At 46.3% G+C, this 54380-nt stretch overlaps 1 protein-coding gene and 4 gene segments (V, D, J or C); all 5 read left to right on the top strand.

The window, feature by feature from the left end:
* The first annotated feature begins 1798 nt into the window (after positions 1-1798).
* LOC124990394 (T cell receptor beta variable 27-like) lies at positions 1799-2554 on the top strand. The segment is given in 2 exon segments: positions 1799-1897; positions 2023-2554. Coding segments are annotated over 2 exon segments (528 nt in total).
* Positions 2555-3401: 847 nt separating this feature from the next.
* Positions 3402-6093, top strand: LOC124990612 (T cell receptor beta variable 28-like). The segment is given in 3 exon segments: positions 3402-3481; positions 5460-5620; positions 5753-6093. Coding segments are annotated over 2 exon segments (390 nt in total).
* Positions 6094-27920: 21827 nt separating this feature from the next.
* LOC124990388 (anionic trypsin) lies at positions 27921-31289 on the top strand. 2 transcript variants are annotated; one of them, XM_047560396.1, is made up of 6 exons: positions 27921-27960; positions 28887-29046; positions 29430-29471; positions 30084-30337; positions 30724-30860; positions 31140-31289. In XM_047560396.1, the coding sequence occupies exons 1-6, from the start codon at positions 27921-27923 to the stop codon at positions 31287-31289; spliced, it is 783 nt and encodes a 260-aa protein (XP_047416352.1). The 2 variants fall into 2 exon arrangements, with proteins under 2 accessions (XP_047416352.1, XP_047416353.1); XM_047560397.1 differs by lacking the exon at positions 29430-29471.
* An 8491-nt stretch (positions 31290-39780) lies between these two features.
* On the top strand, positions 39781-42816 carry LOC124990386 (T cell receptor beta constant 1-like). The segment is given in 5 exon segments: positions 39781-40485; positions 41279-41665; positions 42037-42054; positions 42192-42298; positions 42590-42816. Coding segments are annotated over 5 exon segments (576 nt in total).
* A 3819-nt stretch (positions 42817-46635) lies between these two features.
* Positions 46636-51167, top strand: LOC124990385 (T cell receptor beta constant 1-like). The segment is given in 5 exon segments: positions 46636-46854; positions 49706-50092; positions 50464-50481; positions 50619-50725; positions 50995-51167. Coding segments are annotated over 5 exon segments (729 nt in total).
* Positions 51168-54380: the final 3213 nt, after the last annotated feature.

Raw genomic sequence — 54380 nt, 5'->3', positions numbered from 1 at the left:
GAGTTCTATGTCTGCACTCAAATCACACCATGTATTTAAATTAACTTTAAATTAAATGTAAATTAAAGGGCAGAACATGTGCTCTGTCACATGGGTTTTAAGCAACAGTCCCTCAGTGGGGTAGATGCAGGGATGATCATATTCCTTAAGATACCATTGCCCAGGGTGGGTCAGTGAAGGATGCTGGGAATTTCCTGAGTGGTGCCAGGAAGAGAGCAGAGACCTGGGCATTCAGGAAGAGGGCGGGGACAGCTAAAAGGAACGTGTTACACGAAAATGAAAAGGCCGATGGAGCTGCTTCTGTGCTCCCCACCAGCTAGAGGACTCTGTTTTCTTCCCAGTCCCCTTGTTAGGGACATAGGAGCCTACCCTGCCTAGGGGAAATAGAGTAAGTTCTCAAAACTCATGCTGGCACTGGCCTTGGGCAGAGGAAATCAAAGGGAAGAGGGTAGGAAGGAAGAGTGGCTCCTGATGTCCGGATGGGACGCGGTTGGCAGGCGCCTTTAGTTCCTTGGTTGATGCAGAGAAGGAGAGAAGCCTCGTAGTCAAAGGGAAGAGGTGGTGAGTCACGTGTCTGATGAGACTGAATTAGCTGGTAGGGGGACTGGAAGGTAAAAGCAGCAATCTCCTAAATCTTGACTTACACTGTATGAAAAGTACATTGAAAAAATGACATACCTCCACAATGCCAGAAGCCCTAAGGAAAGGGAGAAAATCCAAAGCCCAGTAGAGAGAGGGCTTAGTTTTTCGGATGTGGGTAAACTGAAAGAGTTCTGGAGAAATTTGGAGAGGGGGAGTTGACTTCAGTGGGATTTTGAGAATGAAAGCTGTTTTCCTTCCCTCAAGACCCACAGCTAGGATATGGCGGATTTTCCAGGACAACACAAACACCTAGGGGTGAAGCAGAGTCAAGCCTGCATCCCGCACCCTTTTCCAGAAAGGTATGGTGCCGTAGCACACAGAGACAGAGAGCACGTCTCCTTGGGTAAGAGTCAATCCAGGAGAGCGCCCTCCTCCCTTGCTCACCTGGAATGGGAACTGATAGAGCTGCACCTCCCACCCTGAAGGGGGCTGGGGGCAAAGGTCATCTCTGAGGTGGAGGGTGGCTTTGAAGCTGCCACCGGAGATGAAAATGATTTGACAAAGTCCTAAAGATCTCAGGGAAGCTCTAGCTGTGGATGGAAGCATTTAGGAGGGGTCAGGGGCAGGCCCCTGCCCTCCTAGGAATACCATGGTCCCAGGGGAGCAGCTGCTGGCTCCAGCACCCACAGCCCAGTCTCATCTGCCGAAGGACAACAAGGTCACGCGTCTAGGATTCTGAACGGGATACATAGTGGTAAAATAATCCAGGATGTGCCTTTGACTGTTTTTCCACCTGAGCTTCTTTTCAAAGGTATCGACTGAAAAATATACCAGGAACTCAACAGTCAGGAAAATACTGGGAATGCTTTCTGCGGAGTAGAAATGACGTTCTAAAAATAGCAGAAGGCAGTTTTGATAACAGTGTAAGCTTCATGTTCTCACATTTCTAAGTGATAACAAACATGTTATGCCAGTCTGTACCATCGAGATCCACAATACATAAATATTTGGCAATTTTACCAGAGTGTATTAATAACAAAACATGATGCATCTATGAAGACTAGCAGCCTCAAGGAGATTAAGGGAAATGACTGATCACAGGTGTCCCCAGCCTGAATTGGCCCTGTGACCAGAGAAAGGGGAGTGGCTTCTATCCAGGAAATGTCTCTGAGACCCAAGTCACTAAAGAAGTAGAAATACTCCAAAAATCATCCGGTGCCCCCAGCAGACACCTGTCTGATGCAGGTGTTGTGTTATGATGCTGCCATGGGCCCCTGGCTCCTGGGCGGTGTGGTCCTTTGTCTTCTGGGAGCAGGTGAGTGCCAGACCAGGTGGGCGACCCTGGGCCTTAGCTTTCAGGCCTCGGCTCTAGTCCTTTCCTGAGGCTGCAGCATCAGATGGCCCTTCCGCTGTCTCTAGCTCTGTTTCCTTCCTCCACAGGCCCCCTGGAAGCCCAGGTGACCCAGACCCCCAGATTCCTCATCACCAAGACTGGAAAGAAGTTGACAGTCACTTGTTCTCAGAATATGAACCATGACTGTATGTACTGGTATCGACAAGACCCAGGGCTGGGTCTCAAGCTGATCTATTTTTCAATTAACGTTCAGATGGTCGATACGGGAGATGTCTCTGACGGGTACGCTGTCTCTCGGAAAGAAAAGGAGAACTTTCCTCTGACACTGGAGTCAGCCAACATCAACCAGACCTCCCTGTACCTCTGTGCCAGCAGTTTCTCACAGCACAGCACAGACAGCTGCTCTCTGCACAAAAAGGGGCAGCCACAAAAACGAGGAGCCTCCTCCCGGGAAGCCAAGAGGAAAACTGCCCCCGCCACCAGTGACCACGGAAGCCCTCGCCACACCCCAGCTTCCGGGACCCTCTGCCATTGTTAATGCCCACGGGCCATTTCTCCTTTCCCCCCTGCTGTACAAAAGAGCTTATCAAAGTTCAGGAAGGACAAGTCACCCTGAGAGGCCTGAGGTCTGGGGCGACTCTCTGCCGTGGAGTTTCAATCTTCAAATACAATTGAACTATTGCCCAAACTGCCACTGCAATTTGATCCCGTGCTCTAGGTCCTCTTCCTGTGTCCCCACACTTGGAGAGAACACCATGTTCTGAAGAGCTTACTAAATCCAATGTCCCCAGCTTCCCCATCTCAGCAGATGATTCTGGCACCACTGAAATCAAACAAGCCAGAGACGCAGCAGTGACCTTCATTGTCTCTCCCACGTTCTCCCCTGTACCCGATCCACGGCCTCGTCCTGCACCTCGTAGGTGCCCCACATTTTTACTGACTTTTCTAGCCTCACTGATACGCTGTGGTCCTGTGAACGTCATCTCTCATCTGGATTCCTCTAACCACACTCACCTGCCAGCCCACCTGCCAGTGTGCTACCTGCTCCTACCCACAAACACCTCTCTGGAGCCTACCTCCTCCAGGGCCTTTCTGTTCACTTAAGGGTCAGGTTTCTGCGAGTTTGCAAGTCTCTTCACAGTTGTATGCTGTGGCGGTCCACCTGTCCACCTTCCCAACATGGGCTTCCCCTTGCCTTCAGCCAATACTCTATCCAAAAATGTTCCGCTTCTCTCAGACCCATAGATGTGTCTTTTGCTGTCTCCCTTCTGGGCCTTCGTCTATGAGGCCCTACCCACAGCCCCTTCCTCTCCCTGGTTGTGCATCTGGATACCTAACCAATGATTCCTTCATATACCACTTTAGAAGTCATTTGCTCCAAGATGTCCTTAAATCCCTGAAGGATCAGTTCCTCTTATGTGCTCTTATTACAGACTGAACAGAGCTAACCCTAACAGAACCCACCACAAACTACCTGCCATGGGGACCAGGATTCTCAGCTGCGTAGACCTTCGTCTCCTTGGAAGAGGCAAGTCAGATGTCCAGGTAGGATATCCTTTTACTTGGTGTGCCAGATCCTATATTAAGCCTTTTTCTTTGGTTATACTTCAGTATCCTTCCTAAATTCTCTCCTTTTTATCTACAATGTCCATGAATCAGGGACCTATGAGGTTTCAAGGTCGTCAAAGGTACAACCACAATGGGTACCAAGACCTCTCTATGTGTGGGTCAAGACAAGAGCCAGGAGTAAGGCTACAATTAAACTCTTGTTCATTTGGTGCCTTGGAGTACCCCAAAATGGGACAGCACTGAGATATGTCTTGTCTTGAGACTAGACTGAACACCTCCCCAAGCTTCAGACAGGCAGCCCCCTCAGATACTCTGCCAGCAGTTAGCCCACCACTCTGCACAGTCACTTCCTCTCTGCACAGAAAGGGTGTCACAGGGGAGAGGTGGCCTACCTTTCTGAGCCCAGGGAGGAGGCCCAGGGAGAAGCACTCGGCAGCCCTTCCTGTCTTCCCGTACTGGAGACAGTGGGGCTCCCGGGGTCCATCCCCAGCACAGCACCTGTTATGGAGTTGACTTCCTCTTTCCCTTCCTGCTCTTTTCTGTTTCACTATGGCTTTCCAAGCTATCCCCTTTCACAGAATCAGCCTGAATCAACCCAGTTTCTCATGCCCCTTCCTGCAGAGTTGGCCCCCAGGACTGTCTTGGGGATGCATAGGCCCTTCCTTTTATTTACCTCTGTGTGTCAGGGAACAAGTTAATCTTAGTCTATTGCCTTTCATTGAAGCACGTCACACTACCTCGTACATTTATAGATTTTGCTTAAAGTAGGAATATTCAGATTTTACATGTCTTGTGCAAAAATTAAAAATAAATCCCATTCTATAGAGATAAGAATGACTTTTCCTGTTATTATTTCTTTTAAGCATAATTTATTGATTTGAAATATTTTGTATAAGCAAATGGTCCAGTGAAGTTTCATGTTGAGCTATGTCAGCAGGTTGATCCGTGGTAAGGGTACTTCTTTTGGATTAGAGATCAGTGTTTATGGTAAGGTCAAAATTAAGAATCTGGGTTCATGATGACTTTATATTATTTCAAACAGCTTAGAAACTGTTCCATACCTATGACTGATTTGTGTACATAGCCATATTTTCAAAAATTGATATACCATGTGAAAGTCTAAACAGATGGTATAATAACTACAAGAGAAACTTGGTTGAAAAATATAAGCATCACAGTGATATCTGCACCTGATCCTTTTGTTTTGATTGTTCTTCATGTGCAACAAAATCACCTGGTGAGATGTTTTTGTTTGTATTGTGGCAAGAACATTTAGCATGAGATCCTGTTAGCAAATTAATTTAACACAATTTTATGTGTACAATGCAGTACTGTAAACTAAGGTATAATATGGTCCAGCAGATCTCTAGAGCCTTATCACCTGTCATGGCCTTTCTATCAGTTGAATGACAGCTCCCCATTCCCCCTGTCTTCCGCCCCTGGAAAGCAGCATTCAATGCTCTGCTTCAACTGGTTGACATTTTTGCTAAGGAAAATAAACCAACCATGGAAAGAAAACGTCACATGGAAAAAGCCTTTCACCACCAAAATCGTTAGAATTTCTGACACATAATGATAAACACAGAGTCATTTAATTGGCTTTTGTTATTATTCTGAAATTAATGCGCCCTCTTTGCTTGCACCCACTATTGGTACACCTCTGTCCCCAGCACCTGCCAGGTGAACCTGCATGTGTGGGTGTTTGCACCACAGCTATCACCAATGCAGCAGCATAGAAAGAGGTGTCCAGCGAAAGGGCTTTCCATCATACCCATGAGAAAAATCACACTTAAGTACCAGCTTCTACAGAAACAAAGAGCAGCAATTGGAACAGAAGTACTCCTGAATAAATAGTGCAGTACACCAAATCTGTTCTTAAGGACATGCACACACACACACACACACACACACACACACACATACACACATCCACCGTACCCCCTTCACTCTCTAGTTCGTCCAGACTCTCCAGTCTAGTGACGAGGAGGGATGGTGAGCGTGGGTGGGAAGATGACATCACAGTCGGCCTGTAGCTGGGAGAAGACCATTCTGTCCTCAAGACTGTGATGGCATTGTGGCTGTTCCGTGGGGTGGCCCTCTGTTTCCTGGTCCTGGGTGAGTTCTGGGAGTGGCGGCTGAGGTGTGGGTGGAAAGCCCTGTCCTGTAATTTCTACGACTTGGGTACAGGATTTTCCCTCATCGCCCTTCCTGTTGGTCTCTCTTTTCACCTCCTCTAATTCCTTGTAGGCCTTGTGGACACAGAAGTAACCCAGATCCCAAGATTCCTTCTCAAAAGGATGGGGGAGAAAGTGGTGCTGGAATGTTTACAGGATAATGACCATGAAAGAATGTTCTGGTATCGACAAGACCCCGGCCTGGGGCTACAGCTGATCTATTTTTCATATGATGCTGACAACAATGAAAAAGGTGATATCCCTGAGGGGTATAGTGTCTCTCGGAAGAAGAGGGAGAAATTCTCCCTGATCCTGGAGTCTGCCAGCGTCTCTCAGACGTCGCTGTACCTCTGTGCCAGCAGTGCATCCACAGTACTGCACAGCCACATCCTCCCTGCACAAAAAAGAAAGTGACTCTGCCTCCACCTCCTGCTGGCTCCTGGGGCAGGTTGGTGACAATTAGAAAAAGGTGGCCATTAAGAAGAAACCTCAGCAGGCACTATCTCAGCAAGGGGATCAGGAGATCTATTTCACCCCTGCCAAGTCAGGGAACACTCTGAGGTTAACCTGCCAAACACATGCTGTCCCCAACCTGAATGTGTGAGACTCTACCCAACAAGAAGTCCTCTCACATTCACGCTGAGCTCTGTTCTATCATTTTCTGTTAGTTTTCCTTCCCTTTTCTCTCCAAGTCCTTCTCCCTTGACATTTTCTAACTTGTTCAGCGTCTGGGCTCTTGGTGGTGTCATGAGAGGGCTCTAACACATTCTCAACCTTTGGGATAAATTTTACTGCTCATGTGCTGATTCAAGAGGAAGTCTGTAGAATTGGAATCCTGTTCATTCAATTGAAAAAGAGAAATACTCTGATTTAAAAAAAAGAATTCTCCAGTTTCTTTGATAAATCCTGTTTGTTGAGAGAATTCTTGTCAGGGAGGGAATAAACTATGATGCAGAAAGAATTGGTCAGGCTATAACTGTGCTCAAAGCACCTGGAGAAAATGTGTGTTTGTTTTAGAGAATGATCAGACTATGCAGTCAGAAAATATTAAGTGAGGCTTTCCTACTTTTGGAATACAAAAGAAATGTTAAGGATATTAGAAATCCCTAATTATAAGAGCTTTGGAAAGCTATCAATGAGACAAAATTGACGTATGAAAACACATTTGGATTCAGTGTTACATTTTTATGGTAAAAGAAGAAAGAGAAAAAAGTAAATCAAGATGTATTACAACGTCCAGGATTGAGTTTATATGAGAGATCAGACAAGAATTGATTTTGAAGACTTTCAAAGAACTATTGAGAGGAAGAAATACCTGCCATGTTTTGTGAGCAATCCAGTGGAATGAAGGGGAAGAGTCTTTCCCTGACATAAGGCTAGAATCACAGGATTCCTGGCTGAAGTCAACATGCAGAACAGAGGAAATACATCATCATGATGTATCATTAAACAACAGAGACAGGTCTACAAAATGTATATGCAGTGGGTGGATCTTCAGTGTGCCTGAGAATCTGACATTTACCCGCAAATTCCCTATTTCCCACAGCAAGCATTGCCCAGACTCAGATAGTCAATCGCAAGAAAGAGGGCCAGGAACAAGGACTATATGTCCGTTCCCAGGGCCCATAGTCCTCATCACCTCCCTTGAGTCCCTGGTAGAAAGGGCAGTGCCCCAGACCCAGGTCCTCCCCCAGCCTGTGGTCAGTCGCTTCTCCACACACCCTCACCTTGCAGCCTGAGAAGAGAGGAAAGACCGGTGAGTTGAATGGAAAATGTGCAGAGATGGAACGTCATACATCAACATAAATAACAGAAGGCACCTAGTGAGGTTAAAAGGATGGTATGTTGGGTTAGAAGGTCTGAGTTTAGGAATAAATTAGAAAAAAATGTCCTAAGAGTTCATAGAATCAGCTGTTAAAGGCACATAAAACATCACTAATATTTACCAAAGGGCACAGGGCAGTATTCAGAAAATGTAAACCATTATTTCAATATAGATGCTTCGAGACTGAAATTTTCCATAAAAGAAAATATTTCCGATTTAAATCTCTAAGAAAATGGGTTTTTAATTATATAATTTTAAGCAAATCTAGTAAAATAAATTCTTTCATGTTTCTGAGACATGGTGAAGCAGAGGGTACCGCCTCTTCCTACAGAAATGAGAATAGGGATAGAGGAAACATTCTTTTTCCTCTGAAGGTCACTGGAATATGTCAGGTAGTTTCTTTTAAAATACAACAACCTGACATACAAGCAACATTTTCTCCTAATGAAAAATAAAGACACTAAGCCGGGTTTGGTGGCACATGTCTGTAAACCCAGCAACTTAGGAGCTTGAGGCAGTAGGATCACAAGTTCAAGGTCATCCTCAACAACTTAGCAAATCCTGTCTCAAAAAATAAAAAGAACTGGAGGTATGTCTCAGAGGTAAGGTGTCCGTGGGTTCAATTCCCAATACAGAAAGAAAAGGAAAGGAAAGAAAAGAAAAGAAAAAGAAAAGAAAAGAAAAGAGAGAAAAGAAAAGAAAAGAAAAAACCCTAGATTTAAATGCCTTGCTCATAGCCACACATAGCCTGAGGGACAGAGTACCCAAGGCCAGAGTCACCCTTGACTCTCAGTCAAAGCATTCTCCTCTAATAAGAGAGCAGATTTTCAGAAGGTCTTTCCCTTAATGCATTCATGTTACTTCCTAATTATTGTCACTCTTCTTTGCAAATATTCACCAGTCTACACCTTTTAACATTCAGTTGTGAATATATTTTATGAATGAGTGTGGAAGTGGCATGAGAAGAATTTACCAGCTTACAGTTTCCAGATCTAGATTGATTGCATGTCCATATCTGAACACTAAAGCTATATTTGACCTTCTCCAAATTTTGATTATACCCTGTTCCATTTTACTTACCAGAGAGTGTGTGAATGAGATCCAAGGCCTATGGTAGTGTTATAAATGAATCATTTTAAGGAGTGAACAGAAATCCCTTGGCCCCCACTTCACACGCATAAAATGGAACTGTCAAGTATGCCCCTCAATGATGGGATCTGAAAGGCATATTCTAAGAAAGCAAAATGGAATTCATGTATATTCTCGACTCATCAATTACCCAGTTCTTTTCAAGAACTGTTAATAGCTTAAGACCTTACCAGATTCACAAGCTAAGAAGTCAGCCTGCCACCATTCCATTGGTGCTAGGAGAAGACAGAGACTGTGGGGACAAAGTCCTTTGTTGCTCTCAGTCCTCGGAGTGAGCTTCATGTTTCCTAAGCCCCTTGCTGCCCTCTGCTCAAGCCCCACACAGTGATATGCGGGAGCGGCGGGGTGTTGCTCTCATGGTGGGCTTGAGTCCCTACTGAGGACCCAAAAGCTCAGAGAATTCAGTCCTTAGAAGAGGCATTTTCCAAGCCTCCTAGACCTTTGTCCCAGAGGGAGTCATGATCCTTATTATCCTGGACAAGAAACAAACCTTTTCTCTAACCCAAAGGGAGACATAGGCTCACCTTCCAGGCCTGATGGCCGTGCAAACGTTCTTGACAGAAGAGTCCTGATGGAGGATGTGGAGAAATGCCAGACATCAAAGAGGGTCTCCCAATACCTCTCCACTGCCCCAGCAGAGCACAACCAGCAGCCCCACAGAGCACAATGAAATATTCTTATTTGAAGAAACTGCGCATCCCTGGGAAGGAGACTTATCCACACTAACATCTGAGTGTCACTTACAAAATGGCTGGTTCCCAGCCTGGACTCTCCAAGTGACATCTAGTAAGCAAGTGCACCATGGTACCAGACTTCCAGCCAGGATTTACTGCCCACTCTTAAAATGAACTGGCAATCAAAGATGGTCAGTATCTTGTGTGTGTTTGTGGGAATTGAACCCAGGTGCTCTTCCACTGATATACATCCCCAGCCCTTTTTTTTTTTTATTGTAAACAAATGGGATACATGTTGTTTTTTTATTTTGAGACAGTGTTCCACCAAATTGCTGAGTTTGGTTTTGAACTCGCAATCCTCCTGCCTCAGTCCCCTGAGTCACTAGGATTACTGGCATGCACCACAGCAACTAGTGGCATTTCTAACATTTAAAAAAAGAAGCGGGGGGGAGATCCAAGATGGCAGACTAGAAGGTGACTGCATCTCCAGTCGCTCCAGAACCCAGGATTCAAGAAGGGGAGGCATTGAGAGACTCGGACTAAAATAGAGCCACGGGGTGAGTCTCCTCCACTGGGTGAAGCTCGGCCTGGGCGGCAGGCCCGGATAGGGGCAGCTATTCAGAGCAGGGCAGGGCAGCTAGAGTCTTCCCCAGGTAATCTTCTTTCTGCACAGAACCAGCTCCAAGTCCCGCCAGCAGTGAGCAGGCAGTTTCAGGGACCAGGACAGGGCAGCCAGGGACTTCCCCAAGCAGCCCTGCTCCCTCCAGCAGGAGGCGCCTTTCAAGGCTAGCTTCTCGGAGCAGACCACCCAGTGAGAGCCTTTCTACACAGAGCCAGCCACAAGTCCCGGAACCAGTGGAGAGCTCCGACCCACAGGCAGCCTATGGGACCAGGGCAGGGCAGCAAGAGACTTCTCCAGGCGGCCCTGCCCCCTCCGGCCGCAGGCTCTTTCCACAGGGCAATCCAAGATGGTGGACTAGAGGGTGACTGCATCTCCAGTCGCTCCAGAACCCAGGATTCAAGAAGGGGAGGCATTGAGAGACTCGAAATAAAATAGAGCTACAGGGTGAGTCTCCCCCACCAGGTGAAGCTCGGCCTGGGCGGGAGGCCCAGTTAGGGGCAGCTTATCAGAGCAGGGCAGGGCAGCTAGAGTCTTCCCCAGGTAGCCTTGCTCACTCCAGTGGTGGGCTCCTCCCACACGGCCAGCTTCTCGGAGCAGGACACCCAGTGAGAGCCTTTCTGCACAGAAACAGCTCCAAGTCCCGCCAGCAGCGAGCTCCAACCCACAGGCAGTTTCAGGGACCAGGACAGGGCAGCCAGGGACATCCCCAAGCAGCCCTTCTCCCTCCGGCAGCAAGCTCCTTTCACGGCCAGCTTCTCGGAGCACACCGCCCAGTGAGAGCCTTTCTGCACAGAGCCAGTTCCAAGGCCTGGAACCAGTAGGGGCTAGGGGCAGATTTCTTCAGAAGCACTGCATTATCAAGTTCCTCCAAGACTTCAGGCTACTGAAGACTGGAAAGTGATACACTGGAAATCTACAGGGACACTATAAACCAATAGAGGAAATCTGCAATATCTCAGAGTCCCACTGACATCTGACCAATATGAGAAAACAAGGGAAGAAAATGTCCCAAAAAAACCTAGATACTATATCAATAAAACCCAATGACAGCACAGCAGAAGAAATGTCAGAAAGGGAGTTCAGAATGTACGTAATTAAAACAATCAGGGAAGCAATCGAGGAGATGAAAGAGCAAATGCAGGCATTGAAGGAGGAGATGAAAGAGCAAATGCAGGCATTAAATGATCGCACCAATCAACAGTTAAAAGACCAAATACGGGAAGCAAGAGATCATTTCAATAAAGAGTTAGAAATACTGAAAAAAAAAAAAACAGAAATCCTTGAAATGAAGGAAACAATAAACCAAGTTAAAAACTCCATAGAAAGCATAACCAATAGGATAGAACACCTGGAAGACAGAACCTCAGTCATTGAAGACAAAATATTTAATCTTGAAAACAAGTTGAACAAACAGAGAAGATGGTAAGAAATCATGAACAGAATCTACAAGAATTATGCAATATCATGAAAAGGCCAAATTTAAGAATTATTGGGATTGAGGAAGGCTTAGAGAAACAAACCAAAGGAATGAACAATATATTCAATGAAATAATATCAAAAAATTTCCCAAATCTGAAGAATGAAATAGAAAACCAAGTACAAAAGGCTTGTAGGAGTCCAAATATACAAAATTACAACAGACCCACACCAAGGCACATTATTATGAAAATACCTAACATACAAAATAAAGACAGAATTTTAAAGGCCACAAGAGAAAAGAATCAAATTACATTCAGAGGGAAACCAATAAGAATATCAGCAGATTTTTCAATCCAGACCCTAAAAGCGAGAAGGGCCTGGAACAACATTTACCAAGCCCTGAAAGAAAACGGATGCCAACCAAGAATCTTATACCCAGCAAAATGTACTTTCAGATTTGACAACGAAATAAGATCCTTCCATGATAAACAAAAGCTAAAGGAATTTAAAAAAACAAAGCCAGCATTACAGAATATTCTCAGCAAAATATTCCATGAGGAAGAGATGAAAAACTACGATGCAAATCAGCAACGGGAGGAACTAGCCTAAAGGAATAGCCAAATAAAGGAGAAACCAAATTATGTCAAAAACCAAAAATGAGTCAAATGACTGGGAATACAAATCATATCACAATAATAACCCTGAATGTTAATGGCCTAAACTCATCAATCAAAAGACATAGACTGGCAGATTGGATTAAAAAGAAAAATCCAACAATATGCTGCCTGCAAGAGACTCATCTCATAGATAAAGACATCCATAGACTAAAGGTGAAAGGACGGGAAAAAACCTACCATGCACACGGACACAGCAAAAAAGCTGGAGTATCCATCCTCATTTCAGATAATGTGAACTTCAAGCCAAAACTAGTCAGAAGGGATAAAGAAGGACATTACATGCTGCTTAAGGGAAGCATAAATCAGCAAGACATAACAATCATAAATATCTATGCCCTAAACATTGGCTCATCTATGTACATCAAACAAAGCCTTCTCAACTCCAAAAATCAAATAGACCACAACACAATAATACTAGGCAATTTTAAAACACTTCTATCACCACTGGATAGATCTTCCAAAAACAAATTGAATAAAGAAACCATAGATCTCAATAACACAATCAACAAGTTAGACTTAACGGACATATATAGAATATACCATCCAACAAAGAACGAATACACTTTCTTCTCAGCAGCACATAGATCCTTCACTAAAATAGACCATATTTTATGCCAAAAAGCTACTGTTAACAAATACAAGAAGATACAGACACGACCTTGTACTCTATCACATCATAATATATTGGAATTAGAAATAAATGACAGAATAAAAAACAGAAACTTCTCCAATACCTGGAGATTAAATAATACACTATTATATGATGAATGGATAACAGAAGACATCAGGAGGGAAATAAAAAAATTCTTAGAAGTAAATGAGAACAAAGACACATCATATCAAAATCTCTGGGACACTATGAAAGCAGTACTTAAAGGAAGATTTATTTCATGGGATGCATTCAACAAAAGAAGTAGAAATCACAAATAAACAACTTAACACTACAGCTCAAAGCCCTAGAAAAAAAACAGCAGACCAACACCAAAAGGAGTAGAAGACAGGAAATTGTTAAAATCAGAGCCGAAATCAACAAAATTGAAACAAAAGAAACAATCGGAAAAATTAACAAAATAAATAGTTGGTTCTTGAAAAAATAAACAAAATTGATAAACCTTTAGCCACACTAACAAAGAGAAAGAGGGAGAAAACTCAAATTACTAAAATTCGGAATGAACAAGGAAATATCACAACAGACACGAGTGAAATACAAAACATAATTAGAAGCTATTTTGAAAATCTATACTCCAACAAAACAGAAAACCTCGAAGACATCAACAAGTTTCTAGAGACATATGAATTACCTAAACTGAACGAGGAGGATATACACAGCTTAAATAAATCAATTTCAAGCAATGAAATAGAAGAGGTCATCAAAAGCCTACCAACAAAGAAAAGTCCGGGACCAGATGGGTTCTCAGCCGAGTTCTACAAAACCTTTAAAGAAGAGCTCATTCCAATACTGCTCAAAGTATTCCATGAAATAGAAGAGAAGGAAACCCTCCCAAACCCATTCTATGAAGCCAATATCACACTGATACCTAAACCAGACAGAGACACATCGAGGAAAGAAAATTTCAGACCAATATCCTTAATGAACATCGACGCAAAAATTCTCAACAAAATTTTAGCAAATCACATACAAAAATATATTCAAAAGATAGTGCACCACGATCAAGTGGGTTTTATCCCAGGGATGCAAGGTTGGTTCAACATCCGGAAATCAATAAATGTCATTCACCATATCAACAGACTTAAAGTTAAGAATCACATGATTATTTCAATAGATGCAGAAAAACATTCAATAAAATATAGCATCCCTTCATGCTCAAAACACTAGAAAAAATTGGGGTAGTGGGAACATTCCCTAACATTGTAAAGGCCATCTATGCTAAGCCCATGGCCAATATCATTCTAAATGATGAAAAACTGAAAGCATTCCCCCTAAAAACTGGAACAAGACAGGGATGCCCTCTTTCACCACTTCTATTCAACATCATCCTTGAAACTCTAGCCAGAGCAATTAGACAAACCAAAGAAATTAAAGGGATACGAATTGGAAAAGAAGCATTCAAACTATCCCTGTTCGCTGATGACATGATTATATATTTAGAGGAACCTGGTAATTCCACCAGAAAACTTTTAGAACTCATAAGTGAATTCAGTAATGTAGCAGGTTACAAGATCAATGCTCATAAATCCAATGCATTTTTATACATAAGTGATGAATCTTCAGAAAGAGAAATTAGGAAAACTACCCCATTCACAATAGCATCGAAAAAAATAAAATACTTGGGAATCAATCTCACAAAAGAGGTGAAAGACCTCTACAATGAGAACTACAGAACACTAAAGAAAGAAATTAAGGAAAACCTTAGAAGACGGAAATATCTCCCATGTTCTTGGAGAGGCAGAATTAATATTGTCAAAATGGCCATACTACCAAAAGTGCTATACCGATTCAATGCAATTCCAATTAAAATCCCAATGATGTACCTTACAGAAATAGAGCAAGCAATTATGAAATTCATCTGAAAGAATAAAAAACCCAGAATAGCTAAAGCAATCCTCAGTAGAAAGAGCGAAGCAGGGGGTATCACAATACCAGATCTTCAACTCTACTACAAAGCAATAGTAACAAAAACGGCATGGTATTGGTACCAAAATAGACAGGTAGATCAATGGTACAGAATACAGGACATGGACACAAACCCAAATAAATACAAATTTCTCATACTAGACATAGGGGCCAAAAATATGCAAAGGAGAAAAGATAGCCTCTTCAACCAATGGTGCTGGGAAAACTGGAAAACCATATGCAACAGAATGAAATTAAACCCCTATCTCTCACCCTGCACAAAACTAAACTCAAAATGGATCAAGTACTTTGGAATCAGACCAGAGACCCTGCATCTTATAGAAGAAAAAGTAGGTCCAAATATTCAACTTGTTGGCTTAGGATCAGACTTCCTTAACAGGACTCCCATAGCACAAGAAATAAAAGCAAGAATCTACAACTGGGATAGATTCAAACTAAAAAGTTTTCTCTCATCAAAGGAAACTATCAGTAATGTGAAGAGAGAGCCTACAGAGTGGGAGAATATCTTTGCCACTCATACTTCAGATAGAGCGCTAATTTCCAGAATCTATAAAGAACTCAAAAAACTCTACACCAAGAATACAAATAATCCAATCAACAAATGGGCTAAGGAAATGAACAGACACTTCACAGAAGATGTACAAGTAATCAACAGATATATGAAAAACTGTACAACTTCTCTATTAATAAGAGAAATGCAAATCAAAACTACCCTAAGATTCCATCTCACCCCAATTAGAATGGCGATTATCAAGAACACAAACAACAATAGGTGTTGGCGAGGATGTGGGGAAAAAGGTACACTCAGACATTGCTGGTGGGGTTGCAAATTAGTGCAGCCACTCTGGAAAGCAGTATGGAGATTCCTCAGAAAGCTTGGAATGGAACCACCATTTGACCCAGCTATCCCACTCCTTGGCCTATACCCAAAGGACTTAAAATCAGCATACTACAGAGATACAGCCACATCAATTGTTCATTGCTGCTCAATTCACCATAGCCAGATTGTGAAACCAACCTAGATGCCCTTCAGTTGGTGAATGGATAAAGAAACTGTGGCATATATATAATGGAATATTACTCCGCCATGAAGAATGATAAAATTATGGCATTTGCAGGCAAATGGATGAAATTGGAGAATATCATGCTAAGTGAGATAAACCAATCTCAAAAACTAAAGGATGAATGATCTTGCTGATAAGCGGATGAGGACATACAATGGGGGGTTGGAGGGGTTAGCATTAGTGTTAGGGTTAGGTTTAGGGTTAGGGATAAGGAGGATGGTAGGAATGGAAGAAGGAAGGACTGTAAAGAGGGAAAAGAGGGGTGGGTGGGGTGGGGGGGAACAACATTGCCCTATGTAAATTTATGATTACACATATGGTATGTCTTGACTCCATAGAGAAACAACATGTATCCCATTTGTTTACAATAAAAAAAAAAGAAGGCATGAGATAGAGAGAGAGACAAAAGGAAGAGAAAAACAAAAAAGAAATAATGAGAACAAAGGAAACCGAAGCAAGCGGATGTAAGAAAGGAACAAAAGGGAAATTCCAAATAGTAGTCATGTAAATGCTTATTTCCATCCTTGGATAAAAGAAATATTTCATTCTTAAAATGGCACAAGAGAAATATATTTCAGGGAGGTCACATATAAACTTTACAAAAGGCAAAACAAATTGTTTAAAATAAGTGTCAAAAGAAAAGTAGATGCAGCATCCCAGAAAATAGAACAAAAAGATGACAGAAAAGAAGAAAGGGAATGAGGTGGCTTGTGGGATCCACACAGGCAATCCAGTCGCTGCTCAAGAGGAATTTGTGAAAAAGGAAATATGGACAGAGAAGCTTAAAGCTGTCAAAGAAATAATCACACAAAACTTATTTCCCAGAAATGGAAAACATGAGCCTCCAGTTGAAAAGGTCAACAGTTTTTTTTTTTTAATGAATTTACAACTAAAACTAAGGCATATCCTCATAAATTTTAAAACACTGGGTATTAAATGATCCTAATGCTACCTAGGACAAAGAAAACTGTTATAAATTAAAGTTATACATCAAAAAAGCTATAAGAAAATTAGAAAGTTGAATGATATTAGCTTTCTCAGAAACACTGAATTCTACAAATTAATGATGCAAGAAATATCTATAAAATTCTGATGGAAAGTGATTTCAATATGTATTTCTCTAGAAACTCAAGATATCAATAAAATATAAACAAAAACACAATTTCATTTATGTTAGGATCCAAAACTTCTACTTCTATTTATCCTTTCTTAGGAAATTACTGAATAGTGTGCCCAAAACAAACTGAGAGAGAAAAACAAAATGAGAAGAATTCATGGGATTTAGGAAACAGAAAATTTAATTCAGAATAACAGAAGAGCTGGACAGTAGAACTAATAGCAACCAGTCCAGACAGAAACAGTGGACTCCAGAAGTACATTTTCAAATATGACCAAAATATAGACTGTGGATCCACCCGACCATACTGTTTCAGTAATTCATCTACCATCAGTTTGCACGGATTATCAAAAACCCAGATCCATAATGGAGAAGGTGATTCCATTAAATGAAACCTAGATTTTTCAGGAGCTTCACATACACAGAGGAACCAGAAAGCAAGAATCTTCTGAACATTAAGTAGCATTAATAAAATAAATAAATAAATAAATAAATAAATAAATAAAAGAAGAATGAGGCCATTGCGGATTGTCACTAATGGCCCTGGGACTCCTGTAAGACACATCTCCCAGCAAATAACAACTATAAACTCTGCACACAAATTTTGAAAGCCTAGTTTAAACTGGGCACAGCAAAGCAACCAGAAGCAGGCAGAAGCTACAAGGAAGATCACATTTGGTTGAAAGGAAAACTTTCTGTTTGCATAGCTTTTTGCTGGAAAATAGGTCCCAGTCAATTAGAAACCCATGAAGAAACCAGCTGTGGAGTCAGGGAGGACGTCCAAGAAAGAAGAAGGCCACAGAGGGACAAGCTGATGTTCTGCTTACAAACCCTGTCCAAATTTCTGGTTGCGGCCTGAAGATGCACACGAGAATAACAGCCCAGCCAGCCATGCTGAGGCTGAGAGAATTAAACAGAATCCAGAGATACCTTTGACAATATCCAAGGTAACAACATAAAAGTTGGTAGGCCTGTCATTCTTAGTTATGCACCAGTCACTAAGGCACAGAAAACTGCAAAAATAAGGCATTCCTCCATAGTATTGATGTTAACGCCTGGGCTGTGGGATCGGTAGGCATGGATCAGAGTCTTTGTTTCATTACTAATTCTTGGATTATGTGAACCTGGGTAGGTTAAGATCTCTAGTTCTCACTGGTAAGATTTCCTAATTCATAAAAATAGATGATTGACAATGGTAGTCTAAATAGCATAGCCTGTAAATAGACTGAAGTAATACATGCAAAGCAGAGTAAGTGCTCAAAAAAAACTAATACTGTTTTTATGCAAAAATAAACTACGTGAAGTGGTTACATGATATGGGAAACTGACTGGATAATGCCAAAGGATCATGGCATTATGGTCAAATTTACAGGACTTTTACATAACCCATATTGAGCTGAATTAGAGTGCAAAGAATCTTATTACAAATACCCAGGGATTAAGCAGAGAGAAACAAAATCATTATTACTGTGATAACAGAAATGAGGGAGGAAATAAGGGGATGAATACAGATGTATAATGCATTTAATATGTGAATTGATAAAGGAAGGTGAGGGGAAAAGAGGTTTATTGAATTCTTGATCCTAAAGGTAAAGAAGTGTGTAAATGCCATTCATTGGGAGAGTAGAGTTTATTTTTAAAAAGTCAGTTTATTAGTGTCCGTATGTTAGAAAAAGAATAATGAATTTCATTTGAGACAGTGGTAGTGAAGACAGTGAACGGTTGAAATATTGCTATAAGATTCCTTCATATTCGCAACTTTTACCTTTAGTTCTTTGAAGTCAGTATTGCATCATTTTTTTTGCTTGTGCGCCCAAAGAGTGGCACAAACCTGCTGCTCAAGAATAATGGAGGAGAACATGGATAGATGGTGGGCTGTGGCAGGTGCATGCTGGGATGCCTTGTGAATAAACTTCCATCCCAAGCGAAGAGCCACACACTTCCACTAGAGGGCAGACTGATTTTTCCATATTCTGGAGGAACAACCTCCTTCTAGAGAAGAGGAACAGACCAGGTGGGGAAGCAACTACACTCTCAGAAGGAAAGATAATTTCCTTTGACTTTTAGTGCCTTTTCTCAGGGGAAAGGTCAATGCTTAAAGATGTGGGCTGTCCTGCTCCTTCTCATGGGACGAGGTAAAATCTTAATCCCATGCAGAGTCTGGGGTTAATGTTAATGCTGAGAAGAGGTGTGGAATATTTTCACTCCAGAGGGTCTGAAGCTACCAGTCAGGGGATAAGGGGAGAGGAGATGATAGATTAAAGGATCCTGACAGGATAACAATTGGAAAGACAAAACGGAGACAGTGCTGGGGGTCCTTTGGGAGCTAAAGTGATATTGGAGTCAATGAAGCAGAGAATTTCCTGTCCGGGGATGTGTCTGATCCTAAGCTTGTCAGCCTTCACAAGTCTCTGTCTTTCTGGAACTAGGCTTTGTGTTCAGTGCTCTCCTCTATCAAAAGCCAAGCAGGGATATCTGCCAACATGGGACCTCTGTGACGATCCAGTGTCAAGTGGATAGCCAACTTGCCCTCATGTTCTGGTATCATCAGCTCCCACGACAGAGCTTGATGCTGATTGCCACTGCAAACCAAGGCTCTGAGGCTACATATGAGAGTGGATTTGCCAAAGACAAGTTTCCCATCAGTCGCCCAAACCTAACATTCTCAACTCTGACTGTCAACAACGTGAGCCCCGAAGATAGCAGCTTATATCTCTGCAGTGCTGGAGACACAGTGCTGGGCACAGATCAAAGATCTGAGCAAGAACCTCAGCTTCCTCCTACCCAGCTTCCCACAAATGATCCTGAAGACCCTGCAAGGATGGAGCAGGGGAAACCACCACTCCTGGGTAGAGACTGCTGCTTGTGTGTTTGTGGGCAGGCATGGACAAGAATGGTAGACTGGGGGTGGACAGAGATTCTGTTGGACTAGCCAGATGATTCCATCAGACAGGAAGAGAAGCTCCTGGAAGGCTGAGGGCAAAACTCCATCCAGAGGGTGCTTATAAATGCTCAGTAAGAACAATCAGATAACAGTTTGCTCAGAATGACAGGATCAGAAATACCTTTTAACTGTTCTATCTCAAGGAAATGCTTAGCCTATTTTCTATCGTTTTATCTCAAGGCTTTAAGATAGCCTGTTCTCTATCGACATAGGCTTGGGAAGGACCTTGGTCATCTTGATACCAGGCTGGTCTACAGCACTGATGACATGCTGACTGTTCACAGTGCATACGACCAGAAAACACCATAGGGGGCTCGATATGACATGTGTGTGCCAGATCAATGTACAATCTGCTAAAGTTCAAGGACCTGCCACAGTGCTCCAGAGGTCTGCAGCTTGATGGAATATCTTCTTTAAAGGAGGTGCAATGCTTGGTCTTCTTTGTATATTAAATCATACATACCGCATTTGATTGTGCTCCTCTGGTCTGTCTGTAGTGTTATCTGTAAATTTGAGGCCAGTGTAAGAGAGATTCAATAGTATAGAACAGCTTTCTGGTGCTTCAGCATAGACCAAGCTTATCCAGAAGTTCTTGAAGAGCACTATGACTGATAGGGAAGCTCTATGGAAGTCCCTATCTCTTATTCTCAATAAGGGACTCATGCAGCAGTGTGAAGCAAGTTCACTCTCTGCCCTGGTTACACAGCTCTGCATGTGGATTGAAGTTACCTGCATCCTGTGAGACAGAATACTCACATATTATAAGTGACATAAAGAGGGTTTATTACATACAGACAGGCAGCAGTGGTTCAGGAATGTTACCCAGGGTAGATGGTAACTCTTATGCATGTATTTCACTTGCACCACAGCTGAAGAATCCCAGAAAGCAGCCTGGTCTGGGTTTTGTACCCCAAAATTGACCCAACATGTTGGGCTAATGTTGAGGAACATTCATTTCCAGGAGTAGTCAAATGGAGCCCAGGCTGCTTTGACCAGTTCCTTCTTATCCTAGGAGGTTGAATTTTTAGCACATCCTACAGATATTCTTGAGAACTACAAGTGACAAGGCAGGAGGTGGGGGCTGGGTTGGTCCAAGGCCAACCAAAGAACTGTTCTAGAGGCAGGTGCAGAATTCTGGTGTAAAGTCATACCTTCTTCTGCCTGCCATTATCTGTCCTTTCCTTGAAAGGTGATTCTGGCTCTTTACTGAATGCCTCATCATAGCATTCAAATCTGGGAGTTAGTTTATCTGCAAAACTAACTATGAAGTTAGACATGCACGAATCATTCCATTATTAAATAGAAAATGCCAGAAGCAGCAATTCAATTTCAAGGGCACTCACCCTAGTCTTTCCCCACTAACCCTTAATCCACACCCAATTTTATGGATGTGGAAATTACCCATTTCCAGGTGGAAAACATGGGCCTGTTTTCTGGATGGGTTTGCACATCGTTCTGGAATGAACGTTAAAGTCTAACACACATAAGATTATGAAAGGTAGTGGTGAAGGCAAACTCCTCAGGGACAGAACACCAGCTCATCAACCTGACCTTTCACACTTAAAGAAGGGGAAATGACTGCAGAGTAGCTCTCTCCTATGTCCAAACTTCTTTCTCATCATCATCTAGTAGCTTTACCATTTCAGTCCTACTTTTCCTCCTTTTAGCTTCTTCCTGCTGCATTCTGGGTAATTTCTTCAGCACTATTATTCAGTTTCTTAATTCACACTTCTGCTCCAATAAGCCACTTAGCCTTTAAACTGACTTTATTTAAATTAATTTTAATTTCTAGGGAATCTCCTTGAGTCTCCTATGAATACAAATGATCATTTAAACCATTATTTGCTTCTTGTGCATTTCTAGATTATTTTATTTCTTTAAGAATATCAAACATTTGTTTGGAACTTTGATCTGATAATGCCAACATCTGATGCCTTTTTTTATCTGGTTTTCTGGTTTGGAGTGTCCTCTGACTCTCCCTCAGAGTGACTTATTTCCATGTGCAATATGTGTTTTGATGTTATGAATTCTTCTCTGAGAATTCCTCAAAGCCTGAACTAACAGTGGGTTTTCTGGGAAGTATATTTGCCTCTGTCAGACAATTGGGGTACTATAAGCTCAATGCTATGTTATTTTATGATTTATAGTGCATATCTTCACAATAAAAACATCTGTCCAAAACCCGAATGAGCTAACTACTCAGTAACAATGATTAGTCAGAAGAAAAAGTTTTTAATCATTTGCCCAAAGCCAAGAACAATAAATAGCATTGTTTAATAATATGCCTTGCTTCTGGGTTATTTTTCTAGTTTGTCCTTTGCCGAGCATGTAGCTCTTCCTACATCACAGCCTTCCTGTATCCTACCTGCACAGCCTGTACTGGTCTTCCCTAGACCTGGTCCAGTGGGTCTTCAGCTTCCACACATGCTGATTCTCTAGATCACAGGGAGCCATACCACACCCAATTTATCTACTGGGTCTAGTGGCAGCTTAACCTCCTACCCCACATCCCCAAGAAGTAACAGAGTGCCCCACAGGTAAGGTATGAATTGTGGAGCAGCTTCCTGTGTTACAGCAAAGTCACCTCCTTAGAAGGCATAAAATAATGCATTTAGGAACATAAACTCTGTCAAATGACATGCCTGAGTTTGCAACTTGGTTCTGCTTTATGATTAGGAGTGACCCTGAACAAGTTGTACTGTTTCTCTACATCTTAGTTTCTCATAAATAAAATGAAGATAATAAGATTTTTTAAATAAGGGTTTGTTATAAGAATGAGATGAAATTGTGCATATAAAGCACATAACATCAAACCTTCTAGAGACAAAGCAAACAATGTAGTTAGTACCTAAATGTGTTGTTCACTGTTATACTTGACATTTTATTGTTGGGAATTCCTTACTTGAGATTAGGTATTACCCTATTAAAAATCTTTGTTTATTACTAGAATTGTTTCATTGTGCTACTTTAGTTACCTAAAATGCTTGTGTTATCATAATGTATACAGATTATTAAAGTAAGGAATAGTAAAAAATCACTCAGCTTTAATAATATTAGATCATATAATGCATACTGTTTCAGAATTTATTCTCAACACAATAAAATTCCATAAATATCATTTAATATCAAAATATGATTATTGATATTAACTTTTATAAGACTATATCCATGTATAGATGACCATCCTTCATGTTATCAATTTTTACTCAATCAAAAACAATAGCAAGGTCAATAACCATATGGTAAATGATAGGGTTATCTAACTTAAAAAAGCAATAGGTCGTGTGTGTTGATTTATCTTTGTTATAAACTCAGAAGGACCCTTCTGGTCTCATCTTTGCATGGTTCTTTCTTATTCAGGTCTTAGTTCAAATATCATCTCCTCAAAGACAACTTTCCTGCCACCCAACCTTCATATCACATTACCACTTTACCCTGTTTTAATATCAAATCACTATTTTATGAAATAAAGTGTGTATGTGTGTGTGTGTGTGTGTGTGTGTGTGTGTGTGTTACTTACTTTCTATCTTCCATCTCAACCTCTTCACTTGTATGGATGCACACAAAAATGCTATGAAAGCAAGGTATGTTTCCATCTTCTTGACTGCTATTACCTTAGAGTTTAGCACTTCTGCAATACCACAGAAATTGAGTAATATTTATTAAATATATAAATATGACTCAAAAAAAGGAACCCTTGTTAAGCAATGGTGTACCTCCCTTGGAGGAAAAGTCTGCAAAGTCTTAGAGCTTAGGCAATCTAATTCGATAAGAAAGAGGAAACAGAAACCTCCAACTTTATATTTGAACAAATCTTTATATTTGAAGAGAAAGGCACAGAACCATGTGTGCCAAACCCCCTCTGCTGCCTTCCCCAAGCCTGGGAGCTGGAACAGATGTCATGAGTCTATGGATGCCCAGCCCAGAACCTGCTCCAGCACAGAGATCCTGAGGTGGGAGGGCTTCGGACTGGAACTGTTCTGGTGCCTGTGTAGACACAGCACTTGGTTCTAAACCTTGGAATCCTTTTGAAGAACCTTTTGGCCAAGTTGACCTAGAGGATATGGGTTTACTAGTTAGCTGCTTTCCAAATGGTTGACACAGTCTAGACTTTTATGAACCAAATGAGTGGATACATCCAGCTGATCAATTGGATCTGTCACCGAACTTGGTTTGTGGGGTTCAATTCGGACCTAATATGATTTACCAAACTAGATACACACATCATGCAAGTCATAGGTATTATAATAACAATAGCCCACATGGTTATTCCTCCAGGACAATACACAGCCTCTCTTCTGCTTTTTCTCTGATAAACTGGGATCACTTGAGCATCTCTAAGAGGCCCAAGGGAGTGGACAAAGAGTGGTTGCAGTGTGAACAGAAACACTTAGTGCTACACTACAGGAATTGACTTGAACAACCTTAAAGCTTCCATTGCTAGAGACTTCCCCACTTACCTCTTCATGGAGAATAAGGCTTAAAGAATAAATAAAATACAAAAATGGAAGTTTCTGGGTATTAAATTTGCATATTTTCCTGACTCTAAGTTGAGCAGGAAACAGGGCAGGAGGAGGAGGGGGCTATTAATTTTCTGATTAGCCACCACCAGTCTGTGCCTGTATGCCTCTGTCTCACTCTTCAGATTTTTTCTGGATCACACAGAGCACCCCCTTCACAAGCCAGATTCAGTTATTCCCAGAAGAAATATTCAAAAGCACAATTTCTCATTGAATAAAGATAAATGGTGCTGTGGGAGAGGTATATAGCTTGGGGATAAGTAATGGAGGTGAGGAAAGGCACTTAGAGTTTAGGGAGAAGACAGTGTAGAATTTAACCATCCGGTTCTAGAGTGATACAGGATATTAGGGACCAAGCAGTAGAGGGCTAGGTGAGGAGAAAAACCTGATGCAGGTGAATCTGAATAGAAAGATGTTATAAAAAGATTTGGATAAAAAGAAAACAGTCTACCTTTCAGACTACTGGGAAGTCAGAAAGCTCCACTACGTAGTGACACATTGGGAACTAAACCTGGTTTAAAGAGGGTGAGATTCTGGTATCATTCCTACATTCCCTTCCCAAACGACTCTGGAGAAATGACTTAACCTTCAAGTTTTAAATTCTTCATCTGTAAAGAGGAGAAAGCAGTATCTGTTCCCCACTGCCTTGGTGAGGCTGCATGGAGGATGAGATAAGAGGAAGGGAAATACAATGTTCTAGGGTGGAGCATGCAGGCCTAGGTTGGGGCTACAGTTTTTAAATCTCATCTTTTTAGCATACTGGCTGCGGGAACTTGAGCCAATTACTTCGCCTCTAGGAAGCTCATTTGATTATCTGCAAAATGGGGGATCCCATAGGTGGTCGTGATGATAAAATGAAAAAGTCCATAAAAAGACTTGGACAAAGCTGAAGCGGTGACTCCTCTTGAAGAGCACTCACCTAGCATGTGCAAAGACTTGGACAATAATGAGCACACAGAAAGTCTTCACTGATCTCTTAACTGAAGGACAGTGGTTTGATAAAGGGAAGCACCAAATGCAAGCCAGGAGAATGTCTTGGAGTAGACAAAGGAACTCATAGGTACACTAAACAGTACCAAGAACTGCGTAGACATCCAAATTGAGTTTAAGCAGTTGGATTCTGAACCCAGTCTACTGATCTGAACTTAGAGTATGAGATAATATAGTCTCTACTCTGACTGTCACTGCCTTCTCCACCTCTGAAGCATTTCCCACTACCTTGAGGAAAGCTAATCTCAGGTTATAAGTAGGAGCACAATATATCAGGAGAAAGCTAAACTTAAGGTTTAAATAAAAATCTTCATGCCCTTGGTAGTCCTGCTTTTGACAGTCAGTGCCACAGAACCACTCCAAAAAACCCTTTTCCCAAATCAATTTCCTATCTTCTGCCAAGGATGGCTTCCCTGTGGGCCACCTATCCAGGGCAAACTGATATCTACAGATGCTAGAAGAAAAGTCTATCGTATCATCTAAAGTAGTAGTCCTGTGAAGCCCCTGTGGCCAGGAGACAAAACAGCAGCATGCTAGGCGACACCACAGAAAAATCACCTGTGATCCAGGCTGCACAATCTGGCTTCCTCAGACTTGAGCTGCTTGTGAGTCCAGAAAACTCTGTCCTTGCATTGGAAATGGGTCCAAGGGGTTGGAGGTCACATCATGGTAAGGCCCTGAGACAAGGTGCCTGGTGAAATATTAATTAAACCGTCTATTTGTGCCGGAAGACAAGTGCTAGAAGGGAACCTGGCATATAATTTCTCCTCTGCAGATCTCTGGCTTGAGCCCCAATAAAACATTAAGATGCCACCTGCAGCAAATCCCACACTTTACAACCCTTTCCATGTCTTTTCGTAACCTAGAGGCAACTCTGCCTTTATTAGATGTATTCTCAGGCAAGACAGAATCCTTCTGAGTCTCTGTCTCCACCTCTGTAAATAGAAATAACTTCATTCTGCATACCTCATGATTAAAACATTTATAAGTTGAACTGTGAAGTTCAACACAAAGAAGAAATAATGTCCCTCTGTTGTTGGTGCAGGAGTTCTTGAAAAGCTGTCAGGTACCGAACAAATAAGTCAGTATTTTCACTTAGGTGTGAGTCCATGAGGTATTCGAGGGTGCAGAGTGGAGGAGAGCATTCTGAGCAGTTGGCCTAGTGTGGAGAGCCCAGCCAGCCAGGCAGGGATGGGTCCCAAAGGTGCCCTATGAACCCCACACTGGCATTTCCTTCCATTCAGTTTCCATTTTCTCCATGCTCCATCCTGCTTCTCACCTCTAATTCAAGCACCAGATGCAGAGCTGAGTTTTCCTCCCTTTGTTCATCATCTCCAAAACATTCACGCCTTTTCTACTTTTTAGAAGAGTCAAACATGAACTCTGCTCAGTCCTGTCCCCCACCAACCCTGAGCTGAGAGAAACTGAGAGAAAGAAGTATCCTGGAAGACTGCCCCTCCAGCTGGCTCATGTTAGACACAAGCACGCACATCGTCTCCCTCTACACTCCTGGCTAAGTTGTGCCTTAATAAATTGAGGTGCCGGGTCCTGGTGGCCATGGTGGGTCTCAAATTTGGATCCTCTCTAGGAAGGTGCATTCTGAACTGAACCTAGCATAACAGTCTCATTGCATGTAGAATGGAAATTCCAGAAACACACCCCCCTCCATGTCTTTGTTACTGAATCCACTGCCTAGCATCTTTACAATGAGCTAACCTCTCTACCCACTGCTAATTCTCTGATCAGAACTTAGATCCACCTTTCCCCAAACCCTTTCTCACCTGGGCATACCACTGCAGCTCCAACAGTCTTTTCCTAGCAGGTGGGCACTTTTACTCATCCTTAGTGCAGTTTGGCAGGGAAACTTTGAGGCTCCTTAAAGAACCCACCACAGTGTGAGCAGTCAAAGGCCCTGGCTCTGAGGGAGAGGAAAGTCATGGAATTGGTCTTCCATCCCCCTAATGTATTAGGGAATCTCCCACCTGACCTTCGCCCCTCCTTTGAAACACTCCCCACCCAAAGATATGCTGGAAAGAAGAGCCAGCTGAAAGCCAGCCTCCTAAGGAGCTCTGTCATCACTGCTTGATGGTATAATCCTGGTTCCCAAAGGCCTTGCGCTAGACTTTTCTAGCCCAAGTGGATTCAATTTTAGAAAAGCATCTTCATGCTTAAGCCTCAGACAAGACTTCTTTCCTCTCATGGGGGCTCCAGGATCCTGAAGAGCCAAGCTTGCTACCAAGGCCAGACCTTTCTCCAAATAAATTAAGTAAACCCCCAGAAGGTCAGAGGATTTCCAGGAACCCAGGTCACTCTGCCACCTCCTAATTCTTAGCTCCTCAGCCTAAGAAAGCCCAGCTGTGCAGGTGGGGCTTGGCTTTCCCAACTTCCCCATCCCAGTATCCTTCCAGGAATTGGCTGCTCTCCTTCTCTGCTCTCAGAAGGTACAAGTTTCTTATCACCGACAGGTCACCTATTCACAGGGTGGCCAAAAATAGCCAAGCTGATAGGAGACAGGGAAGGGGAAAGTTGCAGGTGTGTTTGTGCAGGGACATCGGTGACCATTCAACTCCAGTGCCCTCTTCTCCCTCACTGGGGAGCTATAAAGGTACCTCTCCACTGCCTGCTGACATACCCTTCTGCCACCATGAATGCACTCCTGATCCTGGCCCTTGTGGGAGCCACCGGTGAGTTCCATGTCTTGCTTTGCCTCAGACCCTTCCCACCTCTCTCCTGGAAGACATCTGCCCTCCATCATGGTGGACTATCCTATTTTACCTACACTTTGATGTTCTCTCCCCTGTCTGCACCTCTCCTTACCCCTTCCTTGTCTGTAAGACTCACCTCTCTCATGATTTCCCTGATTCTACTCCCACCACCACTCTCCCTCCATGTCAGGGAGGCTGGCGAGGGAGGCCAGATGGAGGTGGTCCATGAGATGAACCAGCCGTCCTATGGTGTGGTTCCGGCAGCTCTGGGATAGCTGCTCAAATGCATTACTCTTTGAAATTCTGACTTCATGTGTCTGGGCTCTGGCCTCTGTATTGAACTTCTATGTTTCCTAGGTGATTTAAGATTCTCAGATATGCATCCAAAGTTAAGAATCAATGTCCTATTGGTCAATAATAGTGCCTCCCTTTGTTCTGCTTATGGGACCCAAGGTTGCTCTCTAATCTCACCTCACTGTACAGTTCTGAGCTATGGGAGAAGCTGGGTATGACCAGAGCTACTCAGCCAGCTGGGTCAAACCATCCTGATAACCCAGGGCTCAAATGGCCATGGGAGGTGGATAAGTGAGGACAATGACCAAGAAGCTCTCAGTGGGTGAGACAATGCAATTCTGATTGTATCCCACTGAGTCCATTTCTGTGTCCTCACCCCAGTGCCCCCAAAAGAAATGTGAGCTCCTGCAGGGTATCTGCTATGTGTCCTGCAGATGCAGGCACTTGGGACAACTATAACCCGTGATGCCTTCTGGGTTGGCAGCTCCCTGCTTGTCCATAATCACTATGCCCATTAGGAAATCCTAATTTGCAGGAGGCAGTCACAGGGCTACAGTCTCTGCCCTCCACATCCTTCTCAAGTGACTTCTCCCTTCCTATCTCCACTCTAGTCGCTCTCCCCACTGATGATGATGACAAGATCGTCGGGGGCTACACCTGTCAGGAGAATTCCGTCCCCTACCAGGTGTCCCTGAATTCAGGCTACCACTTCTGTGGAGGCTCCCTCATCAATAACCAGTGGGTGGTGTCTGCAGCTCACTGCTACAAGTCGTAAGTGGTGGGCCCCTGGCTGGCTGCAGGTCCACAGCCCCAGCCCTCTTGGAAGGCCTGGGTCGGTCCAGGGAAGTGCTGAGGTTGTAACTTGGGTGGGAAAGGTGAAGGAGAAGAGCAGCCACTGGGAGCTGCGAACTTGCAGGAGCCGAGTGTGAAGAGGGCCCAGGATAGGAAGCCTCTTACCCCCAAAGACCTCCATAAAACTGAAAGGCTAGTGTCGTAACAGCAGGGAGGGATATTTTGGGGCAGTAAGGACCACTGAGGAGGGCAGGCAAAGGACCTTGCACAAGCACCTTCTGCCAGTTGACTACATATTAAAACCACCTAAAAAATAATTAAAAATAAATAAATAAAACTCTAATGCCTGGGTCCTATAGCAGAGCAGTCATCTTGGCCTTTTCAGGAAGAGGTTGTGAATACTGGTGAGTTTTAAATGCTTCTCACTTCTGTACCTGGAACTGAGAACTAATGTCTCCACCGTGTGTTCTCAAACCCGAGTGTGTGTTGGAATCTCCTGGAGGGCTCGTCAAAATCCAGATCATCAGGCCCATCCCCAAGGTTCTGGTTCAGTGGTCTGGGATGGGCACTGAGTATTTCTGACAGGTTCCCAGGTGATGCTGCTGCTGTGGGTCCCAGAGCCACACGCTGATTAGTGCCTGCAGAATGGTGCTTGCCAGAGGGAGAGGGAGAGCAATGGTCCCTGCGTGTAGTTCACAAAGGTGCAGAGAATGGAGGAACTTCAGGTCCCTCTTTTGAGTCTATAGCTCTGGATGCATGAGGGAGCTGTGGGACAGCAGGTCGAAGATGGTCCCCAATCACAGCCCTTCACCTCATCCCCCTCCACGCCACCACCTTGGAAGCAGAAGGAGCCCAAATCTCACACCAGGACTCATTCACCACCCCTCTGCTGCTCCTGTGCCATTGCCACATACCCAAGGCCAAGCCTCCAGAGTCGCCCATGAGCAGGAAGCTTGAGATCCCTGGGTTGTTCTGGGCTATGGGGAGAAAGTCCTCACCAGGCCTCTTCCCAACAGCCGCATCCAGGTGAGACTGGGAGAGCACAACATCGAAGTCATTGAGGGGAATGAGCAATTCATCGACTCAGCCAAGGTCATTCGCCACCCCAACTACAACAGCTGGACCCTGAACAATGACATCATGCTTATCAAGCTCTCCTCTCCTGCGACCATCAACACCCGGGTGGCCACTGTGTCCCTGCCCACCTCCTGTGCACCTGCAGGCACCCAGTGCCTCATCTCTGGCTGGGGCAACACCCTGAGCTCTGGTTGTGAGTGGGACCCTTCACCTCCTACTTCCATCCCCACACTTGCCACACCCAAACATGTCCCTGAGCATGATCCCCTTTGCTTCCATCCTGCAAATGCCGCACAAGTACCCACTACATCCAGGGCTCTGTAGTGGGTACTAAGAGATGCGAAGTTCCAAGGGGTTGATCCTAGAATCAAAAGAACACAGGTAGAGAATATGCCATTTTTACTTCTAAGAAGGGAATCCGCAGTGATGGGAACTGAAAGCCATTGTTCCGTTCTGATCTTGCATCTGTGGGGTTCCCTCCGGTGGCTGCCCATGGTGTTCAGCACTGGGTTATTGTTGTTCTCCAACCTGGCCGGACTCACATTTCTTCTTTCCTTGATCATTTTCTGCCCCTCCTAGCCAACTACCCAGATCTGCTGCAATGCCTGCGAGCCCCTGTGCTGAGCCAGGCTCAGTGTGAAGCTGCCTACCCGGGACAGATCACCAACAACATGGTCTGCGTGGGCTTCCTGGAGGGAGGCAAGGATTCCTGCCAGGTGATTTGAGCCCTCCACATATCAAGACCTCTGCCAGCACCCAGGCCCCACCTGGGAGTAGAATCTTAATACCCAGGGTGGTGAGGCTGGGGTCCCATACAGTGACCCATGGAGAAGTGGGGAGGCTCATTGGGGCTGCATGCTGGCTCCTTAGAAAGAACAGAGAATGGGTCCCCTTGAGAAAGATATGGAGCCACACAGCTGGCTGGGTCTTTAAGGTTCAGAGTAAGTGTAGCTATATTTCTCTACACTTCCTCTTTACTTGTCCCTCCTCCCCAGGGTGACTCCGGTGGCCCCGTGGTCTGCAATGGTCAACTCCAGGGAATTGTCTCCTGGGGCTACGGCTGTGCCCTAAAGGACAATCCTGGAGTCTACACCAGGGTGTGCAACTATGTGGACTGGATTCAGCAGACCATCGCTGCCAATTGAAGTCCCCCACCCCAGTCCCCTGAAGTCACCATACTAATAAAGTGGCTCCATCCTCACTGCCTGTGTCTGTGTCTGTTCCTCCAGAACCTGTGGTCTCAAAAGCACCCTCCGATCTGAGGTCTGAGGTCAGACAGAGCTCTCCCATGAGAGATGAGTAGAGGTCCTAGTTCCCAAAATAGACTCCAGGGAATACTATATTAAAAATATATGAAGACATGAAATAATAATAAAAAAGACACAGTGGGCAGGATGATCTGTTTTCTCAAGAAAAATGCATTTCCCAGAGGTGTGTTAAAAGAGCTTCATTGGCCTCAGTGCTTGGTTGGGCCTTGATTGTGCTGACGCGTGCACAGTTGGTTGGTTGGTAAGACCACTGCCTTCTTTGACTCACTGGGAACTTCTTTATACCCAGAGCAAACCTCAGCCCGATCACCTTGGCTTCCAATCCCCTCGCCCAAGTTCTTGCTGACTCAGTGCCGTACTCCCTCCCACCTGCAGGTGCCCAGCTTACAGAAGACCCCATCAGCCAATTCCCAACCACCTGCCCCTGTGTCCGGAGGGAGGGCAGAGCTCCTCGGTCTCCACCAGTCACGCTGAGAGGTCATTCACATATGAGACACTGTTCTGAGGGCTTTAGAGAGCTTTCCACACTTGGTTCTCTCCCTTCTGGAGTGGTTTTTATTCCATTGGTGCAGATGGGAAGCAGAAACTCAGAAAAGGTTATTAGCTTGCCCAGGCCCAACACCCCGCAGATGGCAGACCCCGGCACACTACGCCACCTCCCATTCTCTCCTGCTACAGCTCCTGTCTGAAGTGAAGAGACCATCAGAGCTGGTCTTCTTCGTCCCTCCAGCTCTTTCCCTGCCTCCCTGAACCCCCTGAGGGGCTCCCCCGTTGCTCCCTTTCATGCAGTTTGCTGGTCCCAGAGCTCCTGCTCATTGTGTGGCTTCCCACAGTGTTCAGAATAAGACTCCTGTGATGGAAATGCAAGGTTCCTGGTTCTGCCCTGCCTCTCGGCAGCTCTCCTCCAATGCTCAGAAGTCCTGGTGACCCTTCCAACGAGCCATGCACCTCTAGTCTCTATCTCTGGACTCCATCAGCAGGGATGTACCTCCTCACACTCTCCAACCTTTTCAGAGAAGTCTCACCTGATGCTTCCTCCTCTTTCCATCCTGGTACTGGACCCAGTGGTCTCAGGGCTGAGTCTGGCATCCTCCTTCTCTCCTGTGCCCACTTCTGCCATGCTTCTGCCCATGGCACCCAGACAGTGGCTCAACTGATCCTGCCATTGAACTTTGACAAGAGATCTGACCCTACCCAAGCAGGTATCTCCAGTGATCAAACAAATCCCAGAATAGAATAAGTACCTAGTGATTGATGGAGAAAGAGTAAAGGGAAAAGTAGGTCCTGAGAAAAGAAAGAACCTTTCAGAACTGTTCTCAAAGAACACAGCCCCAGAATCACCAGGGACCTTGGGAGAAATGCAAATGCTGGGGCCAACCCTGCTCCAGACCTAGAGTCAGAAGTTCTGGATTGGAGCCCAAGAACTTGCATTTAATCAAGTCTTCTGGGTCATTTGATCACATGAAAGCTTGAGATCCACTGTGGTAGAGAAATTCCTAGGCCAGTACTTTCTATGAAAAGAATAGTAGCTCATGTTTTTATTGACTGTATTCAGGCACCACAGTAAATTTTTAGATATATTTTCTCATTTAGTGCCCACAACAATCCTATGGGGTGGGTATTAATATTGTTGTTGTCATTTCCATTTTGACAAAGAAACTGAAGTTTATAGCAGTGTGGCAACTTGTTCAAGGTCTCCTAGTCATAAGTGGGACCAGCGGGTGCCCAGTCAGATTAAGCAGCAGGGACAGGCTTCCCTGGCCGGAAGGTCCTCGGCAGGGAACTCAAGTCTGGAGTAGGGGTGTCATCTCTGCCTTATCCCTGGGCAGCTTATTTTAGCTTCTTCAGGTTTCAGCGCCTCAATTGAGAAAATTGGGAAAGAGGTTGAAATAAGCCTATGAACATGTTTGAACTTCTAAGGAATTATGGATGGGTAAATGTTATTTGTATGTGTCGGGCCTCTCCCCCTTGCCTCACAACTCACAACTTGAGAAACAGAAACCCTACTTCCCTCCCCTGTCCCTGTAAGCACAAAAAGAGGGGACGCAGACCTCAACGGATTCAGAGAAGCCTTCATTCATTCGTGGACTCGGGCACCACTGGGGCTCATATTCTGGATGCAAAAATGGCCGTCAGTTACAGAGGGGATTTTGGTTTTATAGGGTAGGACTAATTTGCCATGGGGGAAGGTCAAGGTTTAGGGCCCAATATTCAGTATCCACCCCTTTCCCCCAGGGCCCATTGTTATCAGGAAAGGATCTGTGGGGCAGTTAATCCTTGGTTAGTTTTCCCTCCCTACTCCCGAGCTGCATCTCTCTCCCTTTTTCTTCTGGGACTATCTTGCAGGAATATTAGTTTGCATAACCCTTAAGTCCCTACTAATGCTCTGCACATTCTTCTCACCCCCTCAAGTGGCCAAACCCAGATTGCAAGTACTGAGTTCTAAAAAGTAAGGAAAGACTGTCCCCTGCTGTTCAAATAGATGAATGACCTCATACCTGCCTAACAGGTCTATGCTGCACTTACCTGGAAGGAAAAAAAAACTGTGCCTACCTTCAGACACAATGTCCAGAGAAGCAAACTAGGAAAAGTTCCATCAGATACTATGATACCATAGGACCATTTGGGATTAAGGTCTGCAGATGACTAAAAGGAGACTTTTACTTAGAGGGTAAATTATTGATAGGTGAAAGGGATGAATAAAACAGAAAAACATATCTACTTGAAAATAGATCAAAGTCTACGCCTCAAAGAAGAAGAAAATACATAAGAGAACTTTCACTTTGCAATCAATGAAAGCAGTGGACCTTTTATTCAGGCTCCTATTGTAGTGAGAGCTGTCACTACTAATGAGGCAAAGAAGCCTATGTCTCCCACTTTCTTTACCCACCGTAAGAACCAGGCCCTGCACCCCGTTTAGGGCTACCCTAGGTAGCACTCTGATGTCCTCCAGGGCTTATACCTGTCCAGTTTCCATTAGGGAACAAAGTATGTGTCCCATGCCTGGCACTGTGACAGAAATACCCAGGAGAATTTTCTCGCTGCTTGTTTATTTAAATATATTAGTAAACCTAATGGTAGAGACTTTAACTCAAGCTTATAAGGATTAGTTAGAAATCTGAATTTTTCACAAGCTTCCTATGGGACTAAGGTCCCACTGAGCCCTAAATTCATGACCATGAATTTACTCCTTATATAAAATGATCCTCTTTGGAAAAAAAAAATGACTTTGTAAATTAAGCAAGTATTTCTTTTTAAGTAGGCTATGTTAATATACCATTTAAAGCAATGTTTTATTGTTTCCTTTCCTTTTTAAATTTTGTTAAGTTTGATTTAAACTAGTATAGTTATCTAGCCTCAAAATGGAAATGACACAATGAAGTTAATACTGAGAGATGTAACCTGCACTTTCAGTGTCTATGCCTCTGCTGTTCATCCTTAATAAGTATTCACTCTTACCAGTTTCTTTCGTATCCTTACCATGTTTCTTTATAAAGCAAAACTCAACTAAACAAATGTATTACTCTCGTTTCCCCCTTTGTTGGGCAAAAAGGTAGAATATATCTATACAGTTCTGCAGCTTGCTCTTTTCTCCTTAATGAAGTATCTTAGAGATCTTTCCAAGCATTTTATTCATTTTTTAGCATCGAATACTATTCCATTGTGGGAACCTGTCACAGTGTGTTGATCCCATCCTGTTCTGAGTTTTTCCCAATATTTTGCTATTCTAAATGATACAAATCCTCTCTCTCCCTCCCTCCCTCTCTCTGTCTCTCTGTCTCTGTCTCTCTCTCTCTCTCTCTCTCTCTCTCTCTCTCTCTCTCTCTCTCTCTCTCTCTCATATGCAATGGTGCTTATAAATTCCCCTAATTGGACTTTTGGATGAAAAGGCAAATGCTTTCACTTCCAAATTTCTTCCCATGAGGTTGTGTCATGTGCACTCTTATCAGCAGAACAGAGCATTAAATTGCTTATTTCACCAGACACTACCCCAGGAGAATGGCTTTCAGAATTCCATTTTGTCAGCCAAATTGGTGAAAAGTATTATTTCAAGGGATTTTTACATTATTGTCATGGTAGTTTTTCCCTATAGTTAAGTACCATTTCTGTTTCTTTGTCTCTGAACCATCTGCTGTTTGTCCTCTTTCATCGGGCTGTTAAATTATTTTCTTGATTTCTAGGAGTTTATCATGTATTGGGGAAAATAGCACTTAGGGTGAGAATTGCAAATATCTCCCCCACGTTCTTCTTTTGATTTTGTTTCTACTTTTCATGCAAATGTGTCATTATTATTTAGTCAAGTTTGCCTTTTTCCTTCATCTGGATTTTAAGTTATAGTCAAAAGGAAGTACCATCTGGGGAGAGGTATCGAGGTCACCCAAATGCAGGTTAAATTTCAGAGATGAGTCATCTTGCTCATGGGGAAAATAAAATATCTGCCATGACCTTAAAATGTGTCTCTCCTTCAGGGAAGAGAGTGCAAAGGCTGTAACCCTGGCGTGGCCGTGAAGACACTCCATCCAACCTCCACAGGAACGTCCCCTGCTCCCTGTACCTAACTGCTTCTGAGGCCAACAATGGAGGTCAAAATGGCTGACACTGCCTACAGTCTCCTCTCATTCCAAACCGGTCCCTGGAAATACAGCACTACACTCTTGGCTATCCTTTCGTCTGTATCTAGAATAGTCCTTGCTCTCTGCAGCTCATGGTCAATTTTCCAGAGAACTCAAGACTCCAGCTGACCCTCTGAGAGTCTTAGAATGGGTTCCAGGGACAGTCTGCGTATGGAGGGGTCTCCTTCTTGGATGCAGGCTGCACAGCCTGGGGCAGGGGAGGGGGGCTGTGACTTCTTGATAGGGTGGCTCCCTGCTGTGACGACAGCTTGGCAAGGGGCGGATACCAGGGAAACCAGCCTCTTCAGCAAACATTTCTGAGATGTCACAGCTCCAAGCAGGGTGAGCAGGGAGCCCCCAGCCGGGTCTGTGCCCCACCATCTCCCCGTACAACGGAATGATGTCCCCCGCCCCTCCTTCCTCTACCTCCTCAAAGGAGCAGCTGCTCTGGAGGTTCCTTCACCCTTTGAGGGGTGGGGCCGTGGGAGGGGCTGTTTTTGTATAAAGCTGTAACATTGTGGGGACAGGGGGGGCCACAGTGATTCAATTCTATGGGCAGCCTTTACAAAAACCTTTCTGCCTGTCCCAACATCCCCAACCCTTCTGTTCATCTCCTGGGTCACAAGCCCAGGGGTGGCTGGGTCCAGAATGCTTCTACCTCACCCCTGACCACCTGCCAGGCCAAGGTCATGGACAAAGACAAGCTCAGATCAGAACTGGAGCTTCCCAGGCAGAAAGAACCCCAAGGCAAGAATTCCTCAGTGACTCCACAGATGAAAAATGCAGGGAGACCCCTTCCTGCCAAGCCCAGGTCAGTGGGAAGGTGAATCAGAGGTGACCAGTTCTACAGAGGACTCAAGAGGATGCCAAGGATATCCAACCCTCGACAGCTGCAGTCACAGGTTCTGGGCCCCTGGCCTGCTCTGCACACCTGCCTCTCTTTAAAGGACCATCAGAGAGGGAGCATTTGTATGGGGTATCCTTCCAGAAAGCATCAGAAAGTTCCACCAAATGGGCCTTGTCATGTTCTGTGGTCCCAAGAGTAAAACATTGAAAATGTCTTTCTACACAATATCTATAAAGCAGAAGAGGGCATTCCTCATCCAGGGTCCTTCAGACACTACCCAGACCTCCTTTCTCCATGCCTTGGATTTATTTTCCTCCTTGCCCCATGTCACTGTGAGAACACGGAAGTTTTCTTTGGAGAAGGCACGAGGCTCACAGTTGTAGGTAAGATATCTCTCGGGTAAATTTTCAGCTCCCTCATTGGGAGAAGTGGGTCCCAAGTGTCCGTTTTCGAGCAACTGTATTTGGATGTGCCAACTTTGACTATACCTTTGGCTCAGGGACCAGGCTCACTGTCGTAGGTAAGACTCTCTGGGCTTGTTCGATGAGGATGTGGGAAATGTCATAATATGAAGGAGATGTCTTCTTATGTCAGGGACTGAGTTCAGAGGAGGTTTCCTGTGAGGACAAATCCACCCAGGTGGCCTGTAAACTCTTGATGGAGTCAGAGCTAAGCCTGGGATGGAGAGCAGCCAAGAAAAAGAAAATGGTGCTGCCCTTCCGAATAGCCCCCTGAGCTAGGGGAACCGAGCACCCAGCGGTAATGAGGAACCGTCACACCTGTCCATCTTCCCTGTTGACAGAGTTTCTTTGGAGGGCTTTGGTTTTTCCCTGGCTCTAGATTTGTAGGAGCCATGCCGTGTCTCTGTTCCTCACCTGTAAGGGTCCCAGGAAAACTCTAGAAGGGCATGGGAGCGTTTGAAGCAGGGCTATGCTGTGTGAGGAAAGAGATCCGTGAACATCCAGCCTCTCCCTGAATCCCAGCTGAGCTCAAGCAGACAATGGGAGGTTTTGAAGTGAACCCAGGAGGCTGTGTTCTGGAAACACCGTCTATTTTGGGGAGGGAAGCCGGCTCACTGTTGTAGGTGAGTAAGTCAGGGTTGGAGGGCTGGGGACCAGATGGAGCCTCTATTTGGGGTGCCTAGGTTGAAATGTATTTTTATGGGGAGGAGCTGAACTCTTGTCTGGATGTAGACAAGGAGGGAATCCATATTCACCATTTCATGGGCTCCCTACTGGAAGGCAGATGGACTTAGCTGGGAAGGAGTCACCTTGCCATCTCCTGTCCCTTCAAGCTGCCTGTTCTGGCCATGATAGATGCTCTTACCATCAACATGGTCCTGCCCTTTGTCTCCCTCACACAGAAAGGAGACAGGCATAGGAGAGGATGGGGACCCCACAGTGCAAATTTGTTCCCTACCACAGCATTTGAGGTCATCTGCCCTGCCCTCCACTTTCAGAGGTAAAATTCTCCAAAGAGGGGGAAAGGCGAGCAGATGGCAGCTTGGGGGGAGGAATGGCAGGCAGCAGGAGGCAGATTTCCTGCCAGACTGTGGTGTTGTGCAACTAATGAAAAACTATTTTTCGGCAGTGGAACCAAGCTGTCTGTCTTGGGTAGGTAAAAGGCTTATTTGGGGGTAGTGTCTTGATAGGTTGGACTTCGAGGAGGACCCCTTGGAGGGGACAGGGCCTGAGAACACAGCCAGGGTCAGGGCTCAGAGAGGGCGGGAGGGTCTGCTCCAGCAGCTCCTCGGGGTTTGCCACCTCCGTGTTTTACTGTGGAGCAATCAGGCACAGCATTTTGGAGAGGGGACTCGACTCTCTGTCCTAGGTAAGCTGCAGGACTGGGGTGGTAGGGTTACTGACCTTGGGTGTCAGTCTCCACTTCTACCGGCACTGATGGACGGGGACTTGGTGATTCCTTTACTCCTCGGCTTGGCAGGGTTGGTGGGGCTGGGTGGCACCTCTGTTTCTCTCCTCTGAGTCTTCACTCTGTGCTCTGCCCCTCCTTTCTTTGCTCATCTTTCCTTCTCATGTGTGGATCTGCTCCTCCAAAGTCCCTTCCTCCTGTGCCTCTGGTCCCTCCTGTCCTGCTCATTCCATGGCATGCTTAGGTATTCTTCCTAGTGGGATTCTGCCGTGAGTGCCGGCAGAGAAAGGTGTCCCCTCCACTCTGACTGGCGTCCTCAGGAGGGTTTTGCCCAGGCCTCCTGAGGCTGTGCTCCAATGCTTCGCCTCTCTTCTTTGGGACTGGCACCAGGCTCACCGTGACAGGTATGGGGGCTCCATTCCTGACTAGGGTGCTTGTGTCTGACCATAGCGATCGGGAAGGGTGTTGGACGTAAGGTTAGATCTCAGAGCCGCCCCTTCTCACCGGTCGCCCCGAGCCCTCTCCTACCTTCCTGAAGCCAGTCTCCTTGCTGTTCCGCAGTGTCTGTCTCAGCTCCCACCACAGCCTCTTCCTTAGCCTTTAGGGCTTTGCATTCTCTTTTTGTTTGTTCTCTGGGACTTCCCTAACCTCTACCTTCCTACTAGGGGTGTTGCTTTATTTTCTCTTTCGTATCCACTGATCCCATTCTTTCCTTCCTCTCTGTTCTCCACTTCTGCATTTTGGATACTTAGCTCTGTCGCCCCGGCTAAAATCCTTCCCCACGTCTACCTCCAGCACAGAGCTCTGGGCTTGCTTCACTCTCCTCCAGTCTGCCACTGCCAGTTCCTGAAGACCCACGTTCATCTCTCTAGGGTGAAGGAACAGCCGGGAGGTGGCTGGGACCAGGCTGGTGAGGCCGGGTGGCTGAAGGGCTGCTCCTGAGGCCTGAGGATACAGTCCATGTCATAGCACGGCAGGAGCTGAGGGGGAGTCTCGGGGTGTGCTGTGCTTGGTGGGTATCAGGTAGAGAAGTCCGAATGAACTGGTTCAACTGGAAACTCACCCCATCTTAGCAACAGGTTAAGTCTAAAGGCAAAAAAATAGTTAGGAGATCCTCTTTTCTCAGACCCCAACATTTGTGCTGGGACGGTAAGGTAAAGGGCCGTCATGAAACCCTAACATAGCCATTACCATGCTTGGGAAGAAGCAGGGGTGAGGGGAGTGGCTGGATATAGACGGTATTGAAGGCATGGGACGCCTAGGTCGTGCCAGTACAGGTCATTGTGCCGACAGTGTCCACAGGTGAGGGCTCGGGCCAAGGAATTTAATCCAGCGCTCTCACTGGATTCCAAGACCTGGATTCAAGGGGTTGAAGCCCCAGAGTAGGGTGGGATGGGGTTCGTTCAATTGGAAAGTGACTTAAAATCTTCTCCATCTCCCTAAGACACATAAAATAGGTAAAATTCCCTTATAAAGGGTTCAACATATTGTGACAACTTGTATTTCTGTTAATTTTCATCCCTGTATCACAGTGTTTGTCTTTTTCCAAACCTGTGTCTCAAATTTCCCATCAGAAACATTTCTCAGATTTGGACAGAGTGGAGACACCTGGGCTTGGCACGTTTGTGCACCAAAAGCTCTCTGCTAGGATCAGAGCAGAGCCAAACTGGGCAGCAGACTCTGGCAAAGGGCGGGTGTGCGATGAATATGGCCCCTTCCATCCCCTCACGAGGGATCACACGAGGTAATACCTTCCAGTGATCCCAGAATTCTTCTTCCCATCTGCCAACCACAAGAAAGTGCCCAGGGTTTTCTAGTGGGAGCCTTTTGCTGGAATGACCCTTGGATCTGGAGATTTGTTCATAACAGCAATCGGGCTTTGACTACTTGTAAGAATCCACAAGATCTTTCACAGAATTACAGCCATCCTGGGCAAGCCACCACACCCTCTTTACAAATACAGTAAACATAATGGGAAAAGCGTCTCTTCAGGGCAAAAAAGTCTAATTCCAACCGGTGGTATTGTCCAAAAAATACATACACCCTACAAAAAAAGAAAAATGATAATTAGAAAAAAAATGAATCTGATTCCTATGATCATGCTGCTAATGAGCCTTCTACCTCAAAATCTAGGCTCACTGAATGCTGTCATGACTGCTTCTAAATCTAAAAATCAGATACCCATGTTCTAAGCATGACTTTGAACTAGGAAAGAAATAGACTGATAAACGCTTATGAAAGATCAGCAAAAAGGTCCCAAAGTAAAAGAAATCACAAAGCCAAGTAAATCAGGTCCTCAGGGAGACAGGGAGCTGGACAGTAAGCAGTATATACCCATGAGATAACTCAAAAAGAAGTGACAAAGTTGAAGGAGAGCAACACAGACCAGGAGAGTGACCCCCAAGCAAACGGCACCTACCACAGCATAGTTTTGCTTTATTCTGAGGGTCAGACACATACACACACACACAGAGCCTCTCCCTGACCCAAGGGGATCTCAGAGCAGCCCTGTTCCCAACCCCTCTTTCATTTTCCAGAGGACCTGAGTAAGGTGACCCCACCCAAGGTCACTCTGTTTGAGCCATCAGAAGCAGAGATCAGCAAGAAACAAAAGGCCACCCTCGTGTGCCTGGCCACAGACTTCTACCCAGACCACGTGGAGCTGAGCTGGTGGGTGAACGGGAAGGAGGTGCACAGTGGGGTCAGCACGGACCCTCAGCCCTCCAAGGAGCAGAGCACCCTCGAGGACTCCAAGTACTTCCTGAGCAGTCGCCTGAGGGTCTCTGCCACCTTCTGGCTCAACCCTCGCAACCACTTCCGCTGCCAAGTGCGGTTCTATGGACTCTCAGAGGAAGACCAGTGGACCGAGGAGAGGGACAAACCCATCACCCAGAACATCAGTGCTGACACCTGGGGCAAAGCAGGTGAGCGGGGCCTGGGGAGGCCGTGAGCACACTGGGCCAGACCACCACCAGGGGAGGCACAGAGGTCAGGGAGGAGGCAGGAAGACTAGCTGAGGGACTGAAGGCCACCACGAAGGGGAGCTGGGCACCTGTGGCTAACTCCTCCCCCAGGCTCAGCCCAACAGCCCACGAGCTGGAGGCCCCTTTCTACACAGCCTGGGCTGCTCAGCGCCTGGGTAGCCCCTCTGTCCCCTTGGAGCTGCCACTTGCTATGGGATTCAAGATGGTGGGTGACACTGTCGCAGGAGAAGAAAGATGGTGCAGGGCTGCAGAGGGGCTGGCCTGGGCCAGGCTGACTTGGTTTCACCCATCTTCTCCCCTCTTTTCCTTAGACTGTGGCATCACCTCAGGTGAGTAGCGGCTTCCTTCTGCCCATTTCCCAAGGTCTCGCCTCTGGACCCAGGGCACAGAGAGCTGCTGGCAGCGGGGAGTGGAGCAGGCCAGGGGCATGTGCCCACAGGTCTTGCTGCTCTCTCTGCACCAACAGCGTCCTATCAGCAAGGGGTGCTGTCCGCCACCCTCCTGTACGAGATCCTGCTGGGGAAGGCCACCGTGTATGCTGTGCTGGTCAGCACCCTGGTGCTGTTAGCCAAGGTAAGGAGGGTGGGATGGGGCAGGCATGTTACAGGACACCCTACAACCCAAACTTGGGAGCATAGAGATAGAGACCCTTCCAGGATCAGGTATGGGCAGTAGGGAAGGAAGGAGCTTTACTCATAGGCCTCAGAAGACAACCTACAACTCCAGTGGACGGCAGTGGAAGGACCCAACTAGGAAGAGAAACCTGTGGTCACCCCAAAACCCAGTGGGTATTGTGAGGAGACCTAAGTTTTTCTGGTCAATGGCATGCCCACTTTCTCTCAATCCCCATCTCTGCTTCTGCAGGTCAAGAGAAAGGATTCCTAAAGCCATCTCTGGAGGCCCAGCTAGGAACTTTCAACCCAATAAGGCACCGCGCGGATTCTTCTTTTTTTTGCCAATGCTTCAAAGGACGGTTCCCATCGCTCTCCTCTCTTCAACATCTATCCTGAGCACTTTTGCTTAAATCTCCCTATCCCAGAGGAATCCTAGAGTGCCTAGATGATTGAACCAATAAAAATGTCCTGTTCTGACCTGACTTGTGATATTTCTGCCTCTTTTCTGCCTCTGAATTCCCCACGACTCCTCCTGTTTAGTCAGGATAGAAACAGCAGGTATTCAAGAAAAGGCAGAGCTCTCCAGTCAGAAAAGCAAGGGACCCACTTGTGATTGACAGGAGAGACTAATTAAATGTGAAAGATGGTGATGGGAGCTGAAGAAGCTACACACAGAAGAGTCTAGAAAGATGGAGAGGCTGAGTACAGAAATTTTCTCTCCTTCCCCAGACAAAGGTGTTCTGAGGAACAGCAGACCCACACAAATGTGTCCATCTGTCAACCGGTCATGTAGCCATTTCTCTTGCCACCCACCTTCCTTCCAGTCACCTCCCAGACTACACTAAGTTCCATTCATTTGCAAGTAGGTTTGTCAGCAAGTAGGGGATGCACTGACTTGGAAATTTAGTGGTTTGTTACAAATTTTACGTTTACAATTTAAGCTACAAATCCCTTGATAAATTTCCCTTTAGTGAATTACACGGGTGTGAAAATGTCCTCTGATTGCCCTTAAGGGTAGAAAATAAAGTTCTCTAAACCAAGCATCGGCCCTATTTTTAGGTCTATAAATCCCTGGGAAGCTCTCTGTTGTCTCCTGGTCACCATGGTGATGTGGTCCAAGTCTTCTAGGTGGCATAAAGAAGAGAGTATGAACTCTGTCTCACTGTTGCGTGCTCATCCACCTGTTCTTCCCCTGTCTGGACCCCTCTCGCTTAGGTCACTGTGCACAGGATACTCCTACCTGCCCCACTGGAATGACAGCACTCTTTCTCACTCATTACCTCTACTTGGCCTTCAAGATCTGGCTTCAATCTCTTTCTTTCCCAAAAGCCTTCTCTGGCCCTTCACTGCCCCATCGTTCCCCTTACTCCCTTGAGATGGGATGAACTACCCATCCTATTGCCTGGTGCATACCCTCTTCCTGACTCATCGCACTTAATGGAAACGACCTCTTGCCTGACACCCCCATTTGACTGGGAGGTTCTTTTGTTTTATGATAATATCCCTGGCATATGGCAAGGGCATAGTGTCTGAATCAGTGAATAAATGAGTGAACCCATAGTGAACTCAATTCAGGAGCATCATCACCAGTCCTTGCTGACATAGCCAGCTCCCTATGCCACCCAGCTGTCCCTTTCTAGTGTAATGCATGCACGCTTTCAAAAGCTGTCTGTACATACATATATACATATGTACATGCATGTATATATTTACACACACGTGTACACACTCACTCATTGAACACATGTCATTGCAGTGTGTTGCTGTTGACCTCCAAGAAAATAAAGATATCCCAATCACAGTCACCCAGTTCATAAAAGGGCTAAGTCATGACCACAGAGAGCTGAAATACAAGGCATGATTTGAAACAGCAATGTGAGCTGTCCACTAACGCACAATCAGAGACTGGGATAGTCAGGGAAGGGTCTGAAGAGGTGGCAAACTCTTCAAAGAAAGAATTGGGCTCATCCATCCACTAGAGATGGTAATACCAAGTTAGAGGCACGAATAAAAGCCTAAACGACATGGTCAAGTACTTCTAGGTCCATCCATTTAGCTGGGTGCAAGGCTCAGAGGTAGGAGTAACTAAAATTACTCTTACCATTACAAACAGCATATGGCCTGATGCAGAGCATAAATGCTCACCACAGCCTGTGGAATAAATGAATAAGGAATGTGGATATCTTCCAGGATTATTCAGGAAGCAATAGGGAATTACTTGGTTTCTGAGTTGTTTGTCCTTGTGCCACAAGTTGCCATCACCTGCTCTGGGGATTGCTCTGTTGAAGTCATCGCCCCTCCCCCACTGTCACCCACCTCACTATAAAAGCCAGTTTGAGCAGTTGGGCACAGTGAGTCCCAGAAGGGAGACCCAGTGACATAGATCTTCTCAGAGTGGTGCATGTTCCAGGGAGGGGATCTCTGCCCCCATCACCACCACCACCACTAGCACCCCACCCTCCCCAAACCCTTCCCCAGTTTAGATTTACCTCCTTTGTCTTTGCCCAGCCCCACTCAGTCAGACTAACCTCTGGCACCTGCACTTCCTGCCTCGCCCCTGGCTTGGGGAGGGGCACCAGAGGGGAAGAAACATTTTTGTATCATAGTATAACATTGTGGGGAGTGGGGGGGGCCACGGTGATTCAAGTAGAGGAGATGCTTTTACAAAAAGCCCTGCCCCAGAAACTATCCCCTCCAGCCAGGGGAAAGCAGCTCCCAGAGGGGCAGAGGTCTGTGCTGCTGGTCCCTACTGTGTCTTGCAGGGTCCTAGACTTGGTGACACCTGTGCCTCTCTCTGCTCCAGACAGCTTTCCAGAAATGAGAAGAACAAGACAACTCAGCAGGATTGCTATTCAGCATTTTTCATAAAACGTGCCCTTGGCAAAGAACTTGTGACCATCACATATGTGTAGCTCAGTGGTAGAGCGCTTGCCTCACATGCGTGAGGCACTGGGTTTGATCCTCAATAGCACATAAATAAAATAAAGGTATTGTGTCCATCTACAAATAAAATTTTTTTGAATTTTTTAAAAGACTCCTAAAAACCTTGTAGAAAAGATATTACCCCCATCTTTCAGATGAAGAAACTGATGTCAGAGAGGTTACAGGTCACATAAGCAGTAAGAGGCAGGGTTTAGTCTGAAACCCTCCAGGCTACTCAACACTACCAACACACCATCAGATTTCACCTTCTCTGTATGACCCCCAAGCCAAGTGAATTCTCATCTACAAATTGGGGGTGACCTCTGCAATATCCTTTACTATGTCCAATTAAGTCTGGGGGTAGGAAGTGGGAAACCTAGCAAGGAGAGGGAAGGTGAGCCCTTCCTCTGGGCTAAAAGAGGAAGGCGAGGAGGAGGAATTCTTGGCAGTTCCTTGCCACTGTGCTCCTATGCCGAGCAGATCTTTGGATCAGGGACCCGGCTCACCGTGCTAGGTAAGACAGGTGGCTCCCAGCAGAAGGGGGCTGCTCAGCCTGGATGGCCTGAACCCTGGCCTTAGGGGAGTGGGCTCTGGACCATCCAGTGCCCTTTGTCGGGGAAGGCGAGGGTTTGTGCTGGGATCCCCAGGGCTGTGTGAACACCGGGCAGCTGTTCTTTGGGGACGGCTCCAAGCTGACCGTGCTGGGTAAGGAGGGAAGCTGGAGGGTGCGGTGGGGTGGGACGAAGACTGGGCTGAGAGCTGCGGCTCAGCCTGGGCCGAAAGACCCCTGGTCGGGTGCCGAAAGTGCGTTGGAGCACTCAGAGTTGGTGGGGACCTGGGCTGGGGCTGGGACAGCAGGAGAGGGCAGCGCCGGTTTTTGTCCTGGGCCTGGACGCCGTGAGCACAGATACCCAGTATTTCGGGCCAGGAACTCGGCTGACGGTGCTGGGTAAGCGCGGGGCACACGGGGAACCAGGGAGCGGGAGTCGGGGTCGCTCCCGGACGCCGGCGGGGGTGTAGGATGGAGCCGCCAGTTTTTGTGCCGCTCGCGGGGGCCGTGAGCCAAAACACTCAGTACTTCGGGGCCGGAACCCGACTGTCGGTGCTAGGTGAGCCGGGGCGCCGCCAGGGACAGGGTGGGTCTGCGGCGCGGGTTTTTGTGCCGGGCTCGGGGGCCGTGAACCAACAGACCCATTACTTCGGGCCCGGCACCCGGCTGCTGGTGCTAGGTGAGCGGCGGCGGGCGGGGACGGCGGCGGGAGCTGGTCGCTGGGGTCCGGTTTTTGCGGGGAGCCCCTGGGCTGTGCTCTGGAGCCAGTGCCCAGACTTTCGGGGCTGGCACCCGGCTGACCGTACTGGGTGAGTGTCCGGGAACCTGAGCCCGGGAGCGGGTCGGGATGATGAGGGCGCGGCCCAGGGGCTGCTCCGGCTCCTCGGCACCTTTTCCCGGACCTGCGCTCCAGCCACCCGGCCCCGGAGCCGGCAGCGCGGGGCGGGAAGCGGCTCGGGCGCGGCCGGGGTTTGCGCGCGGGGCTGCGCCTCTGTGCTCCTATGAGCAGTACTTCGGTCCCGGCACCAGGCTCACGGTCCTAGGTGAGATTCGCGCGTCTCCCCCACTTTCCGATCTGAGCCCCGCGGTCTCCCGAAGGGTGTGGGGTGGACCGGAGCTGGGGACCCGCAGAGAGCTAGCAATCCGGGGTCCGCTCTGCAACCTCACTTCCAGGCTTCTCCCCAGCTTCGTAAAGAACTGGGTGGGGTGGGGACGTGGGATGCTCAGGGTCTAGGAATCTGGGCAGAGGACGTGGGGCTCTCTCTCTCTCTTTCCGAGGTGTTTAGGGACAGGCTGAGCGACGGAGGCGATTTATTAGGACTCTTGAGAAGCGCTAGACTAGAGAGAAAGACAGAAGGCAAACCTGCTTGGGGACGAGGTAGACGGAGGTAGATCTGCTGAGAAGCAAAAAGAATCGAAGGCGCAGAAACTGCAGGAACGAACCCAGGGGTAGTACCTGCCAAAGCGGGGCTCCGGGCACATGTCAGGGGCAGAAATTACTTAGACCAGGGTCAGTTGAAAAGAAAAAGACTGAGAGACAAGAGTGAAAGAGGGAAGCCAACACGATAGACAGGTACACATAAGTCAGTAAAGAATCAAAACAAGAAGACACACACCGTGGTTCAGCAGAATAGAGTCAAAATTATATTAAAACCCCTCCATCTCTTTCCTCCTGAGTTTGGGACCCCTGAAGTAGGGGTGGAGACCTGATGTGGGGCGGGGGTTTGGGGACCAGCGCAGCTCTGAGATGCATTTACCCCCCAAATGAACCCCCCATCCCTGCTAACCGAAATCTGTCACTCATACTAGGCATCATTGTTAAAACAGCTCAGATTTTCAGTTCATTTATCACAAACATGGGTTAAAATTGTAGATATTTTGCCTGAGAGGTGAGGAAAATTCTCTGGAAGATCTCTAGGGGTGAAAGGGACCTTAAACACCATCGCTGATGAGAACCCTGAGGCCAGAGAAATAACTCACAATCTGGGTGTACTAACCCAGACTGTTCGATCACCTAAACTCCAGGCACCACCTGCAGTTGGACTGTCATTAAGTGCGATTCAATGGGGCCTGAGGAAATTCTGAGTTCCTGTGTCCAGCTGGGGTGGAGAAAGATAGACTTTGAGACCGATGAAGCTGGGTCCCAATCCCTGGCATTTTGGTCCCTGGTTGACCTTAAGGAAGTGAATGTGAACCTCAATTTCCGTGGAATGTAGAAGCAGGGTGGAGGGCTGTGTGTGTGTGAGAAGTGGGCTAGGAAGAGGAAAGAGGAAGCTCACACTTTGACTTGAGGCTAGTCCAGCCAGCAGAGCACACACAAACAGCAGTTCACTGGGGCACACCATGACATCCACACAGGCCAGCAGAGTCATAGACCATCTTCCAGGTGTAGTAAGGGTCTGCTTATGTCTGTTCTGCCAGTGGTATTGATAAATATCCAAGGGAACAGCTCACATATCTTAAGGCACTTTAACTTGTAGTCTAGGGGTTCAGTGAGGGGGTCAGAGAAGTTCACTCCACAGTGCCCCCGGAGGTTGGCAGGATCCCACTCTGAGCCTTTTAACCTAGAATACTTGGTGTGGTACTGGAGGCCCCAGAGTCTTTGAGACAGTGAAAGATCGATGGAGTCAAGAACTGCAGATATAAGTTATTAGCTTTTTAGCAGATATAAGATATTACCTTTTTTAGCCCAGGCTCTGCCAGTGTAGACCAAAAGCATAACTAATTAGCAAGGAAGGTGGTGGGGTGAGGGGAGGCTGAGCAGATGCAGACAGGACAGCTACAAATTTTGCAGGCCCAGCTTAAACTAAAAATGCCAGAGCTCCTATTAAAAAATTATTTGGAATTTGGAAATGGTGGCATCAGACACTGGGTCCTTCGAAGCATGTGGTCCTGTGTTGCAAGTATGCATGTAGAACTCCCATGAGGTGGCCCTGGAAGGAGGTTATAGTCATAGAACTGCGAGGAAGGGTCAGAATAAATTTTCTCCAGAGGCCAGAAAATGAAGCATGGGTTCTCATGAGAAAGTTATTGCCTCCGTTTAATAGAATTGCTCCGAAACAAAAAGGAATCGAGGAAAAGCAAAGAATGTGATGGAGACTTAAGTAGTACTTGAAGGCAAAAGGGATTGATAGAATGACTTCATGCATCACAAAATGCTCGAAAACCTCACATTTCATAAACATACTATAAACCAGAGAAATGCCCTCCCATAGGTCATGTGTATATTGTCATCTGAAGAGCATCTCCTCCTCAGAGACCTCTCTGTCATCCCTGATTCCCTTTCACTTCTTAGTCCTTTAGGTCAGACAAGAATAACCTGGCTTAGGATGGTGTGCTGAATCCTTATACTATGACACCTGTTCTCTTAATCTTCACATCTGCTCTGGAAAGTCAGTGTGATTCTTGCTTCACAGCAGAAAAAAATAATGACACAGGAACATGAAAGAGACTGCCCCAAAGTGCACTAATGGGAAAAATCAATTCCAGGACTCAGATACTGTTATTCTGATTTTTATTCAAGACTCCATTTTAATAGTTACTACATAAAATGGTCAGAAGTAGACAGATAAGCTTTTTCTTATGGAGGAGAAATAAATAATTCTCAGTGAAGGGACACAACCCCAAATGTTAGAAAGTGCCCTTTCAGAATGCTACTTTAGGGAGACAGAGTCAGTGAACAGTGCTGTTCATCAGGCGAATGCAAAGGAAAGGCAAGGAAGAGAGAGGACACCAAAGGGGAATGGGGCAGTGACCCCCAAGCAAACAGCACCTACCACAGCATAGTTTTGCTTTATTCTGAGGGTCAAACACATACACACACACACAGAGCCTCTCCCTGACCCAAGGGGATCTCAGAGCAGCCCTGTTCCCAACCCCTCTTTCATTTTCCAGAGGACCTGAGTAAGGTGACCCCACCCAAGGTCACTCTGTTTGAGCCATCAGAAGCAGAGATCAGCAAGAAACAAAAGGCCACCCTCGTGTGCCTGGCCACAGACTTCTACCCAGACCACGTGGAGCTGAGCTGGTGGGTGAACGGGAAGGAGGTGCACAGTGGGGTCAGCACGGACCCTCAGCCCTCCAAGGAGCAGAGCACCCTCGAGGACTCCAAGTACTTCCTGAGCAGTCGCCTGAGGGTCTCTGCCACCTTCTGGCTCAACCCTCGCAACCACTTCCGCTGCCAAGTGCAGTTCTATGGGCTCTCAGAGGAAGACCAGTGGACCGAGGAGAGGGACAAACCCATCACCCAGAACATCAGTGCTGACACCTGGGGCAAAGCAGGTGAGCAGGGCCTGGGGAGGCCGTGAGCACACTGGGCCAGACCAGCACCAGGGGAGGCACGGAGGTCAGGGAGGAGGCAGAAAGACTAGCTGAGGGACTGAAGGCCACCACGAAGGGGAGCTGGGCACCTGTGGCTAACTCCTCCCCCAGCCTCAGCCCAACAGCCCATGAGCTGGAGGCCCCTTTCTACACAGCCTGGGCTGCTCAGCGCCTGGGTAGCCCCTCTGTCCCCTTGGAGCTGCCACTTGCTATGGGATTCAAGATGGTGGGTGACACTGTCGCAGGAGAAGGAAGATGGTGCAGGGCTGCAGAGGGGCTGGCCTGGGCCAGGCTGACTTGGCTTCATCCATCTTCTCCCCTCTTTTCCTTAGACTGTGGCATCACCTCAGGTGAGTAGCGGCTTCTTTCTGCCCATTTCCCAAGGTCTCGCCTCTGGACCCAGGGCGCAGAGAGCTGCTGGCAGCGGGGAGTGGAGCAGGCCAGGGGCGTGTGCCCACAGGTCTTGCTGCTCTCTCTGCACCAACAGCGTCCTATCAGCAAGGGGTGCTGTCAGCCACCCTCCTGTACGAGATCCTGCTGGGGAAGGCCACCGTGTATGCTGTGCTGGTCAGCACCCTGGTGCTGTTAGCCAAGGTAAGGAGGGTGGGATGGGGCAGGTAGGTGGAGGGAGGGGCTAAACATTATGCATGGAATGCGAGGGGATCTCTGATACATCCTGTCATCCCGATGAGACTACGGTGGACTGTGGGCCAAGGAAGAAAAACAGGTCACTGGAGAATGCACCACTGGAGGTTGGGAGCAACCAGGATCCCTCCTCAAACCAGGCCCAGCTTCTGAACCCTCTGCTTCACTCCCATTGCTTTATGGCCCCAGAGGCCTTGACAATGTCCTCTCTTCCTCAGGTCAAGAAGAAGAATTCCTGAGGCCAGGTCTGACCGTGCATCCTGAGTTCCCCTGCAGCCTCGCCCTGATTCTCCTGTACCTGCTCCAACCTATGTACCTAAAGAGCTACTCTGTTCACCTTTCATCCCCTTCCCACTGGGAAAATTCATCCTCCTCTCTGCTTCTGGGCAGACTGAGTGCCTCACCCTGAATGTGAAACAAATTAAACCAATAAAAATGACATGCTGGTCTTGGTTGTGTCTCAGGGGTTTCTTTAGCATCCTGCCCTTCGCTGACCTCCATTCTGACCTGCAAAAGGTGGCATGTCCTGAGGCATGTAGAGTGGCTATCTCGCCTCCTCCGACCTAGACTGCTTCCTCCCATTCATCATGATGAGGGTCCCCCAAAGCTGTGGACTGTCAGACTTTCCTTGTTCCCAGGATAGGTTAGTCTGAAAGGCAGCTGCTGGGCTCTGGAAAACCTGCAGGTCAAGGACAGAGAGGGAAGATCATGGTGAAATGTAACCCTGTCTGTCACAAGACAGAGGCCAAATGGACCTAGGGTTAATAATACCTGGTCACTTCTTGATTCCAGATCAAGTGTCCTTTGTTATCCCTTTAGGTTTTATCTGTCTGTCCAGCTTACCTTGTTTTAGGATTTGGACTTAAGATTTGCGCTGCTCTGCATGTCTAGGTTGGGGTCCTAGAGAAGACACCGAGTTGAGAAAACTATTTTGTGACGTCTGGAATAGGTGATATCCCAGAAGCAGGGCCCAAGGGGCTGAGGTGGTCCCTGTGGATCAGCCCTTCCATCGGCTCCTTCGCTTGATGGATGGAGATCACACTGCCCAAGCATAGGGTGTTAGGGACACCTGTACAATGGAGACAGTTCCCTCACAAGGGTGAACTCTGCATGGAGGTGGAACACTATACCATAAAGTTCATGCATGTGATCACACAGAGAAGGCACACACGGTGAGTCGCCCCATGTAAGTGAGCTGGAGCAGCTCGTCAGGGTTAAAAACAGAGTCTGAAAGCAGAGGAGGGTAGGGAAGATGAAGGATCCCCTTCCTGAGAGCCCACTGCAGGCCTTGGGTGGGTGCAGATATTGTACCATTTGATCCATATGGTGAATTGATCTCCCTATTTTACAGGTGTAGAAATTGTAGTTCACAGATCAAGTGACTGGAAAGGGGTGACATGGTGGCATGTTCTTCTGAAGACAGCTGTTCTGGAAGCTTTTCCCAAATGGTAACCAGGATGGTGCACTTGTTCCTGGTGTCATGGTGACCCTACAGCAGCTGCCCCAAACTCCAGGGAGGGCAGCACCCACAGATACACACAGGAGTCACCTTAATTCCTCAACCTGTTAGTTTCCTAGGGCCACAGAAGCAAAATGCCACAGCAGAGTGCCACAAGGTGGTTTAAGCAATATATATTTATTCTCTTGAAATCTGGAAGCTAGAAATCCAAAATCAAGTTGCCACAGGGTCACGCTCCCTGGCAGCTCCCAGGAAGATCATTTCTCCCTTCTCTCCCTTCTGAGGACTCCGGGCTCTCCCAGGCTTGCCAGCAGCGCTCTGCCTGTCTTACATGCCATTCTTCTGTGTCTCTGCTTCTAAATCCCCCTCTCCTTTCTCTTATGGGGACATGAGTCATTGCATTTAGAGCTCATCTTAAATCCAAGCTTAATCAATTACATCTGCAAAGACAGATTTCCAAATCAGATCACATTCTGGGTGGGCACAGTTCTGCAGGGACACGGTACATCCGTGACACTTAATTTCCAAGAAGTGGAGGTGAGGAGTGAGGAGTTTCATGGAGGTGACCTGCATAGGCAACCTCTGGCAGAGTTGGCCTAAGGAGCTCATTACATTCTGGTAACTTCCATCATTCAAAACTATCTCTCAATGTCACATACTGTGGTACATCTATTTTTCCCCCCCACTGGTTGTTGCTTTTGCCGTTTTTGTGTTGATTTGTTTTTATGAGGGCTAAAACAGCTTAACAGCAAAAGGAACAGGGTCTAGCCTGACACCAGCATTCACAAAAGCTGCCTCCCACTCGTTTAGACCTGTGTGGGGGCTTCGCGCATTATGGAGATTACTCTCAGGGTGAGATGGGAAGATCAGCAAATGAGAGGATGAGCAAATGCTTTGGAGAAAATGAGGTGTTGTGGGGTCTGGAGGAAGTAGACTGCCGAAGGTGAAGAATGGCAGGGGTTTGCCCAAGCAGAGCTGTGAGAGGCTGAGCAGCTGTAGGGCTAGAACAGGGTGGAGGTGGGGGAGGGTGGCCCCTTACAGAAGAGAATGGGGTTTGAGGGTTTGGTGGTCGTCCTCTTGCAGATGCTGAAAGTAGAGCCCTTAGCAGGTGGGAGTGTGTGGCAGAGTTGTTGGTTTGCTAATCCAGAGTTTGCCAGCAGGTCAAGGTGAAGAACCAATGAAAGAGTCTCCTCCAGGGGATTAAGTCCAAGTACATTTCTCCCTCTTAGTCCAGGGTAACAGAGATGGAGAGTCCAAAACCCAGGAAAGTCTCTAAGTTGTTACTGCCCTTTCCCTGTCTCTCCCAAACATCACGGCTCCCCTGCCTGGCTCAACTCACTACCCCTGGAAGCTGATCTCTTCTGCCTCTGCCTCTTTCTCTAGAATTTAAGTGGATCCTTCTGGACCAATTTCAGGCATCCTTTCCCTTCCTCCTTAGGTTAAACGGAGCACAAATGGGTTGGGTGTAGAGCAACCGTACCATTTATTTTATCAGTTGGGGTACTACTGAGAGTGATCAGATGGGATGCAGGGACAAGAGTAAACTAGGACTTTCCTCAAAAAACCAGGACACAAGAGGTTCATCAAGCCAGGCCTGCTCACTGGGTCTAACCTCAGAGCAATTGAGGTCCCATGTCATTAGGGGACTATGTGGGCAGAATGTAGGACAGGAGCTGCAGCAAACTCCACTGGTCACACCAGTGCAGGGGACAAAGCATGCTTACTGTTGAAAGACTCAGAGCAAAGCTCTCTGGAAGAGTGCTCTGGTACCCCCGAGTTTTCACCATCCTGTAGGGTGCAGCTGAACTACCCGTGGCTAGAACTCCAAGAGAGGAACTTACTTGTGACCTTTACGGATTTAAGTGTCTGTAAGGAAAGGGTCATGTAATAAGGGAATGGAATAATCTCCTGAAGCTGGAAAGGGAGTCCTGTGGGAGGAGGTTGTGTAAGATGTTGTCACTTGTCTTGAAGAAGACTCTCCCTATCAGGATGGTATCCACAGAGATCTTCCCACTACACTGTTTATTGTGGAGTGGGGATGCTCCCCAGGTCTTGGGGACCAGTCAAGAGACAAGGACTTTCTTTTCTTTTAAAGGGGAAGAAGGAGGGAAAAAAAAAAAGGAAGAGGATTTTAGAACAAGAGAA

This window comes from Sciurus carolinensis, chromosome 8, assembly GCF_902686445.1.
Source record: "Sciurus carolinensis chromosome 8, mSciCar1.2, whole genome shotgun sequence".
NCBI lineage: Eukaryota > Metazoa > Chordata > Mammalia > Rodentia > Sciuridae > Sciurus > Sciurus carolinensis.
This window is presented reverse-complemented; position numbering and strand designations above follow the sequence as displayed.

Excerpts from the sequence above, each read along its gene's own strand:
- LOC124990388 (XM_047560396.1), top strand. The coding sequence starts at position 27,921 with ATGAATGCACTCCTGATCCTGGCCCTTGTGGGAGCCACCG. Across the intron at positions 29,472-30,083 it reads GGAAGAGGTTGTGAATACTG|CCGCATCCAGGTGAGACTGG; the intron begins GTGAGTTTTAAA and ends TCTTCCCAACAG. Across the intron at positions 30,861-31,139 it reads GAGGCAAGGATTCCTGCCAG|GGTGACTCCGGTGGCCCCGT; the intron begins GTGATTTGAGCC and ends CCTCCTCCCCAG.